General features: G+C 43.1%; 1 protein-coding gene across 1 annotated transcript; it reads right to left on the minus strand.

Moving 5' to 3' along the window:
* Positions 1-598: 598 nt before the first annotated feature.
* LOC137304853 (mucin-2-like) lies at positions 599-50,718 on the minus strand. Its single transcript, XM_067973657.1, has 14 exons — positions 50,660-50,718; positions 33,617-33,686; positions 25,141-31,613; positions 22,965-23,029; positions 22,019-22,173; positions 17,776-17,909; positions 17,595-17,656; positions 16,076-16,221; positions 14,434-14,558; positions 11,361-11,419; positions 9,488-9,633; positions 7,752-7,891; positions 5,681-5,770; positions 599-3,647 (listed from the first exon to the last, which is right to left on the minus strand). The coding sequence occupies exons 2-14, from the start codon at positions 33,654-33,656 to the stop codon at positions 3,624-3,626; spliced, it is 7,659 nt and encodes a 2,552-aa protein (XP_067829758.1). The 5' UTR covers positions 33,657-33,686; positions 50,660-50,718; the 3' UTR covers positions 599-3,623.
* Positions 50,719-72,089: the final 21,371 nt, after the last annotated feature.

The raw sequence follows: 72,089 nt of genomic DNA on the forward strand, positions 1-72,089 counted from the left end.
TGGGAGTAAAACTACCCATATAGGAACAGTCTGACCTTCCTGTCCATTGATTGCGCCCAGGTGGCAAGTTGAAAATCCAGCCCTGGATCTCAATGCTTAGAATCTCAAAGTCAAAAGGTATGGACCATGAAAGGCCCACTGAGCTCATCTGGAGTCTTCAAAAAAACAGGTATTTTTAGGTCTTGAATGGAATTGTGGGAATCTTTTTATTTCCACAGTCACTTACCACATGTATAGCTCATGGACAATATGAAAGCCCAGCCCAGACTAATGGTGTATGTTTGTTTAGACAACGATTACTCCACATCATAACTAAGCCACAGTTGAGCTTCAGAAACATGTTGACACACATAAAGGAGTCAGCATTGCCTCATTGGTGGATGCAGTGTGTATAAAGGTAAACAAATGGGTTAGATCAAGGAACTTTTTGTTAGCAAATCACTTTTGGTTAAGTGAAGCAAAAAAATTCATATTGAATCCAAAGGATTATTCATAAATACAATCAGTTCTAATTTGTGAAATATTTATTCAATAGTACAGTGCATTTAACAAAAGTAAATGATGTCAAAAATATAGCTTTGAATTACAAGTTTGTTGTCAATAAAGCACTTCATATTCAATCCTCTGAAATCTAGTAGGTGTTTTATAAAGAAACCTTTACAAATTTTCACCAATCTTAATAGTGCTTAGGACAGTAAGTATAAGTGAATGTAAACACAATTATACCTTGCTCTAGAACAATGCCTTAAAAGCTGACTCTTAGTTCAGTTTAGCATCAATGTTGCTGTAAATTCATTCATGACAATATAGGGATGATAGTTAGTCAACTATTTGGACACACCAATTGCCATGGTGAGATGTGGTGGTTGACACTGATTTAGTCCACACTGTTACAAAGCAATAGATGCTACCTTGAGGCTGTGACAAGTATATTATACACATTTTATTGTAGATCATATGTTTTAAAAATTCTCAGGGTTACAAGAGTCTAATTGTCACTGCAAAGTGTTCAGTGAAGCTTTCCCTCAGTCAACACATGGTCTGATGAAGCAATTTGTGCCACAATGAATCGATTCAGATTCTGTCGTGAAAACGTTGTCGTATCGCTCGCCTGTGATGCCATTGTGATAAAAACAAATGGTGGCGAGATTCCCCTTTTAAGATGCAAAACTAAAGCTATCTTCTTGACTGAAGTATAAGAGTTCTGAGTTTTGAGTTCAAAATGTTGGTTTTGACAAGAGAACAACAAGGTTGGGGAAAAACCCAAATACTTGCTTGGAGGTTGTTAAACAGTGGATTAGACTGAACACAACCTGTGCTCGGCAAAGTTAGTTCTAGCTGGTGCCAGTCGGTTCTATTTGAAAACTGATCTCAACCAGTTTTAGGTGTGTGTGTGCTGCACGTTTTGAGTGACTGAGACTTTTAAGGAGTCTTATTTTTGTGATGAGAAAATATTTATTTCAAATATTTTTATGTTCATACAACAAAATAAGGGTATCAGTATATATTTTGTACCAGAAGTGACTAGCTTATATATTTTATTACAAGTTGTCCAAGAATACATTCAAGCTAATAATTTCTAGAACGGCTCTGAGCACAGCAATTTCAAATCAGAACAGCCTAGAATCCATTTTAAATCAACACAGAAATGGAGGTCCCTATAAGATCAGCATTAGAATGATACCCAGCCTGTCTGTAATATATTTCCATTGATAACACATGCCCACATTAGAATCAACCATTGAATGGCCACTGATCTTAATAGAGCTCTACACTGACCAATAACAATACAACATAACAAGTTTTAAAAATAACATCTTAAACATTAGCACAATGCACAACATCATGAAACACAACGCAATCTGCCTTAGACTTTATAGCCGTCATTTTGTTATAGATTAACAGCACTACCAATGTGAGTGTGCCTCGTATCATTGGCACAGTCATTCAGGACACCTGAGCCTTGAAGTTGTGCCATACGTGACTGGCACATGAACGCTTAACAGAATCGTATGGAATTCGTCCCGTCACTATTTAAATAGTTGACACCCCTACTAAAAACAGAAAGAGGGGAATTCCAGATGAACACTTTGAGTGTTGTACCCTAGTATCCCAGTCCTAATTCCTTCATAATTGGCTCACCCAACATCTCTGCAGGTAAAAGGCCAGGTGTCTTGACATTTTTATAAATATTTTTTCTTCTAAAACTCAAAAGACAAAATTTATAATATGTTTATAAAGCGCTGAGGAGCATTTTGATAATTAAGATAAGAGTGGTGGTGTAGATTTCCCAATTGGGCAGTAATGAGGTTGGTCATCTTTACATGTAGTGTATTTTCTAAACAAAACATGTTCTTAGCAAAGGATATAAAGAAAGACTAAGGATGCATACCCTTTGTCACCATCAGTCTCTAATCACTAACTCTACCTCTTCATGGCTCTTGGTTCTAACCGTGTGAGGCTACTTTGGGTTCCTTACTTTTTGCTGTATGTTGGGATATGGAATATCTACCATTGTGCCTTGTTACAAAAAGCAACCTCTTTTCTCCAAAAAACTGCATTCTACCATGGGTAAATTATGCAATTAGGATAACAATTAGCCATTTTCAGCCAGTATCATGTGCAAATATCATCCATTTCCTGAGTATTAGAGAGAGTTCGGGCATGGAGATCTCAGTTGTCCTTTTGCTCTGACTGCTAGCATCTGGGTAACCAGAATGACAGCTTCTGCAGAACAATATATCTTTGATAAAATTATGCATAATAGATCTCTTGCCTCCTAGAACCTCTGCAGATCATGGCATATGATTTTTGCTCTAATTTGCAATTATGAGGGGGAAATTCCACCTATCGCTGATATGGACAACCTCAACACTCTTTAAGATCTCATTTCATCTCTATGCTTGCAGCTGTTTTCAGCCACAGAATTATTGTCAACCGTCAGTACTTTTTCCATAAGTATCCTAACTTTTATGCCTTTCAGTCACCCAGCCAATTATCCTCCAACCTACTCCTGCATGCAAAGGACTCCAGTGATTTTAGCTTCTTTTAAACAGTGCTGTGCATAAGGTACTCTTTAAAATATGACTATAGCTTCATTGGGTGTGAGTTATCTTTTGATTATAAATGGTTTATAATATAATAATTGAGGTTTACACAAGCTCATTTAGCTTCCAAACACAAACCCAGCGCATCACTTTGAGAGTCTTGTCACTAATTCATCAGAAACTTGATTTACGTTGACTCCATTTTTGACATAGAGGCATAGATGTACTGGGAAGCAATTACCAGTTAAGGGGGATTACCTTACAAAATGAACACACATTCAACTTTTGAGACAAAACTACCACCACAAACGAATACACACCACAAGCAGGTGTTTTCCAATGTGTCGAAAGTGTTCTGCAAACCTCCAGCTTCAAAACGTCAGCCACGTTGCTGCGAAAGAGTAATTCTGGAGCAGCTTCATAACGACTCACTACATATGGTTGCATGTGTGTTAAATTAATTTGGGTAGTCAGTTAGATAAGAATTGTTGTGAATACCCAATGCATTCTTCATAATCCATGTTAGTTTACTCCTCTTGACCCAAGGTCCTTGTTATTACTCTCCTGGAGTTTTCATCAGTGGAAATTGTATGATCGGCCCTAAAGTGAGACAAATGAACAAGTGTTACACTCTGGCACCTTCAACACATTCGAGCTATTTTGCCAATCACCTTAAATCTATGTCCTCTGGTTGTTGACTCTTCTGCCAATGGGAACAGTTTCTCCCAATCTACTCTGCTTAGGCCCTTCATGATTTTGAATACCTCTATCAAATCTCATCGCAACCGTCTCTGTTCCAAGGAAAACAACCCCAGCTTCTCTAGCCAATCCACATAACTAAAGTCCCTCATCCCTGGAATCATTCTAGTAAATCTCTTCTGCACCCTCTCTAAGGCCTTCACATCTTTCCTGAAGTGCGGTGCCCAGAAATGGACACAATACTCCAGTAGTGGCTGAACTACTGTTCATCATGACTTCCATACTTTTGTACTCTATGCCTCTATTTATAAAGCCCAGGATCTCGTATGCTTTTTTAACCGCTTTCTCAACCTGACCTGCCACCTTCAATGATTTGTGCACATATACCCCCAGATCTCTCTGTTCCTGTACCCCTTTTAGAGTTGTGCCCTTTAGTTAATATTGCCTCTCCTCGTTCTTCCTACCGAAATGTATCACTTCGCATTTTTCTGCATTAAATTTCATCTGCCACGTGTCCGCCCATTCCACCAGCCTGTCTATATCCTCTTGAAGTCTATCACTATCCTCCTCACTGTTTACTACCCTTCCAAGTTTTGTGTTATCTGCAAATTTTGAAATTGTGCCCTGTATACCCAAGTCCAAGTCATTAATATATATCAAGAAAAGCAGTAGTCCCAGCACCGATCCCTGGGGAACACCACTGTACACCTCCCTCCAGTCCAAAAAACAACCATTCACCACTACTCTCTGTTTCCTGTCACTTAGCCAATTCTGCATCCGTGTTGCTACTGCCCCCTTTATTCCATGGGCCGCAATCTTGATGATAAGCCTACCATGCGGCACTTTATCAAACACCTTTTGAAAGTCCATATTCACCACATCAACTGCACTGCCCTCATCTACCCTCTCTATCAGGTTAGTTAAACATGATTTGCCTTTAACAAATCCGTACTGGCTTTCCCTAATTAATCCACACTCGTCCAAGTGCCTGTTAATTCTGTCCCGGATTATCATTTCTAAAAGTTTCCCCACCACTGAGGTTAAACTGACTGACCTGTAGTTGCTGGGTTTATCCTTACACCCTTCTTTGAACAAGGGTGTAACATTTGCAATTCTCCAGTCCTCTCGCACCACCCCCCCGTATCAATGGATGTTTGGAAGATTATGGCCAGTATCTCTGCAATTTCCCACCTTACTTCCCTCCGCAACCTAGGATGCATCACACCCAGACTGGATGACTTATTTACTTTAAGTACAGCTAGCCTTTATAGTACCTCTTTATCAATTTTTAGCCCATCCAGTATCTCATTTATATCCTTCCTTACTGAGACTCTGGCAGCATCTTCTTCCTTGGTAAAGACAGATGCAAAGTATTCATTTAGTACCTCGACCATCCCCTCTGCCTCCATGAGTAGATCTCCTTTATGGTCCCTAATCGGCCCCACCCCTCCTCTTATTACCCATTTACTGTTTAAATGCCTGTAGACGACTTTTGGAATCCTCGTGTATGTAGACCACTAGTCTATTCTCTTACTCTCTCTTTTCCAACATCACAAGTATACATTGTGATTAGTATCCCATGGCGTAACAAGATGTAATCACTATGCAAATCCTCGAATGACATCTATTAACGTTTCCTGTATAATCAAACCCAAACCCAAAATGATCAGCTAATCTTGTTAGCGGCTGTTCCTGCTTGTGAGGACTTCCATCGAGTTGGAAGCAGGATTTTCGTGATCAAGTATCGGAAAGCTGCAATACTCAATCTGCCTAGTTTTAAAGATTAAAGAAGTGAACTGAGTCAAATTGCAGGTGTGCCATAAAGTGACTCCTTTGTGTACACAGGGCTGCTGTGATACTTAAAGAGAAATTCCCGTAATGGTCTTTCTGAATTCAGGTTCAACCGCATTGAGTAGGGCAGAGTTGATACTTACCCCAAACATTGGAAGTTTCATATCCAAATCATCAGGAGCTTCCAACCTGAAGGCATTTGCCACTTTTGAACAATAACCTGTCTTAACAAACTGTAGAAAACAAAGAAAAACACATTTAAATTTTCTATTCATTATTAAAGTGTTGTCATTGAAACCCTTTTCATAAAATGGTTACAGCACAGAAGGAGTCCATTCGGCCAATCGAGCCCATGCCGGCTCTTTGTAGGAGCGATCCAGTTGGTCCCATTCCCCTACTCTTTCCTTATAGACCTGCAAATTTTTTCCCTTCAAATATTTATCCAATTCCTTTCTGCTCCCACCACCCTTTCAGGCAGTGCATTCCAGATCATAACTACTCGCTGCATAAAACGTTTTCCCTCATGTTGCCTTTGGTTCTTTTGCCAAGCACCTTAAATCTGTGTCCTCTGGTTCTCGACCCTTCCGCCAATGGGAACAGTTTCTCTTTATTAACTTTAACTAAACCCTTCATGGTTTTGAACCATTCTATCAAATCTCCTCTTACCCTTCTCTGCTCTTGTTTTCCTTAATTCTCTAAATCCCAAATCTTTCAATATATAATCGTTTTAATTCTATACAATAAAAAGCTTTCCTTGATCAGCATGATCTACCTCTCAATGGAACAATTGGAAGCGTAATAATACAGGATAAAACGGCGCACCGCCGACCGCATCACAGGACTGCATGGAGTGCTGGTCTTCCTCCACAGAGGTGAGGGCCCATTGTAAACCTTTACGGTTCAATGAAAGCCCTGGCACATCTTAGTGTTGTTACTGGTACAAATAGAATAGTAGAAATGGTAGGTTGGTGCTATGATGCAGTCACACTGACAATTTCAGGATAAATTTTCATCTGTCATGCCCCAGGCAAAGTTCTTTCTACAGAGGATGCATGCTGAGAATTGGGGAATACAACCCCCATACGATTTGCGGGGGGGGGGGGGGGTGGTGGTGGGAGTAGCATCCGAACTCCCAATTATCACGAAATTCCTGGGAGCTCTACAGACAAGAATTTACCCTATTCATTAATTGGCCATTGTGGAAAGTTGTATCTCCAGTGTTTGAAGTGACATTGCCCCAACAGTCACGAATTATCTGCTCAACAATGTTGTGGTGATGTCAAAATCAATATCTAATTCTCTCAGCTATGATTACATATGAACTGGAATTTGGAAGATTGGAAGTTATCCCATTTTTTCTCATCTTCAAACTTTCTGCTTTTCTTCCACGTTCCTTGCACGACTTCTCTTTCCATTACCTCTCTATTTTTCTTCACTCATTCTCTTTCACTCCTTGCTGGCCTTTAGCAAGGTTTGCTTTTCAATATTGTCTTCTGGAGTAGGTTCTGAGCAACTAATCCAAACGTGGACTATGAATCTTCAACCACATTCAGAACCCCATCAGTTACAAGGTCCACACCCATCTGCTCTCCCCAGCAAGCATATTAAATTGTCTAAAAGTAACCGTCACTCTAACTCTAACTCTTTGTGGATACTTTGTTTCCAAGTCTTAACAGGAGACTTCTGGCGTTTTGAGATTTAGCCAGTTAGCCTTGTGCAAGAAGATCTTCAGAGATCTTCTAAAACCTGTACAGGATTCTTTTAAGAAAATTCCTTACAATAAGTATGTTTAGATACTCATTGTGTCGACGTTCATTATTAGAGCATTTGTTCACGTGCGTTTAAGGGTAAATTTCGTGAGACTCCATTCCCAACACACAATTTCACTCGACCGGAATGCGGAAAAGAAAAGGGTGCCACTTTACAGTGTTCCTGATTTTTCAGTCATTCATTTTCATGACCAGAACATTGGGCATACCATGAATCGGGTAGCTGGCAACTGGAAGATTGAGGGAACCATGAATGGAGCACAGTGACTTCCAAGCCTGATTCTCTAATCCACACTCTGGGGAAGCAGGCTCCACAGAGGCTGATGTAACTTATCACACACATATATATATTTTCAGACAGAAATAAATAAATACATATTTACTCACTGCATACAGAAGCACATGCACGGACCACTAAGCAATTCAGAAGGTTTCTTGAACTCACCAGCACAATGAGGAATGGGAGTGCGAAGATAACCAAAAGGCACATAACAATGATTGCAATAGCATATCCTGGGAACAGTCTTTTAAGAGCTGGCTGCTCAACTGTGATTGTGGTTGTAGTCGGGGTGGTGGTTGTTGGTGCTGTGAATTAAAAGTGTTTTGTTTAATGTACCTCAGCAATTTTAATGCACTCAGTTCTCTCAAATTAATTCAGTTGGCACCAAATGGTACATAAAACATATTGTCCGTTATGCCTTTCCGCCAGAGCCCATTTAAAATATACTTACAGTGACGGCTCTAACTGGGGCACTTTCCCTTTTTAATGGTAGCTCAGGTTCATTCACTGTCCATTAGAGAGATACAGATCCGACTACCATATTCTTTGGCCTGCTCGGGTGTCAATGATACAGTTTTGAGGGTGCAACAATAGCATAATTCTGCCCATAATCCAAAATGTTCCATTAAATATCAACAAAGGACCAAAGGTCAATTCTCCTTTGTTTGGCCAAATGGCCCTTCTTCCTTTTATAGATGCACTAAGGACATATTGTACGTTACTCCTGGTAAAGCTTTAATATTGTTCCCAATATTCTGATTGTTCTCTTTCCCTACACCATTGACAACATCTAACCTTAAGTGTTTAACTTTAAATTAATGAATAATAAAAACCTCAGAATTTTGGAAAACTTAGAGCTTGAGAGCACCAAACTAAACTGCATTTTGTTTTATCTTACAGTGTAACTATGTCATGACATCACTGCTGGCTGTAACAACTAAGCACAGTAAAAACCAGTACCTTTATGATATAATTAGGTTAGAGAGACCCCTATTATTAGTTAAATATTAATTAGCATCTTTCAGATGAGACGTTAAACCAAGGTCCCATCTGCCCTCTCAGGTGGATGTTAAAGATCCCACGGCCACTATTCAACAAGAGCAGGGGAGTTCTCCCCGGTGTCCTGGCCAATATTTGTCCCTCAACCAACATCACTACAACAGATTATCTGGTCATTATCACATTGCTGTTTGTGGGATCTTGCTGTGCACAAATTGATTGCTGCGTTTCCTATATTACAACAGTAACTACAATTCAAAAATACTTCATTGGCTGTAAAGCACTTAGGGATGTCCTGAGATCGTGAAAGGTGCTATATAAAAATGCAAGTTCTTTCTTTTTTAAGCGTGGCCCCACTGGTGTGATAGCGGGGGTACGTTTTGAACAGAGCAGTACAGGACGGGAGTATGTGATGGGCATTTGGCCTGATTCACACCTCACACCATTTTCTGTCCATTAAAACCAACCAACGCAAAATTGCATGGATCACAAACCGGGTGCCCTGACTTCTGTGCTGGGTTCTGTCAGAGGCGGGCGGCACACTCCGGCAGATTACCGCCCGTGCGGTGAAGGTGAAAGTTTACCGTTTACCCCGTTACGTCCAAGACACCCATTTCAGACATTGCGGGTGAAATTCAGCAAGGGGCACAAAATGGGCAGATGGCGGATCGATTGCCCATTATACACATCCTGCCCAATCTTCCTTTCCGCTGACTTCAAAATCGGGCGTGGCGTATAACAGGCAGTCAGTCCGCTATCACCCATTTTGCGTCTCCCACCAAAGTTGGATTTCACCCCGATTGACTCAATTACTTGAATCAAATGTTTTTGTACAGTAAAGTCTCACAGCTTAATACTATGTACAAAGAGATGAAGTCGTTTTTTGAGGTCCTATAACGTACTTGTGTTGGTAAGAGCGTTGACGTCCAAAGTTAAATTTGCATTTGTGAATGCTGCCGTGTTTCTAACTAGTGCTTGGATAACATCAGCTTTGATGGTTGTTCCTAGTGTGTATTGCATTATTGTATTGACGACAACAGATCCATTCCTAGATAGTTATAAAAAGAAAGAAAGGTGTTAACAACATATTTACATGACAAGAAATACTATCCTCCATTGATCACTGGAACCCACTGACCTGGCCTTCATGTCCTAACCAAGAAGGCAAGCATGCAACCTGTCCCCTGCCATCTGTCAGTACCCCTTTCGTCCAACCACAGCAAGAAGTTAACTTGTCCTACAGCAACTTAGGATCACAGGAACAGAGGTTGGCCATTCAACCTCTTGACCCTGTTCCGTCATTCAATTAGATCATGCCTTATTGTGTACCTCAACTCCATTTACCTGCCTTTATTCCATATCCCCTGACATCCTTACCCAACAAAAATCTATCAATCTCAGTCTTGAAAATTTCACTTCATCCAGCATTCATGGACCTTTGAGGGAGCGAGTTCCAGATTTCCATTACCTTTTGCTTGAAAGAATGCTTCCTGATTTCACTCCTGAATGGCCTAGCTCTATTTTTAAGATTATACCCCCTTGTTCTGAGGAAATAGTTTCTCTCTATCAACCATGACTTGCACCATTAACATGACAAAATGCTATCAGGTACTTTACCAGTGGGGATTTTGGACACTGACCAGGTAGTTGGGAGAAGAGATGAGGAGAGGCAAAGTCAAAGACCTCTGAATTTTTTCTCTCTTCCTCAGATAAAGTTTGATTCCTCTGAGTTCATGAACTCATTATGTAGAGGGTCTGAGAAAAGAGTCCTACCAGCCTTGTCTCCACACATTAATGCTCTAATGTGCCAGAGCTACTTCCTGTGATTAATATAATCTCGTTTGCACACTTTCCAGAATTTCAGCGAGTGTAAGATGTGTAATCTACTAACGTAACCACAAGAGATCCTGGAAAAAGTTCTTGAAAAGTAGAAAAAAGCAATGAAATAGTTAGCACTTGTGAAATTTGCTGTTAAATAATGGCGTCACTAGCTGAAGTAAATTAAGGAGATTCACACTAATAACTAATCTGGTTTTCAACAGCAGTCGGGCTGGGTTTGAAGTGGAGGCAAACGGTAGCATTGTGCCAACAGCTATCAGCAGTGCCTCTACTCAGAGTGATGTCAAGTGCCCATTTTGTGAGGTGTACCAAACAAATGCAAGCCTTGTGGTTCCAGTCATGGAGAATTTCTATGACAAAAAGTGAGGAAAGACATCTTCCTTTTAAACAAGTCAGGGCAGTGGCAAGGATGTTACAGCTGGTCTAAATATCCTTGTGGGAGTTCACATGTATGTATGTGGTTGTCAGGTGAGGACAGGTTCAGTTTCGATGTCTTACCTCATTGATGAGGCTGCCCAAAAAAACCATTGTCTGGTTTCGTCTGGGCAAGATACTGCCGCGAGTGGACTCGTTCATTTTAATTAACAAAGAATCATGGGCATGTGCCCAATTTTCCATATGCTCCCCTGGCACGCAAAGTTGTAGGCAAAGATAAAAATTTACCCACCTTCAAAAAGAGATGGGGCAAAGGCAAGAAACTGGGAAGGTTTATCTTTGAAGAGGTTGGGAAAAAAATGACTATAATGGTCTCGTTCCAGCCTGCAAAACCTCGATGAGTTGCAAGCAATCGATGACACCAGCAACTTAGTTCCACTACACGCACACTCAACCAGTAACGGGAATAGGCCGTTCACTTTATCCACATCAGTATGTACAAGCACTGGTTGCACTGTGCATTTTCTTTCTTTTTGAGTGATGAACGAGAATTTTACTTACATAAACCCGTCGATTATGACTTCAATGTAGTTAGTATTGCTTTCAAAGACACTGTCCACCTACAGCACAAGAAGAAAATGTCAGAGGATTAACATAGGCCCATGAAAATCATCAGTGGAGAGCACTTCAATGGAGTAATTCAAACTCAGTGGCTCAGATGGCCAACCTTTGTACCTTTTATAATTCAACTGAATTTGCTGTTATCTTTTTAAAAGTTTAGTCAAGTTCGCCAGTGCTTTAAACTATAGCACCAACCAATCCTCCGACAGATTTAGTTTCACAATAGTAAGTACTGCATGTACTGCCAATGAGTCTTGTCTTTAAAGGGGACAGTGTGAATTCTTGAGGAGGCCATTGCATCGATATCTCTTCCCCTGAACCTCTGCCTCAGAATCTAAGGCAATTTATCGCTCCTGACACTGAGCTTTGCATGATGGGAGGACAGGCTGGGGAATTCTGGGATGGCGATTAGCCCACACATTCTCGTCTGTATGAATTTAACATACTGAAAAACTCACATGGGACACAAAATGGAACTTGTTAACCTCCGTGCTAGACTTCAGAGCCGCAGTAAAAATTTGTGTGGCCCCCCCTCCCCATCCCGCACAAACCCGTCCCCCCCACCAACCATGATCCATTACAACACAAACATGTAATGAAATATATGAAGAATTAGGCCATTAGGATGTTTACACACTGCATTGATAATAAAACAAATATCGCAACATACTATGAAAGGAATCCTGCGGCCGTATGGAGTTTTACTGCATTGTGGGGAGTTTTATCGGGGGAAGGGCTCTATATTTGTCTGAGGGCCCAGCCCGAATTCCCAGTAAGCACTCCCATCGCTTAAAGCTTTGCACTGTGATCACAGTCTTGCAAAGTGGACCTCATAATTTGCATGGCTGTCTCTTGGACATAGCAGCAAGCTGGTCCTCCTGAGTATACAGGGAGGACACAGGGCTTATTTCTGCGAATGCGTGCTCCTGCGCCAAGCCTCACACACCAAGCGCACATCTCATGAAACCGTGCACCCATTCCCCACCATTTTCCACCCATTCATTGGAATGGATGAAGAATTGCTTGGAGCATGCCTACCATTTCCCAATAGGTGTCCCTGATGAATAAGACTCCCGGTCAAATTGGGCCTTACAGGTAAAGACACAATTTCCAATTATATGCAATGCATAAGGGCGAACAGAAAATTGCATGTGATCAGTTTAACACTTAGCAAGCCTGACTATATCAGCACTGGATCAGGCTACATATAGTCTTAACGCGCATCAAGGTAGATAAATCTCCGGGACCTGATGAAATGTATCCCAGGACGTTATGGAAGGTTAGGGAGGAAATTGCGGGTCCCCTAGCAGAGATATTTGAATCATTGACAACTACAGGTGAGGTGCCTGAAGATTGGAGGGTAGCAAATGTTGTGCCTTTGTTTAAGAAGGGCGGCAGGGAAAAGCCTGGGAACTACAGACCGGTGAGCCTGACATCTGTAGTGGGTAAGTTGTTAGAGGGTATTCTGAGAGACAGGATCTACAGGCATTTGGAGAGGCAGGGACTGATTAGGAACAGTCAGCATGGTTTTGTGAGAGGAAAATCATGTCTCACGAATTTGATTGAGTTTTTTGAAGGGGTAACCAAGAAGATAGATGAGGGCTGTGCAGTAGACGTGGTCTACATGGACTTTAGCAAAGCCTTTGACAAGGGACCGCATGGTAGGTTGTTACATAAGGTTAAATCTCACGGGATCCAAGGTGAGGTAGCCAATTGGATACAAAATTGGATTGACGACAGAAGACAGAGGGTGGTTGTAGAGGGTTGTTTTTCAAACTGGAGGCCTGTGACCAGCGGTGTGCCTCAGGGATCGGTGCTGGGTCCGCTGTTATTTGTTATTTATATTAATGATTTGGATGAGAATTTAGGAGGCATGGTTAGTAAGTTTGCAGATGACACCAAGATTGGTGGCATTGTGGACAGTGAAGAAGGTTATCTAGGATTGCAACGGGATCTTGATAAATTGGGCCAGTGGGCCGATGAATGGCAGATGGAGTTTAATTTAGATAAATGTGAGGTGATGCATTTTGGGAGATCGAATCGGGCCAGGACCTACTCCGTTAATGGTAGGGCGTTGGGGAGAGTTATAGAACAAAGAGATCTAGGAGTACAGGTTCATAGCTCCTTGAAAGTGGAGTCACAGGTGGATAGGGTGATGAAGAAGGCATTCAGCATGCTTGGTCAGAACATTGAATACAGGAGTTGGGATGTCTTGTTGAAGTTGTACAAGACATTAGTAAGGCCACACTTGGAATACTGTGTACAGTTCTGGTCACCCTATTATAGAAAGGATGTTATTAAACTAGAAAGAGTGCAGAAAAGATTTACTAGGATGCTACCGGGACTTGATGGTTTGACTTATAGGGAGAGGTTGGATAGACTGAGACTTTTTTCCCTGGAGAGTAGGAGGTTAAGGGGTGATCTTATAGAAGTCTATAAAATAATGAGGGGCATAGATAAGGTCGATAGTCAAAATCTTTTCCCAAAGGTAGGGGAGTCTATAACGAGGGGGCATAGATTTAAGGTGAGAGGGGAGAGATACAAAAGGGTCCAGAGGGGCAATTTTTTCACTCAAAGGGTGGTGAGTGTCTGGAATGAGCTGCCAGAGGCAGTAGTAGAGGCGGGTACAATTTTGTCTTTAAAAAGCATTTGGACAGTTACATGGGTAAGATGGGTATAGAGGGATATGGGCCAAGTGCAGGCAATTGGGACTAGCTTAGTGGTATAAACTGGGCGACATGGACATGTTGGGCCGAAGGGCCTGTTTCCATGTTGTAAACTTCTATGATACTATGATTCTATAGGTAGATTTTAATATTTCGTCTGAAAACCAACTGTGCCCTGAGTGTCTTTTTTCTTAGTAAACTTGGGAACATAATAAGCAGCTTATAATAAGACATCGCTCCAAACAGTGACCGGAAATATTGCAATAATATTATTGCTAAAATATCTTGCTGCTTTAGAAAGTTAGCTTTATCTTCACACGGCGTCAAGGTCTGAATTGAGAACTTACCACCTTTGATACAGTGATGCTGAGTTCTTTGAATTGAGAACTTGATTTATTGTTTAGTGCAGGTTCGAAGTTTCTGTTTGTTAACCTAAGCGGCACTGAGAAACTGGTAACTTTAAGTTCCTCTCCTGAGGAAAGAGAAATGACAATCGGTCAGGTTTAAAGGTACACTTACAGCTCGATATCTTTCCAATCAACAAAGCCATCATTTTTTTTATTATGAATTTCAATCAACATTTCAACACAAACTTCAAAGTGCTTGGGGATGAAACTTGTCCTGGGCAGTAGCGCAAAATGGGCGATTGCGAATCGCTAGTCCACAATGGAAAAGTAAGTTGGCGCTGAGGGTAAAATGGGTTACTGATGCGCTATTGCTTGTTTAATGCTATTGCCCAAGGCATATTTCACCTCCCTTGTCTCTCTATGTTCTTTAATGTAGATTATAATTTGGTTTATATAGACTAGTAAATTACCTGTGGCTTTGCCCATGGTTAATCAATAATTTATTTTTAATGTACAAGATGGCGACTGCAATTCAAAAGCAACTTCAGAATCTTACTCCATAGAGCCACCTAATGGTCAGAGCCTGTAAATACATCGCAACTGTTGACATGGCAAAATTAAATGGGGACTGGTAACAGAGCAATTTACAATGAGTGGGGACTGTTGATAGAAAAGTGCAACCAAAAATCGTGACAACAGGAAGTTAGGTCTGTGGACAGGAAACACATGCTAGATTTATAAATATAAAACACCTACATATAGAGCAAGTATGAATCTAATCTGCATTTTTTGTGCTACTCAACCAGAAGGACGTCTGGGTAAAATTGTGTTGTGCGATATTAGTGTACAAAGGTTTAATGTGGTTTTGTGAAATTCACTGGTCTATATTTTACTGGAATGGACAACCCATTTGACATTGAGGATGAGGGACCTTCCAAGGAACACAATAAGTGTTCATACACTAATGTTATCCAGCATGATTTCACCCCAATCATGTTGCCTTCTGAAGGACTATTTATGACAGTGACTACACTTCAAAAGTACTTCATTGGCTGTAAAGTGGTTTGGAATGACCTGTGGTTGTGAAAGGTGCAAAATAAGTCTATGACTTATACTCATCTACGAATATAAAAAGTGTCAGGCATCACTACAGCTTTTCTGTTTTTCATGTTTTCTCTCACTTAAAAGTGGGACAAAGTGAAAGAACACTATGGGGGCAGGGCTATCCCAGCATTCACTGCAGCAGCGACAGTCCTCTTCTTGACTCGTGAGTCAGAAGGTTTAGGCCTCACTCCTAAGACTTCAGCACCTAATCTAAGCAGACAGCCAGTGTAGTACTGAGGTATCATTCATTCAGATCCGGCAATAGATTGTTAGTGGTTCAACTGGATGTTAATGATCCCATGGCCACCATTTGAAATACAGCAGTTCTCTCAGTGCCCTGGCCAACATCCTATTCAACTTATCACAGTTTTTTGGGATCTTGCTCTGTACAAAAGGTTGCCTTGGTTTGCCTACATGACAATAGTCACTGTACTTCAAACCAATTTATTGCAGATGAAGCACTGTGAGATGTTTTAGAACGATGTGATAAGGTGCTATATATAAATGCAAGTCACCATTTACGCATCCAGGCACTTACCATTTACATTAATGGTGGATATGATGATGTCAAAACCCGAAGAATTAACATTATTTATAATTAGATTACGCAGGAATGGTCGGTTTTCTGCTTTTGTACTGTTGATCTGGATACGTGCAACTGCCTGCACCCTCATCGATGAGTTGCTGAAAAATAAGCAAAAAACATGACAGTCAGTTGGTCTCTGGGCCAACTTCCCTTTGCTAAGTCGCTGGGACGTCTATTTCCGAGTGATGCACTCACAATGCTTGCATTAAGTAAGCATTAGATCTATAGGTTGGGAGCAAAGTCTGAGGAAGTTGGCACTCTCAAAATAGAACTGTTGCTTTCTGTAAAGGCTTTCAATATGGAAAACAAAGCAGTAAGGATACCTCTATATGTGTATCTTAATGCAGTATTTGTATCTTAGCGCACTATGTGTATCTTATTGCAGTATATGTACCTTAGTGCAATATGTTTAACTTAGTGCAGTATGTATCTTAATGCAGTATGAGTATCTTAGTGCAGTATTTATACTGATCTATTAATGTATGACAAAAGCCAAGAGTAGCTGAATTTTTTTTGTCATAGTCAAACAATTCATTGAGACTGTTGGGACTGTGATTCAGCAGCTAAAAATTGACCAAAAGCTAGGATGTAGTCAACTGTAAAAAAAGCTTCAGTCAGGCTGCATCTAATTTTGGCCCGGTCCCATCAAAGGGGCCACTGATGCATTAGAAAGGTCACAGGTATTCAGTTTGGGTCACCAAGACACAGGGAAGGCATTAAAGGGCTAGAGGCAGTGCAGAGAAGAACTACAAGGTTGATCCCTGTTATTTGAGGTCTGAGTTATGAGGAACGACTGAGGAAACTTGTGCTTTCCAGCCGAAAAAGGAAACATCTGAGGTGATCTTACAGATATGATAGTAACTGGTATGAAAAGATAAATCTTCAAACTAAATTGTGAAAGGAGGACATTGGTTCAAAGTAATAAAAGGCAAATTTAGGATTGATACAATGAAGTTCTTCACACAAATGGGGTAATTTTAACTTCTGGCAACAGTATAAATCGGGCGAAATCGGATCGGATACCCGTTCTACCCAACTCCCGATTTTCCTGCCAGATGTTAAAATTATCCCCAAAAGAGTGACCAACACATGGAATGGACTCTCAGGTAGAAAAGTGAAGGCCAAAAACCCTTGAAAATAATAAAGGAACAGTCAGTAGCCTCAATGTAGGGTTTTTATGTACTGATGAACTAAGATGGGCCTAATGTATAATCTCTAATTATCTTGTGATCAGGGGCAGAACTTTCCTGTCATAGCTCGGAAGTTCTGAGACCTGTTGGCAATTGTTTAATTCGCTTATTCAAACACATAGTTATCCACCTTCGAGTTGGTGGACATACGCATGGGAATGCTATGTGCTGAGTCTAACCCATGTGATGTGTGTCCTTATATTGTCAGTGGGCGTTCAATAATGAAATGCAAATGTTTGCCAAGACATTAACCTCCAATATGCTTGGTTGCACAGACATACCTGAACGTGACAGTAGAATCAGGTAGAATTGGATCAAATCCCGAAGCAAAAACCGATTCCAGCTATTTAATCAAAAGAAAAAGTCAGTTGGACAAACTGTATACTTGATGTAGGCAGTTTAAGATTTCCAATTGTGTTTGACAAATTGAAAGGAAAGTAATGGCAATTTGTTATTACGTACCCAAGTAATAATTGAATTTTGAAGGCTTGTAAATTCACTGGAAGCATTGTTGGAGAGGCTTTCTGTGAAAGTCCTATTTTCTATCACAAAGGAAATAGTCAAAGAAATCGGCTGCAGATTGTTCAGAGTGATATCTAAGGAAAGTAGATATTAAAACACAGTCAGCTTAACGAGCTGCTTTACATCATGAAGCGCTACAGTTTCCATGCTTCCGGCAGGGAACCTCACCCAATGGAAGCACCGATTGAGAAACTGCGGTCACAATTCCCACAGTTTTCTGGCCGTTGATTTTAACGCAGAGAAAATTGTGGGGAGCATGGCTGCGATTTCCTGATATGTACTCGCAGAGGGGAGAGGACCCTCTCGGGTGCCTTCATAAGTCCAACCCTTCCATTCTCATTGACTTCAACGGTGTGGCCTTGGTTGGGTTGGTATTGGGTTCAGATTGGCATGGGCTTGCAAACACGTGCATTTTGTAACAAATTCTGTTCAGGCGGGCACAAAATAGCTGGGGGGAGGGGGATGTCCAGTACAGTTGATACCAAATGCACAGAATGAGACTTCAACATTCTAGGGTCCATTCCCTGATTGGGAAGGAGCACAAAGGGAGCATTGCTTGAGAAATGAGAGGCCCACATTTATTTAAATTAGGGATGGAAGATCAAGGGCTGTAGGACCAGGATTTCTTGAACCAGTACTCCCCCGGAGCGCCGCTCCTTACCGGGAGCACCCAGTCGGAGATCTAATCCTCACATCTGCATGATCACTACAAATGGTGATCACTAGAAGTGCGTCCCACCGCATTAATACAAGCAAAACTTAGTCCCAACTTAAACTCTGTTGTACTCCTCGAAGAAGCACAGATCTTGATAAAATCTCATGGAAGTGCTCCATGTTGGCTTTGCTTAGTGAGATTTTAATATGTTTGATTGGCAATTAGTATGGATTTTAGCGGAAAGTACATGGTTCAGGTAAACACTTTAATGTATAACAAGTGTATAGAATTCACAGCACAGAAACAGGCCAATGGGTCCACCCCACAAGCATGTTCGGTGCTTGCAATTAGTGCTTTTTTTTTATTCGTTCATAGGATGTGGGCATCGCTGGCGAGGCCAGCATTTATTGCCCATCCCTAATTGCCCCTTGAGAAGGTGGTGGTGAGCCTTCTTGAACCGCTGCAGTCCGTGTGGTGAAGGTTCTCCCACAGTGCTGTTAGGAAGGGAGTTCCAGGATTTTGACCCAATGACGATGAAGGAACGGCGATATATTTCCAAGTCGGGATGGTGTTTGACTTGGAGGGGAACGTGCAGGTGGTGTTGTTCCCATGTGCCTGCTGCCCTTGTCCTTCTAGGTGGTAGAGGTCATGGGTTTGGGAGGTGCTGTCGAAGAAGCCTTGGTGAGTTGCTGCAGTGCATCCTGTGGATGGTGCAACTGCAGCCACAGTGCGCCGGTGGTGAAGGGAGTGAATGTTTAGGGTGGTGGATGGGGTGCCAATCAAACGGGCTGCTTTGTCCTGGATGGTGTCGAGCTTCTTGAGTGTTGTTGGAGCTGCACTCATCCAGGCAAGTGGAGAATATTCCATCACACTCCTAACTTGTGCCTTGTAGATGGTGGAAAGGCTTTGGGGAGTCAGGAGGTGAGTCACTCACTGCAGAATACCCAGCCTCTGACCTGCTCTTGTAGCCACAGTATTTATATGGCTGGTCCAGTTAAGTTTCTGGTCAATGGTGACCCCCAGGATGTTGATGGTGGGGGATGCGGCGATGGTAATGCCGTTGAATGTTAAGGGGAGGTGGTTAGACTCTCTCTTGTTGGAGATGGTCATTTCCTGGCACTTGTCTGGCGCAAGTGTTACTTTCCACTTATGAGCCCAGGCCTGGATGTTGTCCAGGCCTTGCTGCATGCGGGCTCTGACTGCTTCATTATTTGAGGGGTCGCGAATGGAACTGAACACTGTGCAATCATCAGTAAACATCCCCATCTCTGACCTTATGATGGAGGGAAGGTCATTGATGAAGCAGCTGAAGATGGTTGGGCCTAGGACACTGCCCTGAGGAACTCCTGCAGCAATCCCCTGGGGTTGAGATGATTGGCCCCCAACAACCACTACCATCTTCCTTTGTGCTAGGTATGACTCCAGCCATTGGAGAGTTTTCCCCCTGATTCCCATTGACTTCAATTTTACTAGGGCTCCTTGGTGCCACACTTGGTCAAATGATGGGGTGGTAATTGGCCGGATTGGATTTGTCCTGCTTTTTGTGGACAGGACATACCTGGGCAATTTTCCACATTGTCGGGTAGATGCCAGTGTCGTAGCTGTACTGGAACAGCTTGGCTAGAGGCGCAGCTAGTTCTGGAGCACAAGTCTTCAGCACTACAGCAGGGATGTTGTCGGGGCCCATAGCCTTTGCTGTATCCAGTGCACTCAGCCGTTTCTTGTTATCACGTGGAGTGAATCGAATTGGCTGAAGACTGGCTTCTGTGATGGTGAGGATATCGGGAGGAGGCCGAGATGGATCATCCACTCGGCACTTCTGGCTGATGGTGGTTGCAAACACTTCAGCCTTGTCTTTTGCACTCACATGCTGGACTCCGCTATCATTGAGGATGGGGATGTTTGCAGAGCCTCCTCCTCCCGTTAGTTGTTTAATTGTCCACCACCATTCACGAGTGGATGTGGCAGGACTGCAGAGCTTTGATCTGATCCGTTGGTTGTGGAATCGCTTAGCTCTGTCTATAGCATGTTGCTTCCGCTGTTTAGCATGCATATGGTCCTGAGTTGTAGCTTCACCAGGTTGGCACCTCATTTTTAGGTACGCCTGGTGCTGCTCCTGGCATGCTCTTCTACACTCCTCATTGAACCAGGGTTAATCCCCTGGTAGAGTGAGGAATATGCCGGGCCATGAGGTTACAGATTGTGCTGGAATACAATTCTGCTGCTGCTGATGGCCCACAGCGCCTCATGGATGCCCAGTTTTGAGCTGCTGGATATGTTCTGAATCTATCCCATTTAGCACGGTGGTAGTGCCACACAACACGTTGGACGGTGTCCTCAGGGTGAAGATGGGACTTCGTCTCCACGAGGACTGTACGGTGGTCACTCCTACCAATACTGTCATGGACAGATGCATTTGCGACAGGTAGATTGGTGGGCAGGTGGATTGGCAATGACAAAATAGGGTAGAATTTACCAAGTAGAGCTCACCGTTTAGAGCTTTGCATGAGGGGAGCACATGTCAAGAATTCAGGCAGAGGTCAGCGGGCCATGCACAATATTTCATCCATCGATTTTAATGGATCGATGTGAAAGTGGCAGTATAACCATCTAGTTAGATATCAATCCAGTTCCCACTGAAGTCAAGGGGCCACCTTCAGGGCTGTCTCAAGTTCACTGTTTCAAGTTCGCACTGGGTTCTATTGGAGCACCCGTGAACTATAAAACTTTGTATAGAGTTTTTTTTTACATTGTTATGGGAATAACAGTGTTTAAAATCGGCGAGGGGGTTGGGGGAGACAGGATGGAGGGGTGGGGGGAGACAGGATGGAGGGGTGGGGGGAGACAGGATGGAGGGGTGGGGGGAGACAGGATGGAGGGGTGGGGGGAGACAGGATGGAGGGGTGGGGGGAGACAGGATGGAGGGGTGGGGGGAGACAGGATGGAGGGGTGGGGAGGAGGGAAGGGAGGGGTGGGGAGGAGGGAAGGGAGGGGTGGGGAGGAGGGAAGGAAGGGGTGGGGAGGAGGGAAGGGAGGGATGGGAAGGAGGGAAGGAAGGGGTGGGGAGGAGGGAAGGGAGGGGTGGGGAGGAGGGAAGGAAGGGGTGGGGAGGAGGGAAGGAAGGGGTGGGGAGGAGGGAAGGGAGGGATGGGAAGGAGGGAAGGAAGGGGTGGGGAGGAGGGAAGGGAGGGATGGGAAGGAGGGAAGGAAGGGGTGGGGAGGAGGGAAGGGAGGGGTGGGGAGGAGGGAAGGAAGGGGTGGGGAGGAGGGAAGGGAGGGATGGGAAGGAGGGAAGGAAGGGGTGGGGAGGAGGGAAGGGAGGGATGGGGAGGAGGGAAGGGAGGGGGAGAAGCTTCGCACAAGAGTCCAAGCGCTCCTTCAGAGAAACTTTCTTGGTGACCCCACTGTGACCTTTGAATCAGTAGTAGAGCTTCAGCCCTGCGAACGGTACATCATGCTCCACAGATACCAGTGGGAAAACTCCTACATTTTGAACACGCTGCACACTTTGTAACATCTAGCACTTACTATTAGATTTGATGGATGCACGGCTAATTGTTAGGTTTCCTAGACGCGTGCCATTCTGCAGCGCATTTGCCAACAGCTTTACCACTTCTGAACCAGATGTCGGAGTGGAACCATTGTTGAAAATTAGGGTAGAATCTACTTCAATGGATCCGCTCCTGGAAAGATATAAATTATATAAATCCTGTTAATATATTAATTGGAATAGTTTTTTGATTTCACATTCAGTTCTATTTTGAGAGCTGTATTATTGGACGAGGGGGACAAGCTTGCAAACAGCAAGTACTGGTATGCTTTTGATTGGCCAGTCTTGCTTTCTGTCATAAAAAGCTGGCGATTTACTGCCCCCGCCCCCCACCAAAATCTGTTGTACCCCCTGTATTCCTAAAGAAAATGTCTGAAAGTGTAAATCGAGTGATTAGAGCACCAATGATTGATAACAGTGATTATTTATTAACCTGGACGATCACAGGGCATTATTTGACTTCCTGTTTGTAAACCCCCCCTCACCACTTCCAATTTGAGAGTTATATTTTCAAATCTTGCATATATTGCAGCATTTTGCTTTCGGGACGTTTGTGCACAATCTGTATCAACCCAAAACAAAGGTAGAAAATCTTTGCACATCCTTCTTAGGTTGTATTGTTAGTAATTCACTCATGAGTGCAGTGTAGATTTGAGGGAATTTTCTATATATATTATTACATTCTTTTTTGCACAATGCAGTTCCTATCCACAAGCTGTTGTCACAATTTATGTTCATGCTTTTTTAGTCAAATTTGTCAAATTGGAAAATACTACACTGTCCTGGTGTAGTTGCAGGCTCTGGCCACTAGGGAGCTCTGTGGAGTGAGTTTCTCCCAACCCCATCATCAGTTTGTAGATTAAAGATACTTAATATTCATCAACTGACCATGACCAAGAGTAATAAACTAAGCCCATTGCTTACCTGAATGAATTGACCGTTATTGCTTTAAAGCTATCAGGCATAGCATTACGATATATTGGTGTGAGCTTTAAAAGAAAGAAATACATTAGCATCCAGTTGTAATCATTTTTATAACTAATCTCTGAAATTGACATCTTTAAAGTTCGTCTTATAGGTGTCAGCCGTGGCTCAGTGGTAGTGCTCTCGTCTCTGAGTCAGAAGGTTGTCAGTTCAAGTCCCACTCCAGAGACTTGAGTACATAATCTAGACTGGTATTCTAGTGCAGCACTGAGGGGGTCGGAGGTACCATCTTTCAGATAAGACACTAAACTGAGGCCCTGTCTGCTCTCTCTAGTTGGATGTAAAAGATCCCATGGTACTGTTTCAAAGAAGAGCAGAGGTGTTCTCCCTGGTGTCCTGGCCAATATTTATCCCTCAACCAACACCTAAAAACAGATTATCTGGTCATTATCATATTGCTGTTTGTGGGATCTTGCTGTGTGCAAACTGACTGCCAATTAAGTATTTTTTTTGAAGTGGAGTCACTGTTGTAATATAGGGAAATGCAAAAGCCAATTTGCGCACAGCAATGAGATAGAGACAGTCATTTTCAGGTTGGCAGGCTGTAACTAGTGGGGTGCCGCAAGGATCAGTGCTTGGGCCTCAGTTATTTACAATCTATATTAATGACTTAGATGAAGGGACCGAGTGTAATATATCCAAGTTTGCTGACAATACAAAGCTAGGTGGGAAAGTAAGTTGTTAGGAGGACACAAAGAGTCGCAAAGGGATATAGAAGGTTAAGTGAGTGGGCAAGAAGGTGGCAGATGGAGTATAATGTGGGGAAATGTGAAATTATTCACTTTGGTAGGAAGAACAGAAAAACAGAATATTGTTTAAATGATGAGAAACTATTAAATGTTGGTGTTCAGAGGGATTTGGGTGTCCTTGTACACGAAACGCAGAAAGTTAGTATGCAGGTACAGCAGGCAATTAGGAAGGCCAATGGCATGTTGGCCTTTATTGCATGGGAGTACAAGGGTAAGGAAGTCTTACGACAGTTGTACAGGGCTTTAATGAGACCTCATCTGGAGTACTGCGTATAGTTTTGGTCTCCTTATCTAAGGAAGGATATACTTGCCTTGGAGGCGGTGCAACAAAGGTTCACTAGATTGATTCCTGGCATGAGAGGGTTATTGTATGAAGAGGGGTTGAGTAGAATGGGCCTATACTCTCTAAAGTTTAGAAGAATCAGAGGTGATCTCATTGATACATATAAGATTATGAGGGAGCTTGACAGGGTAGATGCTGAGAGATTGTTTCCCCATGCTAGAGAGTCTACAACCAGGGGTCACAGTCGCAGGATAAGGGGTGGCTATTCAAGACTGAGATGAGGAGTAATTTCTTCATGCAGAGGGTTGTGAATCTTTGGAATTCTCTACCCCAGAGGGCTGTGGATGTTGAGTCATTGAATATATTTAAGGCTGAGATGGATAGATTTTTGGACTCTAGGGATATGGGGATCGGGCAGGAAAGTGCAGTTGAGGTCAAAGATCAGCCATGATCTGATTGAATGGCGGAGCAGGCTCGAGGGGCTGTATGGCCTACTCCTGCTCCTATTTCTTATGTTCTTATAAATGACCAGATAATCTGCTTCAGTGGCTTTGGTCAAGGTATAAATGTTGGCCAGGACACTGGGGAGAACACACCTCATCTTCTTTGAATATGCTACGGGATCTTTTACATCCAACTGAGAGGGCAGACTGAGGGTGGTTTAACATCTCATCTGAAAGGCAGCATCTCTGACAGTGCAGCACTCCCTCAGTACTGCACTGAAGTGTCAGCCTGGAATATGCACTCAAGTCTCTGGAGTGGGACTTGAACCCTCAACCTTCTGACTCAGAGGTAAGAGTGATATCAAGTGAGTCACTGAGGGGCCTCCCATCTGTAACTTTTCCAATAAAAGAAAGCAGGCAAGCACAGTGTCGTAAATCCAGCAGGATAAAGACAAAACATCTTTCGTGTAGAAAATCTATAAAATGAAACAATGGAAATTCTCCATGTACTAAGGAAAGTATGATAGAGTACATTAAAAGCCTATAACAATTAAGGTAGATGTTCCCTTTGTAGAGCATTAGAAAATAAAATTAACATCCAATATACAAATAGTTTATCAGAGAACAAGAAAAAAACTTACTGAATCTTCTAGCTGCTGTTTAAGACCTCGGAACTGATCTGAATTCGGATTACTTAAATCACTTGTAAAATTAGCATCTAAACTGAAAAATAATTCCACTGTAGGATTTGAAGGAGGTTGACTTGTTGTTGGTGCTGTACTAGTGGATGTTACTGTAACTGAAGCATTTGTTATTGGTGCAGTTGAACTTGACTGTGCCGTAGAACTGGAGACTGCACTGGAAGAGGCAGTTGAGAGTCCTTCTACTACATTAGTAACACTGGAATTTGAAGTTGACAATTGTGTTGTACTGGTGTTGGTTGTTGGTGTAGTTGTAGTTGATGATTGTGTTGTACTAGTTTCAGTTGTTGGTGCAGTTGTAGTTGCCGATTGTGTTGTGCTAGTTTCAGTTGTTGGTGTAGTTGTAGTTGCCGATTGTGTTGTACCGGTGTCAGTTGTTATTGGTGTAGTTGCAGTTGATGATTGTGTTGTACTGGTGTCAGTTGTTGGTGTAGTTGTAGATGACGATTCTGGTGTACTGGTGTCAGTTGTTGGTGTAGTTATAGATGATGATTGCGTTGTGCTAGTTTCAGTTGTTGATGTAGTTGTAGTTGACGATTGTGTTGTACCTGTGACAGTTGTTGATGGTACAGTTGAACTTGACTGTGCTGTAGAACTGGAGATTGTACTAGAAGAGGCAGTTGAGACTCCTGCAGCCGTATTAGTAACAGTGGAAGTTGCAGTTGACGATTGTGCTGTACTGGTTTCAGTTGTTGTTGGTGAAGTTGCACTTGACGATTGTGTTGTACCGGTGACAGTTGTTGTTGGTGCAGTTGTAGTTGACGATTGTGTTGTACTGTTGACAGTTGTTGTTGGTGCAGTTGTAGTTGATGATTGTGTTATACTGGTGTCAGTTGTTGTTGGTACATTTCTGGTTGCCGATTGTGTTGTACTCGTGTCAGTTGGTTGTGCATTTGCACTTGACGGTTGTGTTGTATTGGTGTCAGTTGTTGTTGGTACATTTGTAGTTGCCGATTGTGTTGTACTGGTGTCAGTTGTTGGTGTAGTTGCAGTTGACGATTGTGCTGTACTGGGGTCAGTTGTTGTTGGTACATTTGGACTGGACAATTGTGTTGTACCGGTGACAGTTGTTGTTGGTGCAGTTGTAGTTGACGATTGTGTTGTACTGGTGTCAGTTGTTGGTCCATTTGCACTTGACAATTGTGTTGTACTGGTGTCAGTTGTTGGTGCAGTTGTAGTTGACGATTGTGTTGTACTGTTGACAGTTGTTGTTGGTGCAGTTGTAGTTGATGATTGTGTTATACTGGTGTCAGTTGTTGTTGGTACATTTCTGGTTGCCGATTGTGTTGTACTCGTGTCAGTTGGTTGTGCATTTGCACTTGACGGTTGTGTTGTATTGGTGTCAGTTGTTGTTGGTACATTTGTAGTTGCCGATTGTGTTGTACTGGTGTCAGTTGTTGGTGTAGTTGCAGTTGACGATTGTGCTGTACTGGGGTCAGTTGTTGTTGGTACATTTGGACTGGACAATTGTGTTGTACCGGTGACAGTTGTTGTTGGTGCAGTTGTAGTTGACGATTGTGTTGTACTGGTGTCAGTTGTTGGTCCATTTGCACTTGACAATTGTGTTGTACTGGTGTCAGTTGTTGGTGCAGTTGTAGTTGACGATTGTGTTATACTGGTGCCAGTTGTTGGTGCTGTTGTAGCTGACGGTTGTGTTGTACTGGTGTCAGTTGTTATTGGTGTAGTTGCAGTTGATGATTGTGTTGTACTGGTGTCAGTTATTGGTGTAGTTGTAGATGACGATTCTGGTGTACTGGTGTCAGTTGTTGGTGTAGTTATAGTTGACGATTGTGTTGTACTGGTGTCAGTTGTTATTGGTGTAGTTGAACTTGACTGTGCCGTAGAACTGGAGATTGTACTAGAAGAGGCAATTGAGACTCCTGCAGCCGTATTAGTAACAGTGGAAGTTGCAGTTGATGATTGTGCTGTACTGGTGTCAGTTGTTGTTGGTGAAGTTGCACTTGACGATTGTGTTGTACCGGTGACAGTTGTTGTTGGTGCAGTTGTAGTTGACGATTGTGTTGTACTGGTGTCAGTTGCTGGTGTAGTTGGAGTTGAGGCTTGTGTTGTACTGGTGTCAGTTGTTGTTGGTGAAGTTGCACTTGACGATTGTGTTGTACCGGTGACAGTTGTTGTTGGTGCAGTTGTAGTTGACGATTGTGTTGTACTGGTGTCAGTTGCTGGTGTAGTTGGAGTTGAGGCTTGTGTTGTACTGGTGTCAGTTGTTGTTGGTGAAGTTGCACTTGACGATTGTGTTGTACCGGTGACAGTTGTTGTTGGTGCAGTTGTAGTTGACGATTGTGTTGTACTGGTGTCAGTTGCTGGTGTAGTTGGAGTTGAGGCTTGTGTTGTACTGGTGTCAGTTGCTGGTGTAGTTGGAGTTGACGCTTGTGTTGTACTGGTGTCAGTTGTTGTTGGTACATTTGTAGTTGACGCTTGTGTTGTACTGGTGTCAGTTGTTGGTGTAGTTGGAGTTGACGATTGTGTTGTACTGGTGTCAGTTGCTGGTGTAGTTGGAGTTGACGATTGTGTTGTACTGGTGTCAGTTGCTGGTGTAGTTGGAGTTGACGATTGTGTTGTACTGGTGTCAGTTGCTGGTGTAGTTGGAGTTGACGCTTGTGTTGTACTGGTGTCAGTTGTTGTTGCAGATGTAGTTGATGATTGTGTTGTGCTGGTGTCAGTTGTTATTGGTGTAGTTGGAGTTGACAATTGTGTTGTACTGGTGTCAGTTGTTGGTGTAGTTGGAGTTGATGATTGTGTTGTACTGGGGTCAGTTGTTGGTGCTGTTGTACTTGACGGTTGTGTTGTACTGGTGTCAGTTGTTGGTGTAGTTGCAGTTGACGATTGTGCTGTACTGGGGTCAGTTGTTGTTGGTACATTTGCAATGGACAATTGTGTTGTACCGGTGACAGTTGTTGTTGGTGCAGTTGGAGTTGACGATTGTGTTGTACTGGTATCAGTTGTTGTTGCAGATGTAGTTGATGATTGTGTTGTGCTGGTGTCAGTTGTTATTGGTGTAGTTGGAGTTGACAATTGTGTTGTACGGGTGTCAGTTGTTGGTGTAGTTGGAGTTGATGATTGTGTTGTACTGGGGTCAGTTGTTGGTGCTGTTGTACTTGACGGTTGTGTTGTACTGGTGTCAGTTGTTATTGGTGTAGTTGCAGTTGATGATTGTGTTGTACTGGTATCAGTTGTTGTTGCAGATGTAGTTGATGATTGTGTTGTGCTGGTGTCAGTTGTTATTGGTGTAGTTGGAGTTGACGATTGTGTTGTACTGGTGTCAGTTGTTGGTGTAGTTGGAGTTGACGATTGTGTTGTACTGGGGTCAGTTGTTGGTGCTGTTGTACTTGACAATTGTGTTGTACTGGTGTCAGTTGTTGGTGCAGTTGTAGTTGACGATTGTGTTATACTGGTGTCAGTTGTTGGTGCTGTTGTAGCTGACGGTTGTGTTATACTGGTGTCAGTTGTTGGTGCTGTTGTAGCTGACGGTTGTGTTGTCCTGGTGTCAGTTGTTATTGGTGTAGTTGCAGTTGATGATTGTGTTGTACTGGTGTCAGTTGTTGGTGTAGTTGTAGATGACGATTCTGGTGTACTGGTGTCAGTTGTTGGTGTAGTTATAGTTGACGATTGTGTTGTACTGGTGTCAGTTGTTATTGGTGTAGTTGAACTTGACTGTGCCGTAGAACTGGAGATTGTACTAGAAGAGGCAATTGAGACTCCTGCAGCCGTATTAGTAACAGTGGAAGTTGCAGTTGATGATTGTGCTGTACTGGTGTCAGTTGTTGTTGGTGAAGTTGCACTTGACGATTGTGTTGTACCAGTGACAGTTGTTGTTGGTGCAGTTGTAGTTGACGATTGTGTTCTACTGGTGTCAGTTGGTGTTGGTGCAGTTGTAGTTGACGATTGTGTTGTACTGGTGTCAGTTGTTGGTGTAGTTGGAGTTGACGATTGTGTTGTACTGGTGTCAGTTGCTGGTGTAGTTGGAGTTGACGCTTGTGTTGTACTGGTGTCAGTTGCTGGTGTAGTTGGAGTTGACGCTTGTGTTGTACTGGTGTCAGTTGTTGTTGGTACATTTGTAGTTGACGCTTGTGTTGTACTGGTATCAGTTGTTGTTGCAGATGTAGTTGATGGTTGTGCTGTGCTGGTGTCAGTTGTTGTTGGTGTAGTTGGAGTTGACAATTCTGTTGTACTGGTGTCCGTTGTTGTTGGTGTAGTTGGAGTTGACAATTCTGTTGTACTGGTGTCAGTTGTTGGTGTAGTTGGAGTTGACGATTGTGTTGTACTGGTATCAGTTATTGTTGCAGATGTAGTTGATGATTGTGTTGTGCTGGTGTCAGTTGTTATTGGTGTAGTTGGAGTTGACGCTTGTGTTGTACTGGTGTCAGTTGTTGTTGGTACATTTGTAGTTGACGCTTGTGTTGTACTGGTATCAGTTGTTGTTGCAGATGTAGTTGATGGTTGTGCTGTGCTGGTGTCAGTTGTTGTTGGTGTAGTTGGAGTTGACAATTCTGTTGCACTGGTGTCCGTTGTTGTTGGTGTAGTTGGAGTTGACAATTCTGTTGTACTGGTGTCAGTTGTTGGTGTAGTTGGAGTTGACGATTGTGTTGTACTGGTATCAGTTATTGTTGCAGATGTAGTTGATGATTGTGTTGTGCTGGTGTCAGTTGTTATTGGTGTAGTTGGAGTTGACAATTGTGTTGTACTGGTGTCCGTTGTTGGTGTAGTTGGAGTTGACAATTCTGTTGTACTGGGGTCAGTTGTTGGTGTAGTTGGAGTTGACGATTGTGTTGTACTGGGGTCAGTTGTTGGTGCTGTTGTACTTGACGGTTGTGTTGTACTGGTGTCAGTTGTTATTGGTGTAGTTGCAGTTGATGATTGTGTTGTACTGGTATCAGTTATTGTTGCAGATGTAGTTGATGATTGTGTTGTGCTGGTGTCAGTTGTTATTGGTGTAGTTGGAGTTGACAATTGTGTTGTACTGGTGTCCGTTGTTGTTGGAGTTGACAATTCTGTTGTACTGGGGTCAGTTGTTGGTGCTGTTGTACTTGACGGTTGTGTTGTACTAGTGTCAGTTGTTATTGGTGTAGTTGCAGTTGATGATTGTGTTGTACTGGGGTCAGTTGTTGGTGCTGTTGTACTTGACGGTTGTGTTGTGCTGGTGTCAGTTGTTATTGGTGTAGTTGGAGTTGACAATTCTGTTGTACTGGTGTCAGTTGTTGGTGTAGTTGGAGTTGACGATTGTGTTGTACTGGGGTCAGTTGTTGGTGCTGTTGTACTTGACGGTTGTGTTGTACTGGTGTCAGTTGTTATTGGTGTAGTTGCAGTTGATGATTGTGTTGTACTGGTATCAGTTATTGTTGCAGATGTAGTTGATGATTGTGTTGTGCTGGTGTCAGTTGTTATTGGTGTAGTTGGAGTTGACAATTGTGTTGTACTGGTGTCCGTTGTTGTTGGTGTAGTTGGAGTTGACAATTCTGTTGTACTGGGGTCAGTTGTTGGTGTAGTTGGAGTTGACGGTTGTGTTGTACTGGTGTCAGTTGTTGGTGCTGTTGTACTTGACGGTTGTGTTGTACTAGTGTCAGTTGTTATTGGTGTAGTTGCAGTTGATGATTGTGTTGTACTGGGGTCAGTTGTTGGTGCTGTTGTACTTGACGGTTGTGTTGTGCTGGTGTCAGTTGTTATTGGTGTATTTGGAGTTGACAATTCTGTTGTACTGGTGTCAGTTGTTGGTGTAGTTGGAGTTGACGATTGTGTTGTACTGGGGTCAGTTGTTGGTGCTGTTGTACTTGACGGTTGTGTTGTACTGGTGTCAGTTGTTATTGGTGTAGTTGCATTTGATGATTGTGTTGTACTGGTATCAGTTGTTGTTGCAGATGTAGTTGATGATTGTGTTGTGCTGGTGTCAGTTGTTATTGGTGTAGTTGGAGTTGACAATTCTGTTGTACTGGTGTCCGTTGTTGTTGGTGTAGTTGGAGTTGACAATTGTGTTGTACTGGGGTCAGTTGTTGGTGCTGTTGTACTTGACGGTTGTGTTGTACTGGTGTCAGTTGTTGTTGATGCAGTTGTACTTGATGATTGTGTTGTACTGGTGTCAGTTGTTGTTGCAGATGTAGTTGATGATTGTGTTGTGCTGGTGTCAGTTGTTATTGGTGTAGTTGGAGTTGACAATTCTGTTGTACTGGTGTCCGTTGTTGTTGGTGTAGTTGGAGTTGACGATTGTGTTGTACTGGGGTCAGTTGTTGGTGCTGTTGTACTTGACGGTTGTGTTGTACTGGTGTCAGTTGTTGTTGATGCAGTTGTACTTGATGATTGTGTTGTACTGGTGTCAGTTGTTGGTTCCGTTGTACTGTTAACGATTGTTGTTGGTGCAGTGTTTGTCGATTCCCCCACAATTCCATAACGAATGAAAGAACCTGTTAGAAAGAAATTTTGCGTTCATTTTTTAATTTGCCCTGAAGCACAATCAGTGGCCACTTGCAAATTTGACAGAAAGGCCTCCTCGCACTATGAGGTATATCATATATCACAGGTATCCTAACTGTTCTCCTTCATGCACCAGTTCCCCTTGGCATGTAACAGACAGCCTTCCTCCTGTCAACGGGCAAGTTGCATTAGCAGCTTTGAGGCGACCTTTGTAGCAAAACTGGGGAAGCCGTGGCAGGGAGAGAGGTCCCAACCTCCATCAACCTGTCAAGGGTTGCCCTCGAGAAGGGAGTCAGCCTCTTTGCCTAAGCCCCTCATGAGAAGACCTGGTTTAAGCAGGTGGTGATGAACAAGCCTGATAATGTGCCATTGGATTTAGGTGTCTTGAAGAGCAAGGGGGCTGGCATAGCGCCAGCTGCTCTGCGGAGGTATTTTTATCAGGCGGAAGCAGATGCCCGGCCTGTAATCATTGAGGAAATCTTGGGAGCTGGGACGTCTGTTGCTGAAAAGCATTCCTGGGTTTGAGGAAAAGCGCTCAGAGAGTTTGATTAGACTTCCATTAATGACTGATTCTACCAGTGGAGCCTGATATTTTGAGGTAATTGAATTACATAAGGGGAGATGTTGAGGCCTCCCGCCTGATGGAAATGGGGCGGAGGCGCAACCGGAAATGTTGGGGTACAACAGACTGCTCCGTTCCCACTGACAGGGTAGCTGGTGCTGGGCGGTGGAAGGGCCTCCCGAGTTAGGCGGTAGGTGCTTTTAACACGCAACCCGGGGCCCTACAATGTACATTGGTCCCCGACTGCCATTTTAGGGCTCAATTTAGCGGAGTGCACAAAGTTTCAGCTGGCGCTCCAGCTGAAGAGGAGGTTTCAATTTATTTTCCATGGGGCCAGGAGGGTCAGGAGTTGCTGCTCCAGTCTCCGCGGAGACAACCCAGGCTGCTGCCTCACCGGACCCCCCACCCCCCCACTCCCTCCCGAGAACAGAGAACAGAACCCCCTCCTCCATCCCCGCCCCACCCCGATGCTCGTTTTCCACCCGCTGGCCCTCTGTTAAAATTAGGCCCGGCCCTCAAAATGGACTGGGCCTCCTAGCAACATTTTCAGAAGCCTGGGTGGCAGGCTACACTGGCTGCCTGAAAACCGCAACAGAGGAAAATCTAACCCACAATAATTACAACATGGAAACAGGCTGTTCGGCCCAACCAGTCCATGTTGGTGTTTATCCTTCAGACGAGAAGTCGTCCTAATCCCATGTGCCCACCCTGTCCCCAGATCCCTTTATCTCGCTTTCCCTGCAAACATCTACCTATCTAACCTGTTCTTAAAAGTTGACACAGGCTCTACTCCAATCATTGACTCCAATAGTGCATTCCACAGCTGCACAACGTTCTGTATAAAAAGGTTTCTCTCTGTCCTAAATCCCTTGATCTGGAATGCACTGCCTGAAAGGGCGGTGGAAGCAGATTCAATAATAACTTTCAAAAGGGAATTGGATAAATACTTGAAAAGGAATAAACTTGCACAGCTATGAGGAAAGAGCAGGGGGAGTGGGATCAATTGGTAGCTTTCAAAGAGCCGATACCGGCAGGATGGGCTGAAAGGCCTCCTTCAGTGCTGAATGATTCTCTGATCTCTCCACTTGAATGAAAGTGAATTTGTCAAAACCGTACCATATTACTCCGAATATTGGAGATATTTTAGCAAAACGCTGAATTATGTTCAGTATTTAGCCTGATTAGGAAGGAAATCGCAACGATTGACCATTAAACCAGACCAGCAGTGATATCATGCAGGGACCTATTGCAACCACTATTACACCTTTATTTTTCACCAAAACCAATCACTTTTAATTCTTTAAAAGCTCCAATATCTAATCCTTCAGTAATGAACCAGGCTCTTATTTACATAAACTTCACAAACTGCAGAACTAACTTGTTTTACATTTGTGCATTTTACTGATGTATTGTGTAGAATAATTCTCTTACCTGCAATGAGCAGAAGAATGAATGGATTCACTAGACCCATGGTGCAGTCTTTGGGTTACACGCTGGGATTCTGAAAAATAACAAAGAATGCCATTTTAATTTTTGCACTACGCATGACTATGTCACCACATCTCTACGTAACACTATTGATTTCATTCCGCTACTTACCTTTCAACCATCTGATTACTTGCCGATGAGCCCTGATCATATCTACCTGCATGCATACAGGCGACTATCTGTTCAGATGTTTATTTCTTTATCTTCCCAGCAATTCTTGTAGAAAAATTGTTAAAACAACTGTATGAGTTGATGTTCAAGCATGTAAATGGAACAGGTATGTGATTGAAGATCCACCATATTGATCCCTAGCATCAGAGGACTCAGTTATGAGGGAGGAATGGAGAAACGTGCCCTTTCCAGCACTAAAAGGTGCCGATTGAATGGCGGCCTTATAAAGCTATAAGTGATAGTGAATAGAATAAAAGAGGTAGGTCTAGAACATTATTTAGACTAAACCCTGACAGTACATAGAAACAAAAGAATAGGAGTAGGCCATTCAGCCCCTCGAGCCTGTTTCCCCCATTCAATTAGATCATGGCTGATCTATACTTGATTTACCCACCTTTGTTCCATATCCATTGCCAACCTAGGAAAATTTCCCCTATACTGTAAATACAGTCTGAATCTAGAGTTATGGGCTCACCAAACAACGGAGAAAAGCAGAACGAGTCTCCCTGGAGGAGGTGGGGGGGGTCTCACTTCACTTCACTTCAAAGTCAGTTTGGGTTTTAAAACCCAATGAAGCTGGTGCTGATAAATCCATCAAGATCTGTGCTATTGCTTATTATAAAGTTTCAAATGGCTCGATGTGGTATTAAAAACCAATGTGTTCAATCGTATGATATGCCATCTTGTGTCATTATTCTATGCACTGATTGGTTGAGAAGCCATATTTTGCACCAATCTAAATCATAAGATATATAAAGCCAAGGAAGTCCAATGCCTATCTCAGCTCAGGAAACACAATAGTTCAACTGATTGTTATTCCAGGATTGAAAATGTGGCTTTGCGATGTGTCTATGTAGGTCCTGAGTTTCACATCAGAGCATAGCATTAACAATGAGAATATTGTATGTCTAAGGCATTAACTCAAATGAATTAATGCATTGGTTAAAATATAAAGGATTTCCATACAAATGGGTGAACACATAACTTTCTAATCATGCAGTTTAAACCCATTTTAGTTTGATAAATGTAGAGAAACAATGATGCAGATCTTGACGCACTCATCGATTTCATGACTACAACCCATGTGACACACTTGATTTCAAAAGGACTGAAACCTAATTGTGCTGATCATTGTTCTCACTTGCATAACAGGTTTCTTATCACCATTTGCACAAGACTGCCTCAAGGCAAACAATAAATGATGACTCATGAACAGTTCCCTCTTCTATTTCTGGCCAAATGCTGTCAAGAGGGCAAGCAACAAGCTTCCCTCAGCTTACCTGCTAGGTGGCACAAGAAAGTGGGCAGGCGATGGCTTCAGCCTCACTTCCCCGATCCCAGTATCTGACCTCCATTCAATGTTTCCCCATGGGAGTACCGCTGAGTCTAGGAACTCAATGCTATTTGGGGTCTTGTGATTACAAGCCAATGCCATACCACTCCAGAGCACTATGAGCTACGTTCACCCATCACCCCTGTGCTCGCTGACCTACAATGGTTCCCAAGCCAGCAACGCTTCAATTTTAAATTTCTCATCCTTGTTTTCAAATCCATCCATGGCCTCATACCTTTCTAGCTCTGTAACCTCCTCCAGCCCTACAACCCTCCGAGATCTCTGCGCTCCTCCAATTCTGGCCTCTTGCGCATCCCTGATTTTCATCGCTCCATCATTGGCGGCCAAGCTTGCAGCTGCCTAGGCCTTAAGTTCTGGAATTTCCTCCCTAAACCTCTCTGCCTCTCTACCTCGCTCTCCTCCTTTAAGATGCTTCTTAAGACCTATCTCCTTGACCAAGCTTTTGGTCACATGTCCTAATATCTCATGTGGTTTGGTGTCAAATGTTACCTAACATTCCTGTGAAGCATCTTGGGACGTTTTACTACGTTAAAGGCGCTATATAAATCTAAGTTGTTGTTGGTGTTCTAGTGCACTGCACCATTTGAGCTGTCTGTGCAATATTTGCTTGAAATACATGAGGCATATCTATATTTTAGTGAAGGGTTCTGGTAGAGTGGCATTCTTCCCTGTTTACCTTTGTTCCCACTGCCGTTCCTAATGCCCATGCATTGAGACCCGATGCTAGCTCACAGGAGCCATGCGAATGGGCTTTCCAATACTACCAAGTCAATGAAGGTGCCCAGTTTCCTATCAGAGCATGGCATCAACAGCAGGAAATCTACAAGTCTGATATCAATGACACTCATCAGAAAGCCAATAGATCTCAAATCACAAAAGAATAACACCGATAAACAAGGTAACACAAACAACGTTTCATTGACTTATTTTATGAAGGAAAACACATATAACCTGAAATCTGATGACCATGTGCAAGTAATTTCTTTTTGCTAATACTTGGGAGGAAAATTCCTTCCGTTTGCTATGTAAGGGGAAATGTATAAAGAACATCAAACAATTTGCTACAAATAGTGAACCAAGAAATCTTCACCTCTTGCCTTTCTGAAGGTCCAAGATTGTACCTTGTGAATTTTGAGGCATTTTTTATTGATTTGCAGACAATAGTGGAAAGCCAATGACCTCTGGCTGCCAGTGCTGAACTTTACTATAAAGTAACCAATCTTTGCACGGCTGACTGCATCTGGGTCCTGTCTTTCCTAGGTTGTAAGAGAGGCCGTGGAAGAAGCATGAGGTGACTTCCTACTGGCCCTCAATGGACCCAACAGAATTGGGGCTGTACGCTGGTAATTGCAAAAAGAGAGAGAGCGCCATCATTAATACAAACCTGCCTAAAGACCCAGGAATAAAACTGAAATCCAGTCTGGAGAAAAATCGGACTGGGAAACAGATCAGACAAGAAGAGAGCCAAGGACTTGAGCACAAAATCTAAGCTGAACCTCCAGTGCAGTATTGAGGGAATGCTGCACTGTCGGAGGTGCCGTTTTTTGGATGTAACGTTAAACCGCGGCCCCGTCTGCCCTCTAAGGTGGACGTAAAAGACCCTATGGCACTCTTCAAAGAAGAGATGGAGCATTCTCCCTGATGTCTTGGCTAATATTTATCCCACAACCAATACCTTAAAACAGATTGCCTGGTCATTATCACATTGTTGTATGTGGGACCTTGCTATGCACAAATTGGCTGCCACATTTCCTACTACACTTAAAAAAAAGTACTTTATTGGCTGCAAAGCACTTTGGAACGTCCTGAGGTCCTGAAAGGTGTTATATAAAATGCAAGTTTTTCTTTTTTTTAAGCCAATGCTGATACCAATTTATTAATCCTATATTTATTCTTATTCTGTAATTGATCAGCAATTTCTAAATAAGTGTTTGAAGGTGATTTGCCTTGCTTCATCCACCTGCCATATCCTCAACAAAAAATTGTGAGCAGAAAATGAATAAGTCATTAGCCTGTAGTAAAACCATTTTTTAAATTGACCCTTGACCTTTTAAGCATTCCATGAATGTCAGAAAAGTAACATCTAGTGTGAATGAACTAATTGACAATTCAGGACATTTTCATGGGCTGGAATTTCTCCTCCCTAGCTCTGGGGCGCTGAAATTGGCCAAGATGCGATCAAAAAGAACTCAACACAGAACGACAATCTGTCCTGGGATCTTCCAGCCTGCACAGATTAGTGATTTGGCAGGTGTAGCCTTCCATACTCACTAGGTTATCGGTGCATCTCTACTGCATTAATCACTTAGTCAAGCTGATTGATCTGGATGCAAATTGAATGACATAAAGAAAAGCCTTTTTTCCCTGAGATTTACATAGAGAATCCAAACATTTTATTGCACTAAAAATCATAGTATTTCACAATAACTGCAAGACACCCTTTGACCATTTTGGACTTCTTCCTTCGGTGAGCAGACTACACAAAGGGGAAAGCAAAGAGGTCCTAAGTATGCAAACTCCTCTGCGTTAAAGGCATGCTAGCTTTAAAGTTCAGTCCACTGCACTGAATCCCACCTCCATAGGAGTGTACAAATGCATTCTTAACCACGTAATACTGAACTAAATTAAAGAATCTACTATATTAGAAATTCAACTTGAGAAACCCAAAAATATTTTATAAATATATAAAGAGGATAACTAAAGAAAGAGTAGGCCAATTAGAGACCTAACCTACGTGTGGAGGCAGAAGATGTGGGTATGGTTCTTAATGAATACTTTGTGTCTGTCTTCACAAAAGAGAGGGATGGTGCAGAGATTGTAGTTAAGGAGGAGGAGTGTGAAATATTGGATGGGATAAACATGGTGAGAGAGGAAGTATTAAGGGGTTTAGCATCTTTGAAAGTAGATAAATCGGCAGGCCCGGATGAAATGTATCCCAGGCTGTTAAAAGAAACAAGGGAGGAAATAGCAGAGGCTCTGACCATCATTTTCCAATCCTCGCTGGCTACAGGCGTGGTGCCAGCGGATTGGAGGACTGCTAGCGTTGTACCATTGTTTAAAAAGGGAGCGAGGGATAGACCGAGTAATTACAGGCCAGTCAGTCTAACCTCGGTGGTGAGCAAATTATTGGAATCAATTCTGAGGGACAGCATAAATCGTCATTTAGAAAGGCACGGATTAATCAAGGACAGTCAACGTGGATTTGTTAAGGGAAGGTCGTGTCTGACTAACTTGATTGAATTTTCTGAGTAGGTAACAAGGAGGGTCGATGAGGGTAAAGCGTTTGATGTAGTCTACATGGATTTCAGCAAGGCTTATGACAAGGTCCCACATGGCAGACTGGTCAGAAAAGTTAAAGCCCATGGGATCCAAGGGCAAGTGGCTAGTTGGATCCAAAATTGGCTCAGTGGCAGGAAGCAAAGGGTAATGGTTGACGGGTGCTTTTGCGACTGGAAGGCTGTTTCCAGTGGGGTCCTACAAGGCTCAGTACTAGATCCCTTGCTTTTTGTGATATATATTAATGATCTGGACTTGAATGTGGGCGGCTTGATCAAGAAGTTTGCAGATGATACAAAAATTGGCCATGTGGTTGATAGTGAGGAGGAAAGCTGTAGACTGCAGGAAGATATCAATGGACAAGGCTGGTAGAAGTAGGGAACCTTGGATGACTCGGGAGATTGAGGCCCTAGTCAAAAAGAAGAAGGAGGCATATGACATGCATAGACAGCTGGGATCAAGTGGATCCCTTGAAGAGTATAGAGATTGTCGGAGCAGAGTTAAGAGAGAAATCAGGAGGGCAAAAAGGGGACATGAGATTACTTTGGCAGATAAGGCAAAGGAGAATCCAAAGAGCTTCTACCAATACATAAAGGGCAAAAGAGTAACTAGGGAGAGAGTAGGGCCTCTTAAGGATCAACAAGGTCATCTATGTGCGGAACCACAAGAGATGGGTGCGATCCTAAATGAATATTTCACATCGGTATTTACGGTTGAGAAAGGCATGGATGTTAGGGAACTTGGGGAAATAAATAGTGATGTCTTGAGGAGTGTACATATTACAGAGAGGGAGGTGCTGGAAGTCTTAACGCGCATGAAGGTAGATAAATCTCCGGGACCTGATGAAATGTATCCCAGGACGTTATGGGAGGTTAGGGAGGAAATTGCGGGTCCCCTAGCAGAGATATTTGAATCATCCACCGCTACAGGTGAGGTGCCTGAAGATTGGAGGGTAGCAAATGTTGTGCCTTTGTTTAAGAAGGGCGGCAGGGAAAAGCCTGGGAACTACAGACTGGTGAGCCTGACATCTGTAGTGGGTAAGTTGTTAGAGGGTATTCTGAGAGATAGGATCTACAGGCATTTGGAGAGGCAGGGACTGATTAGGAACAGTCAGCATGGTTTTGTGAGAGGAAAATCATGTCTCACGAATTTGATTGAGTTTTTTGAAGGGGTAACCAAGAAGATAGATGAGGGCTGTGCAGTAGACGTGGTCTACATGGACTTTAGCAAAGCCTTTGACAAGGTACCGCATGGTAGGTTGTTACATAAGGTTAAATCTCACGGGATCCAAGGTGAGGTATCCAATTGGATTCAAAATTGGCTTGACGACAGAAGACAGAGGGTGGTTGTAGAGGGTTGTTTTTCAAACTGGAGGCCTGTGACCAGCGGTGTGCCTCAGGGATCGGTGCTGGGTCCGCTGTTATTTGTTATTTATATTAATGATTTGGATGAGAATTTAGGAGGCATGGAAGCTGTGGAAGCTACATCATTAAATAAATTTAAAACAGAAATAGACAGTTTCCTAGAAGTAAAGGGAATTAGGGGTTACGGGGAGCGGGCAGGAAATTGGACATGAATTTAGATTTGAGGTTAGGATCAGATCAGCCATGATCTTATTGAATGGCGGAGCAGGCTCGAGGGGCCGATTGGCCGACTCCTGCTCCTATTTCTTATGTTCTTATGTTCTTATGTAAGTCTATAAAATAATGAGGGGCATAGATAAGGTAGATAGTCAAAATCTTTTCCTAAAGGTAGGGGAGTCTATAACGAGGGGGCATAGATTTAAGGTGAGAGGGGAGAGACAGAAAAGGGCCCAGAGGGGCAATTTTTGCACTCAAAGGGTGGTGAGTGTCTGGAACGAGCTGCCAGAGGCAGTAGTAGAGGCGGGTACAATTTTGTCTTTTAAAAAGCATTTGGACAGTTACATGGGTAAGATGGGTATAGAGGGATATGGGCCAAGTGCAGGCAATTGGGACTAGCTTAGTGGTATAAACTGGGCGACATGGACATGTTGGGCCGAAGGGCCTGTTTCCATGTTGTAAACTTCTATGATTCTATGACTGGTCAGGTGGGCAGAAAAGTGGCAAATGGAATTCAATCCAGAGAAGTGTGAGGTAATGCATTTGGGGAGGGCAAACAAGGCAAGGGAATAGACAATAAATGGGAGGATACTGAGAGGTGTAGAGGAACAAAGGGACCTTGGAGTGCATGTCCATAGATCCCTGAAGGTAGCAGGACAGGTAGATAATGTGATAAAGAAGGGATATGGGATTCTTTCCTTTATTAGCCAAGGCATAGCATATAAGAGCAGGGAGGTTATGTTGGAACTGTATAAAACACTAGTTAGGTCATAGCTTGAGTACTGCGTACAGTTCTGGTCACCACATTACAGGAAAGATGTGATTGCACTAGAGAGGGTACAGAGGAGATTTACGAGGATGTTGCCAGGGCTGGAGAATTTTAGCTATGAGAAAAGATTGAATAGGCTGGGGTTGTTTCCTTTGGAACAAAGGAGGCTGAGGGGAGATTTAATTGAGGTGTATAAAATTATGATGGGACTCGATAGCGTGGATAGGGAGGACCTATTTCCCCTAGCAGAAGGGTCAGTGACCAGGGAGCATAGATTTAAAGTAATTGGTAGAAGGATTAGAGAGGAGCTGAGGAGAATCTTTTTCACCCAGAGGGTGGTGGGGGTCTGGAACTCACTGCCTGAAAGGGTGGGAGAGGCAGAAGCCCTCAACTCATTTAAAAAGTACCTGGATGTGCACCTGAAGTGCTGTAACCTACAGGGCTACGGACCAAGTGCTGGAAAGTGGGATTAAGCTGAATAGCTCTTTTCTGGCCGGCACGGACATGATGGGCCAAATGGCCTCCTTCTGTGCCGTAACCTTCTATGATTTTATGATTCTAACTTATTTTCTCAGTGCATCAGATATAATACCCCAATCCAGCAACAAATTCGCTTGTACTGATAAAACTGTCCATTTTCAGTTTTGTAAGAAATCTTGAAGCCTGTAAAGGATGATTTACAGATTTGGTCCTGCTCTATGTAGCACAGCAACTGTATTTTCCAAGGGCACAATACACCTATATTGAGATACCACCTGTTTCTAAGTCTGCAGTGATTTTTTTACAATGGGAATCCAGTATATTGACCTTAGAAGCAGCCACACTATGAGCACAATTACAAATCATACACTTTAATACATTGACTTAACATACAATCATTTTTAAGAGGTATTAAATTCTGATAATCAATCTTTGTATTGACCATACACCCTGAATAAAAATGAGCAGATAAAATGCCTTTGGTTAACTATCAAATCACAATTTACTTCAATATATCCATAGCAAAAATGACTTTAAGTTGATGTTTAAAAAGACTATTAACCCTTTTTATGTTTAAAAAAAAGTTAAAATAGTAATGAAAATATACACAAAATTACCTCTTTACCAAATAGATCCTTTCAGTGTTTAATCCTTTCTGAGGTTCCAATTCCGTTCAATGAAAAGCAACTACACAGGTTAGAGGTGGATCTCCAGAACTGATTATCTCCCCAACTGATGCCTGTTCTTTCTGGCGCAGATTAGGTTTTTTTTTGCTGTTTGCTAAATTAGAAACAGGTCTTTTATGTGGGTATTGTTGGTGTCGTGTTTCATAGTTTCATGACGCTTTCCTTTTTGTCTTTCTCTTTTGGGCCCTCCAGGTATGGAGCTGACGGACAGCGATGGAATGCTAACGAAACTGGTCCCACCACTCCTTGATGTTGACTGACTGCATTTTTTTTAGAAAGTTCTTTTCTCTATTTCCATATTCAGGACTCCATCAGAGTGCAGGTGGGCTCTCAAGCCTCCTTCAACCCAGCCCTCGGAAGAGGTATGGAAGGGACATGGTGGCAACCCTCCAGTACCTCAGCTCTCCCATCATGGCATTTTGAATAATTGGCACTGTTTTTTTTTGCCTCTATTACTTTATTTGGTGGATTATTCCAAATATTTAGACAAATCATAGGAACATATGAACAGGAGGAGGCTATTCAGCCCCTTGAGCCTGTTCTGCCATTCAATGAGATCATGGCTGATCTGTGTGCTAACTCCATCCCCCCGCCTTGGCTCCAAATCCCTTAATACCATTGGCTAGCAAAAATCTATCGGTCTCTGATTTAAAATTATTAATTGAGCATCTACTGCTTTTTGTGGGAGAGAGTTCCTCACTTCTACCACCCTTTGTGTGAAGAAGTGTTTCCTCACTTCTCTCCTGAATGGCCTGGCTCTGATTTTAAGGTTATGCACTCTTGTCCTAGACTCTCCCACTTGTCCTAGACTCTCCCACTTGTCCTAGACTCTCCCACTTGTCCTAGACTCCCCCACCAGTGATAAATGACTCTTGTAAAATGAAATAAAAACAGAAACTGCTAGAAACACTCAAGCAACATCTGTGGAAAGAGGAAGATCGGGTTAACGCTTTAGGTCAATGACCTTTTCTCACAATGTTATCAACCTGACACGTTAACCCTACCTTTCCCTCTCCACATATGCTGCCTGACCTGATGAGTGCTTCCAGCAGTTACTGTTTTTACTTCAGATTTGTAGCACCTGTGGCATTTTGCCTCATACAAAATGAAATCTTACAAAAAGATCGAATGAACGAACTCAGCAGCCAGTTTGCGCATAGCAAGCTCCCACAAACGGGACTGTGAAAATGACCAGATAATCTGTTTTTTAGTGATGTTGGATGAGGGATAAATATTGGCCAGGACACCGGGGAGAACTGCTCTGCTCTTCTTCGAAATAGTGCCATGGGATCTTTTATGTCCACTTGAGAGGGGCAGACAAGGCCTCGGTTTAACATCTCATCTGAAAGACGGCACCTCCAACAGTGCAGCAGTCCCTCAGTAATGCACTGAAGTGTCTGGCTAAATTTTGTGCTCAAGTCTCTGGAGTGGGGCGTGAACCCACAACCTTCCGAATCAGAGGCGTGAGTGCTACCCAGAGTCACAGCTGTATTGAAACCAATGGAAAGGAAAGTAGGCTCCCAGTGGATCGGCTTTGATTATGATGCCCTAGGATTGAATAGCTTGCCAATGCTCACACATGAAGAATGGCAAGTAGCCAATGTATTGGAGGGCAACTTGAGTCCTGGGAAGGAATTACTCCTTTAGAATAGAAGGGCAAGGGGAAAATTGGGAGAAAAGAAATATGGTCAGGTACAAATATAGGTAAGGCCTTAGGTTTTGCACTGAGGTTTGCAGACGAAACAAAATCCTTACTGTGTTTTCTTGTGTGATTAGTTTTAAGAAAAAATGTCATAGAACCAGTCACAGGAATTTGGGTTGTCAGTCATTGTAAGTTAGAATTACGAATATAGTGCTATAAAAAATGACAATTTGATCAGTTTTAGAGTAAGGATTATAATTATATTGTCAGGATGGAGTTATAGGTTGAGCTAGAGTTAAAGTTAACACCTTTTTATTAATAGGTGACCCTTTACTTTAGTAGTAATACTTAAGTTACCCAGTGACCAGTACATTACCTGGAATTGTAAAACTCTGAAGGATTGTTAAATATGTAAGAATTTAGTTCCTCCACAAAAGCAATTACATGTGTGATAGCTCCTTTATTGGTTTTTTCTATTCTGCTCTATTGCCATACGAGTTCTGCTGGCTCCTGACATGAGTGTCAAACGCCAAGGCTAATTTGCCAGAGTTGCCAAGGCCATCAACAAAAAAAATCCAATAAAATGTTTCCTCTTCACCCTTATGGGTAGCGAAGTAGTTTCAATACCACTCAGCTATAGTGAGCATTCCCAGTTAAGGAGGGATGTTTATGGAACAAAAATATGTAATTTAATATGGATTTTAATACAGCTTAGTTAGTATAAGCAGCTGCAGCTTGCAAAAGACTTTTTTTATGTTTCAATCACTTTACACAGTGGCTGAGAAGCGCAGTACAGATGAGTGATGTTGAAATCCCTTTACTACCGACACAGGTTGGAGAAAGAGGGCTGGCACTCTGGTTGGCCACTTCTGCCTTTGATTTCATCAGGGCTTCTATTTATAGCAGTGCTGCAGCCTGAGACCAGACCCATGGGCAGATGTCCAAGGCTGGAGTACAACACTCATAGCGCAAACTTGCTCCAGATTCACGCTAGAAATTGGATCCCAATTATTGGATTAGGGCTTCAATTTTGGGTTTATTAATCTGTCAGAAATTGGAGGCTGCCAGAGAAGTGGGGTACATAAAGCTAATTTGAAATAAGGTTGAAATAAGGTTTATTCCTTCCCATAAACCTTTCTGCCTCTCTATCTCTCTCTCTTCCTTTAAGACGCTCCCTGAAGCCTACCTCTGTGACCAAACTCCTGTCCTAATATCTCCTTATGCGGCTTGGTGTCAAATATTATAATAAATCTGTCATAGGGAAAATGCTAGAATCTATTATTAAGCAGGTTATAACAGGGCACTTAGAAAATCTCAATGCAATCAGGCAGAGTCAACACGGCTTTGTGAAAGGGAAATCGTGTTTGACTAATTTATGAGAGTTCTTTGAGGAAGTAACAAGCAACGTGGATAAAGGGGATCCTGTGGATGTGGTGTACTTTGATTTCCAGAAGGCTTTTGACAAGGTGCCTCATCAAAGGCTACTACACAAAATAAGAGCTCATGATGTAGGGGGTAACATATTAGCATGGATAAAGGATTGGTTAGCTAATAGGAAACAGAGAGTAGGCATAAATGGGTCATTTTCAGGTTGGCGAGATGTAACGAATGGAGTGCCACAGGGATCAGTGCTTGGGCCTCAACTATTTACAATCTATATCAATGACTTAGATGAAGGGACCAAATGTATGGTTGCTAAATTTGCTGATGACACAAAGGTAGGTAGGAAAGTAAGTTGCGACAAGAACATAAGGAGTCTGCAAAGGGATACAGATAGGTTAAGTGAGTGGGCAAAAATTTGGCAGATGAATATAATGTAGGAAAATGTGAACTTGCCCACTTTGGCAGGAGGAATATAAAAGCAGTATATTATTTAAATGGAGAGAGATTGCAGAACTCTGAGGTACAGAGGGATCTGGGGGTCCTAGTACATGAATCACAAAAAGTTAGTATGCAGGTACAGCAAATGATTAGGAAGGCAAATGGAATGTTATCATTTATTGCAAGGGGAATGGAATATAAAAGTAGAGATGTTTTGCTACAGTTGTACAGGGCATTGGTGAGACCACATTTAGAATACTGTGTGCAGTTTTGGTCTCCTTATTTAAGAAAGGACATAACTGCTTTGGAGTCAGTTCAGAGAAGGTTCATTCGACTGATTCCTGGGATGAGGGGGTTGCCTTATGAGGAAAGGTTGGACAAGTTGGGCCTGTATACACTGGAGTTTAGAAGAATGAGAGGTATCTTATTGAAACATATAAGATCCTGAGGGGACTTGAAAGGGTAGATGCTGAGAGGGTGTTTCCCCTTGTGGGAGAGACTAGAACTAGGGGCCACAGTTTAAAAATAAGGGGTCTGCCATTTCAGATGGAAATGAGGAGAAATTTTTTCTCTTAGAGGGTCGTGAGTCTGTGGAACTCCCTTCCCCAGAGAGCGGTGGAGGCAGGGTCACTGAATATTTTTAAGGCTGAGTTAGAGAGATTCCTGATTAACAAGGGAGTCAAAGGTTATAGTAGGTAGACGGGAAAGTAGGGTTGAGGTCGCAATCAGATCAGCCGTGGTCTTATCAAATGGCAGAGCAGGCTCGAGGGGCCGAATGGCCTACTCCTGCTCTTAATTCGTATGTTCGTATATTGTTTGATAGCACTTCTGTGAAGCACCTTGGGACTTTTACTATGTTAATGGCGCTATATAAATGCAAGTTGTTGTTGTTCAGCCTTCAAGCTGCTTGATGTTTGACTTTGATGTTAAAGAGGAATCTGATTTAAAATGTGGATGTGGTTATGTACCACCTTGTTAGGAAGGTATAAGAGTATAGGTATTGCAGTGACATCTTTGGCGTCACTGTGACACTTTGGTAAAAGCCGCATCCAATTGACAAATTATCACAATTTGTGGGAAGATCACAACACCCATAGGAGATATTGCCCTCAGAAGGCCTTCAGAAACGACACGATAAGATTCCTCCATTGTTTTCTCTCCTCTTTAAATAACCTGCCTATGCATCTATCTCCAGCCGAAAGGGGTTGGCAAGTGAACTAACCCCTGACCTTTGGCTATGCCACACCAGGATGAACAGTGCAACGTTAGTCCAGACTGGCCCTCCCCCTGATCTGCCTTCCTTCTCATTGAGAAGCAGCCCCATACCACATTTACATTGCTTTATCTGCATTATCAGTTCAGGTCCATCCCACCAAAAAAAACCCTCTCCTTTATATTGTGAGATGGGTTCCACAGCAGCCATAGATACACATGAAGATGCAGCTCAGAACTATGTTTCGGATCATCCGTTTGGCTGGGAAGGTATGTAGAGGCCAGTGAGTGCAAGGTTGCTATGTTGGTCTCTGTAGGGAGACTGAGGCACTCAGCCCAGAATGAAAGGCCAACTCTACCTCCAAGAGCAAGTCTGATTCTCTTTGCACTGCCTCGTCACCACACTCACTAAGCTGGTCTTGGGGTTGGCAGTTAATGCTTGCTATTGGCCTCCACTCTGTGCCAACTTGGCCAAGAATGCTGTGTCCCGCCAGTCAGTGCTGAAGGTTAGAACTAACATCATCAACAAGGCCAACAGAATACTGAGCTACACAGCCAAAACAGTAGGATGCAAGTCAGAGGAAGTCATGGTCAAATTGTACAGTAGTCAGACCCAACCTTGAGTACAGTGTTCAGTTCTGGTCATCGAGATACATACAGTGTAGAGAAGAGCCTTGAGAGCGATCCCTAGTGTCAGAGACCTGGGTTATGAGGAAAGACTGGAACATCTGAGAGGTGATCTAGGGTTTTATAAGACAGTTAAAAGAATGGAAAAGATAAATCTGAAATGCTATTTTAAATTAAATTTGAGAGTAGGACAAGGAAATACAGGTTCAAACTCGTAAAAGGTCAATTTAAAACTGATAACAAGAAGTACTTCTTCAAACAAAGCGCACATACAATGGATAGGGGAAAACCTTGGATCCCTAAGAAACAATTAGATGCTGAAATGAGGCAACCTTTTGTATAGATGAATTAAGAATGACCTTCCTCATTAGCTTATGATCTTGGGATCATGCTGAAGGCTTTATTTAATGCAGTACTAGGGTGTCAACTATGTGAACTTCTCATAAGAAATTAACCTGATAATTAAGGAGTGATAAGGGTCATTAGATTACATTCTTGTCTTGCTCTATTCCCTTTCTCATAGTCTCCTTCCACCAAACCCTTTCATATCCAGAATAGGGTGTAAGGCTGTCAGTCAAACAGGGTAGTACGGGCCAAAAATGAACAAAGGGTTGAAATAATTGCAAAAGATTACATTAAAATGTGCCTTTGAAATGCTAGCAAGCGAAATTGTATTCAAATCTAATTGCAGTCTACATCACAAATTAAATTAAATGCTGTGATTTGTTAATCTAGTTATTCTGATGACATTGTTTATTTGTATATGTTCTGTGCTGGCAATGGGAGCAAAGAGGCGACTAAAGTCTCAAGACAATAGACAAAAGTGCTCAACTTCTTAGTTTACACAAGTACCTTTAGAGCTGTTTCATGGTATACAAGACCAGTGGAGGTACTGCAGCTTCCCAATACACGGTACCAGCTGCAACAAGAAAGTGAATCTGCTAGAATTCTCTGAGGGCCATCAGCTGGGAAAAAGTCCCATTTTCCACAGGGTTACCTTTGCTTTACATTCGGTTACATGAGATCCATGCGTCGGGATCTAGCAGTGCTAGCACAAATAACAACAACTTGCATTTATATAGCGTCCTTAACATAATAAAATGTCCCAAGATGCTCCACAGGAGCGTTAACAAACAAAATTTGATACCGAGCCACATAAGGAGGTATTAGGACAGGTGACCAAAAGCTTGGTCAAAGAGGTGGGTTTTAAGGCGTGTCTTAAAGGAGGAGAGAGAGGCGGAGAGGTTTAGGGAGGGAATTCCAGAGCTTAGGGCCCAGGCAGCTGACGGCACGGCCGCCAATGGTGGAGTGATGAAAATCAGGGACGTGCAAGAGGCCGGAATTGGAGGAGCGCAGAGGTCTCGGAGGGTTGTAGGGCTGGAGGAGGTTACAGAGATAGTGAGGGGCGAGGCCATGGATGGATTTGAAAACAAGGATGAAAATTTTAAAATCAAGGCATGCTGGTCTGGGAACGAATGTAGGTCAGCGAGCGCAGGGGTGAAAGTGATGGGTGATGGCACCAGAACAGTACTTTTTGAAAGCCTTTGAAGGATTCCCGACTTTTGAACTTGTACAATGCTTTCCGCATAAATGAGAATTAACTAGGAGGCAACAGGTGGATGTCGAGCAGAAATGAGGGGAGTCACCAAAGACATGGTCAAATGAAAGTGCAGGTTCAAGGTAGACTCTTCAGTCTATCTGGTCAGAAGCTTTTATAGTCAGGAAGGGCGATCGCGAGGTAAAGTGGTTTGGAAAGAATTCCAGAGGGCACGATATAATTACAGGAGGGAGCAGGGTAGTGGGATGAAATTTTTAATGCTCTGGCAGAGAGCCTGCATAGACATGAGATGCCAAATGGCCTCCTTCTATTCTGTAAACTTCTATGGTTCTACAGCAAGGCGTAGTCCCTTGAAGATCCTGTTCCAATGTTAGATTAGTGTAGGCAGGGAACGTACAATAGTCTTGAATCAGAGGGCCAGATTATCAGTGTGGCTAAGTGTCTGGAGACGATTGCTCAAACAAGGTGGAGCAAGGCCATGGAGGGATTTGGAGCGACGGGGAAAATATCCTGAAATCCTTTGTGCTGTAAGATTCTATGATTCTATTAAATCAATTCATGAGGGCAAAGGGAACTGAGCAAGGGTGGCATTCTCGCCTCTGAGTCAGAAGGTTGTGAGATCAAGTCCCACTTGCCTTGTGGAAGCTGGACCTGTGCTTATGGACGTTGCTGAGTGGGAGCATGTTGATGATGAATAGGAAGAGTCCAAAGATGGAGCACTGAGGCACAGTGGAGCTAACTGAGCAAGCACGGATCAGAAACTTAGCTCTTAGATCACAGTGAGATGTATGAAGACACTACCACTCCCTATCTGTGTTGTAGTGTTCTAGCCCGCTCCCATTTCTAATTAGATCTTTTAATTATATTCTCAAAATCTGTGTATACTAGGGCACTAAAGTTACCCATATTAGTCAGCAGCCAACTATAGCGACGCCTCAGCGGAAGTTGCAGGTGGGGTCTAGTGGGAATGGGGATGAGTGGTGTGGGAGATTGAGGAAACAGGGAGAAAGAACAATATTTCATGGCAATAATACATTTGTAGGTCACATGTTAGAAACTAGTTTTGTTGTACCCTTAAAGCACTTATATGATATTCCTTTGCCCGTTATTGTAACGCGGATGTTAAGTCATTTATTTTAAAGAGCAGACGGAGGAATGCAATAGGAATTTTTTTTTTACATAGAAAAATTCTTAAGAGTTTCTCCACTAATATCACAACAGTAAGGGACAATCTTTCATTGCATTTTCACCATTATATTTTCCTTCTGTTGGACCATCCAGTACTGTAAAACCTCGGGCACATCTCATTCATCATCAATGCCAACCAAACATTCAAATCAGATAATTCCCATATATCCATCTGCCCTAATAGAAATCGTTTTGCTGCCTTTTCCACGCTTGTGCCTATAGCTTTGCTCCTGCGATTCTAACACACACAAAGTACCAGCATGTCAGCACCTGTTTCCTATGCCGCACGGTGTAACTTCACAATTGAGAATCCAGCCTATTTGCCTTATAAATAAAATATTTTTATAAAATTGCTCAATAGTTGTATTTACATATTGCGCAGTTTAAAGTATATTTCGTTATTAATAAGCAACAATATTTAAAGCAAATTAAACATTTTGAGTCATTTACCCTAACCTTTATATTTTCCTGTAATTGCCTTGCTGATAATTCCGGTTGCATCCATAAAAGATTAGTTACTAAAATAAAGATTAAAGCAATAAACTTTTGCAAATCATTTAGATCTACCAAATAAAACGAATAATTTCACCATGAGTAAATTAGTGACAAGATTTCTAAATACCTCTGTGAGTAACCTTCAGTCCTTGTCCCTGTGCGCTCGACTGATTTGGTTTCTTTCCCTCTAATATTTATTTGATGCCTAGCCTGGGTTTCACTGGGTCTCAGATTTCAAGTGACGTTTCTTTCACGTAACTGCGTTCATATTTTGACTAAGGTGTTTTGAAATCTTCGTTTTGCGAGGTTAAGTATTTCATAATTTTGTTTCCTTTTTCCTCCATCCATTCTTTCCTTTCATTCATTTTTCAGTCATTCCTTAAATGGCAAATTCATGTGTTAAAAATGTTTTTTAAAAATGTAAAAGAAACTTTTTTGCACGCCGTTTTACTCCCAATGCAAAGCCTATCTATTACAAATGAACGTGTATTGATTACCAGTGGCTATTTTCGAGGCGTTGTCCTTTCAGACAAAGAAGCAACAACTACATCGTAAGGTATGCTGTTAAACTGGAATTTCATTGCCCAAACCAAACGAACCAAATCCTTGCTTACGGCCAGTCACATCCCCGCCCTGCGAACTTCTAACAGTACGGAGATCTACCCATATACACACAGCACCAACAGTGCACGTTTTCCTGAATTTCTTTTTTCAAGCAACGCATAAATACAACAAAATTATGCACAGACAGACCTACTCATATAGAGTTTTATATATAATAAATTTACAAATAAATTGTCTAACCACAGTTCTGTTACAGAGTTATAAATTCTTGGGCCAAACCTACTTAAATTGACAAATATAGGCAAGGTGCCACATCAAAGGCTACTACACAAAATAAGAGCTCATGGTGTAGGGGGTAACATATTAGCATGGATAAAGGATTGGTTAGCTAATAGGAAACAGAGAGTAGGCATAAAAAGGTCATTTTCAGGTTGGCAAGATGTAACGAGTGGAGTGCCACAGGGATCAGTGCTGAGGCTTCAACTATTTACAATCTATATCAATGACTTGGATGAAGGGACCGAATGTATGGTTGCTAAATTTGCTGATGACAGTAAGTTGTGAAGAGGACATAAGGAGTCTGCAAAGGGATATAGATAGGTTAAGTGAGTGGGCAAAAATTTGGCAGATGAGTATAATGTGGGAAATGTGAACTTGGAAGAATAGAAAAGCAATATATTATTTAAATGGAGAGAGATCGCAGAACTCTGAGGTACAGAGGGATCTGGGGGTCCTAGTACATGAATCACAAAAAGTTAGTATGCAGGTACAGCAAGTGATTAGGAAGGCAAATGGAATGTTGTCATTTATTGCAAGGGGGATGGAATATAAAAGTAGAGATGTTTTACTACAGTTGTACAGAGCATTGGTGAGACCACATCTAGAATACTGTGTGCAGTTTTGGTCTCCTTATTTAAGAAAGCACATAATTGCTTTAGAGGCAGATCAGAGAAGGTTCACTCTACTGATTCCTGGGATGAGGGGGGTATCTTATGAGGAAAGGTTGGACAAGTTGGGCCCGTATACACTGGAGTTTAGAAGAATGAGAGGTGATCTTATTGAAACATATAAGATCCTGAGGGGACTAGAAGGGGTAGATGCTGAGAGGATGTTTCCCCTTGTAGGAGAGACTAGAACTAGGGGCCACAGTTTAAAAATAAGGGGTCTCCCATTTCAGACGGAGATGAGAAGAAATTTTTTCTCTCAGAGTGTCGTGAGTCTGTGGAACCTCCTTCCCCAGAGAGCGGTGGAGGCAGGGTCACTGAATATTTTTAAGGCTGAGTTAGATAGATTCCTGATTAACAAGGGAGTCAAAGGTTATAGTAGGTAGACGGGAAAGTAGGGTTGAGGTCACAATCAGATCAGCCATGATCTTATCAAATGGCAGAGCAGGCTCGAGGGGCCGAATGGCCTACTCCTGCTCTTAATTCGTATGTTCGTATGTAGGCAAGCTGTTTCTAAAAGTTCTGCATTAGATCCATGTATTAATATTCCAGGTTATAAGGCCTTTAGAAAGGACAGGGAAATTGGAAAAGGAGGAGTAGCAATATTGATAAGGGACGTGATTACAGCATTAGGAAGAGGGGATACCAGGAAGGGTGAGCAGGCAGTAGAAACGCTATGGATAGAATTGAGGAATAGAAAAGAATGCAAGACTTTGGTGGGAGATCATTGTGTACAGCACAGAAAGAGGCCATTTGGCCCATTGTGCTTGTGCCAGCCCTTTGGTAGAGCTATCTAATTAATCCCACACCCCTGCCCTTTCCCCATAGCCCTGTAATTTTTTTCCCTTCAAGTATTTATCCAATTCCCTTTTGAAAGTTACTATTGAGACTGCTTCCCCCGCCCTTTCAGGCAGCGCATTCCAGATCAGAACAACTCGCTGTGTAAAAAAATGATTCCTCATGTCGCCTCTGATTCTTTTGCCAGTCACCTTAAATCTGTGTCCTCTGGTTACTGATGTTCTGCCACTGGAAACAGTTTCTCCTTATTTACTCTATTATAACTGTTCATGATTTTGAACACCTCTATCAAATCTCCTCTTAACCTTCTCTGCTCTAAGGAGAACAACCCCAGCTTCTCCAGTCTCTCCACATAACTGAAGTCCCTCATCCCTGGTACCATTCTAGTAAATCTCTTCTGCACCCTGCTGTAAGGCCTTGACATTCTTCCTAAAATGTGATGCCTAGAATTGAATACAATACTCCATCTGAGGTTTTATAAAGGTTTAACATAACTTCCTCGTTTTGTACTCTATGCCTCTATTAATAAAGCCAGGGATCTGATATGCTTTTTTTTTAACAGCCTTCTCAACTTTTCCTGCCACCTTCAAAGATTTGTGTACATACAGCCCCAGGTCTCTCTGTTCCTGCACTCCCTTAAAAATGTACCATTTAGTTTGTATTTATCCCCTAAACACTACTTGCTATAAGAGTTGCAGACCTCACCTTTCTTTTTACTTTAGTTACTGTAGAATAGTAGAAATACTCACCTGAACCTACTTACCAATCAGGTGCCTCCCCTGTGTCGTGTCCCTTTCTGATTCCTGACATCACTTCGAATTCCGTCGCAGCTCCCTCTGAACGAATAAAAAAAAAGCATTTGAACAAATATGAGTTGCTCAGAGAGAGCCAGCATTTGTAAAGGGGAAAGTATGTCTAATAAACCTAGTTGAACTTTTTGAGGAGGTAACTAACGTGGTAGATAAGAGAGTGTCTATGGATATTATTTATATGGACCTCCAGAAGGCTTTTGACAAGGTTCCACATAAGAGACTGTTAACAAAAATGAGAACGCAAGGAATTGGAGGAAACTTATTGGCTTGGATAGGAATTAGTCAGGAGGTAGGAGACAGAGAGTAAGGATAATGGATATGTACTCAAATTGGCAAGATGTGACTAGTGGTGTCCCCAGGGATCTGTACTGGGACCACAGCTTTTCACTATATTTATAAATGACTTGGATGAAGGAATAGAGAGCTGTACAATTAAGTTTGCTGATGACACTAAGTTAGGTGGCACAATAATGTAGATGGGAGCAGAAAGTTGCAAAGGGACATTGATCGATTAAGTGAGTGGCAGATGAAGTTCAATGTGGAAAAGTGTGAAGTCATCCACTTTGGACCTAAGAAAGATAGATTAAAGTATTTTCTAAATGGTGAGAAGCTGGGAACTTTGGATGAGCAGGGAGATTTAGGGGGCCAAGTACAGAAATCTCTAAAACCTAGTGGACAGGTACAAAAAATTATTTTAAAAGGCTTATGGAATGTTGACCTTTATCTCAAAGGGCTGGAATACAAAGGGGCAGAAATTATGTTACAGCTGTACAGAACTCTGGTTAGATCCCATCTGGAGACTGCATTCAGTTCTAGGCACCGCACCTCAGGAAGGAGATATTGGCCTTGGAGTGGGGGAGGGGGGCAGCCCATATTCACCAGAATGATACCAGGGCTAAAAGGGTTAAATTATGAGGACAGGTTGCAGAGACCAGGCTTGTATTCCTTTGAATATAAAAAATTAATGGGTGATCTAATTAAGGTGTTTAAGATGATTAAAGGATTTGATCGGGTAGATAGAAAGGGTGCTAAATTGGGCCGTGTAACGCCCGTTATTTCGGTGTTACACAGCCTCTCCGACATCCAAGAGGGCGTCTTGGATGCGCACACACGTTTCCAGCGTGACATGCGCCAGACGCCATCTTGGTATAGGAGTTAACGCAGATAACAAACACTGGAATCATGTAAAGTAGGGAGAAAATGGCTTCAATCAGTGTACAGAGCTGATTTAAAGTGATACACACGATTTTGGGACTTAACGCTCAACTCAATGCACAATCTTAACCCCGACCATCTGAACATGTCTTAAGAGTGCCTGGAGGACCCTCTACCAGCGCTATTTAAAGGGACTATGCAGGATTTACAGGTTAGTGGCTGGATTATTACTTCTGGCTGCCCACACATTTACAACTGTTTTTGGAGGTCTCCTACACTTGAATACTAGGACGTGGGGACATAGGCTAATATTTAGAGCCAGGACGTGCAGGAGTGAAGTTAGGAAATGCTTCTACATGAAAAGGTTGGGAGAAGTTTGGATCACTCTTCTGCAAACGGCAGTTGATGCTAGCTCAATTGTGAATTCTAAATCTGAGACTGATAGATTTCTGTGAACCAAGGATATTAAGGGATATGGGGCTAAGACAGAAATATGGAGTTAGGTCACAGCTCCACCATGATCTCATTGAATGGCGGAACATGCTCGAGGGGCTGAATGCCATTGCCACTTGCTGCCTACTGATGCGCGCTACCTTCTCCTGCAAGAAAGCGGGATGTGGGTCTGGGCAATGTGCCTGTCATTTATGAATAGCTGCCAGTGTGTGTGGCCTGTGAGTTGTGGTTTGGCGGCTTGCAACAGTGGTAATGTGTGAGGGTGAGAGGAAGCATCTGATTTGAAGAGTTGAGTACTGATGGAAAGAGTTTGTTGGTAGGTGGGTGTTGGGGGGTTTGGTGCGTGGAGGAGTGGATGTGGCCAGTGGTGCAGTTGGTAGGAGACGCCACTTGACAGTTGATCTCACTCACCTTGACCACTCATGTCAAAGTATTGAACTTCTTCCTGTACTGCATTCATGTTCATGATGCTGTGCGCCTGGCATTGACTTCGTCCCCCGCTGCCTCCCACTGTCTTTTGGGTGTATGTCTGGAGGGCCTCTTGCTCCCCCCCCCCCACCGTGGATATAGGATGTCCCTCCTTCTGTCCACCTCTTGCACCAAGGCCTCTGGTGCATCAACAGAGAACCTTGCTGTACGGACTCTCAGCAGATTGGTGAGGTCTGCCATGCAGATTGGTGGATGTGGGATTTCGTGGTGCACAACCTTTATTCAATATTTTAACATAACTCATCAGTATGTAAACATAGGGATGGGACCTGCATCTGTGTTTTACGTGTGAAATGTCTAATCTCCGTTCAGGCTTCGTGCAAACAGCAGGCTGTTATATTCAGCAAATAACAGGTACCAGCTACCTTTAAGAGATTTCTAACAGACAGCCTGCCTTTAAGAGATTGGAGCTCCCCCTGCTGGTGGAAAGTGCGAATTGCATGGAATGCTCGCTCAACGCTGATTTCCAACGCAGATCGCAGGTGAGTCCTCGCGCCTGATGAAATTCTCGTCCTGCCTGCGCAGAGACCATTGGGCGTGGGGTAATAGGGGATCGTGTTACTCCCGCCCATTCAGTCACCTCCACTGAACAGTGGGTAGCAGAAGAACTGGTGTCGAGGAGCAGTTTTGCTGGTGAGTGGTAAGTAGTTTTTCTTTCCTTTTTTTTGTCTTGATATTGTAGTTGTTGTTAAGCTAACTTAAGGGTTAAGTCATGGCAGGAGATCCCAGACCCGTGTCATGTTCCTCTTGTGGGATGTGGGAATTCAGGGCTCCTTCCTGTGTCCCTGGTTCCTTCACCTGCGGGAAGTGTGTCCAGCTGCAGCTATTGTTTGACCGCTTGACGGCTCTGGAGCTGCGGATGGACTCACTTTGAGGCATCCGCGATGCTGAGGAAGTCGTGGATAGCACGTTCAGTGAGTTGGTCACACCACAGATAAAAATTACTGAGGGAGATAGTGAATGGGTGACCAACAGACAGAGGAAGAGTAGGAAGGCAGTGCAGGGGTCCCCTGCAGGTATACAGTTTTGGATACTGTTGGGGGAGATGGCTCACCAGGAGAAGGTGACAGCGGCCAGGTTCATGGCACCGTGGCTGGCTCTGCTGCACAGGAGGGCAGGAAAAAGAGTGGCAGAGCTATAGTGATAGGGGACTCGATTGTAAGGGGAATAGACAGGCGTTTCTGCGGACGCAACCGAGACTCCAGGATGGTATGTTGCCTCCCTGGTGCAAGGGTCAAGGATGTCTCGGAGCGGCTGCAGGACATTCTGGAGGGGGAGGGTGAACAGCCAGTTGTCGTGGTGCATATAGGCACCAACAATATAGGTAAAAAACGGGATGAGGTCCTACAAGCTGAATTTAGGGAGTTAGGAGTTAAACTAAAAAGTAGGACCTCAAAGGTAGTAATCTCAGGATTGCTACCAGTGCCACGGGCTAGTCAGAGTAGGAATGACAGGATAGCTAGGATGAATACGTGGCTTGAGAGATGGTGCAAGAGGGAGGGATTCAAATTCCTGGGCCATTGGAACCGGTTCTGGGGGAGGTGGGACCAGTACAAATTGGACGGTCTGCATCTGGGCAGGACTGGAACCAATGTCCTTGGGGGAGTGTTTGCTAGTGCTGTTGGGGAGGGTTTAAACTAATGTGGCAGGGGGATGGGAACTGATGCAGGAAGTCAGTGGGAAGTAAAGTGGTGACAGAAACAAAAGGCAGTAAGGGAGAGTGTACAAAACATGACCGGACAGATGGTCTGAGAAAGCAGGGCAAAGACCAAGGGAAGTCTAGATTAAACTGCATTTATTTCAATGCAAGAAGTCTGATGGGCAAGGCAGATGAACTCAGGGCATGGATGGGTACATGGGACTGGGATGTTATAGCTATTACTGAAACATGGCTAAGGGAGGGGCAGGACTGGCAGCTCAATGTTCCAGGGTACAGATGCTATAGGAAAGATAGAGCAGGAGGTAAGAGAGGAGGGGGAGTCGCGTTCTTGATTAGGGAGAACATCACGGCAGTAGTGAGAGGGGATATATCCAAGGGTTCGCCCACTGAGTCTATATGGGTAGAACTGAAAAATAAGAAGGGAGAGATCACTTTGATAGGATTGTACTACAGACCCCCAAATAGTCAACGGGAAATTGAGGAGCAAATATGTAAGGTGATTACAGACAGCTGCAAGAAAAATAGGGTGGTAATAGTAGGGGACTTTAACTTTCCCAACATTGACTGGGACAGCCATAGCATTAGGGGCTTGGATGGAGAGAAATTTGTTGAGTGTATTCAGGAGGAATTTCTCATTCAGTATGTGGATGGCCCGACTAGAGAGGGGGCAAAACTTGACCTCCTCTTGGGAAATAAGGAAGGGCAGGTGACAGAAGTGTTAGTGAGGGATCACTTTGGGACCAGTGATCATAATTCCATTAGTTTTAAGATAGCTATGGAGAATGATAGGTCTGGCCCAAAAGTTAAAATTCTAAATTGGGGAAAGGCCAATTTTGATGGTATTAGACAGGAACTTTCAGAAGTTGATTGGGAGAGTCTGTTGGCAGGCAAAGGGACGTCTGGTAAGTGGGAGGCTTTCAAAAGTGTGTTAACCAGGGTTCAGGGTAAGCACATTCCTTATAAAGTGAAGGGCAAGGCTGGTAGAAGTAGGGAACCTTGGATGACTCGGGAGATTGAGGCCCTAGTCAAAAAGAAGAAGGAGGCATATGACATGCATAGGCAGCTGGGATCAAGTGGATCCCTTGAAGAGTATAGAGATTGTCGGAGCAGAGTTAAGAGAGAAATCAGGAGGGCAAAAAGGGGACATGAGATTGCTTTGGCAGATAAGGCAAAGGAGAATCCAAAGAGCTTCTACAAATACATAAAGGACAAAAGAGTAACAAGGGAGAGAGTAGGGCCTCTTAAGGATCAACAAGGTCATCTATGTGCGGAACCACAAGAGATGGGTGAGATCCTAAATGAATATTTCACATCGGTATTTACAGTTGAGAAAGGCATGGATGTTAGGGAACTTGGGGAAATAAATAGTGATGTCTTGAGGAGTGTACATATTACAGAGAGGGAGGTGCTGGAAGTCTTAACGCGCATGAAGGTAGATAAATCTCCGGGACCTGATGAAATGTATCCCAGGACGTTATGGGAGGTTAGGGAGGAAATTGCAGGTCCCCTAGCAGAGATATTTGAATCGTCGACAGCTACAGGTGAGGTGCCTGAAGATTGGAGGGTAGCAAATGTTGTGCCTTTGTTTAAGAAGGGCGGCAGGGAAAAGCCTGGGAACTACAGACCGGTGAGCCTGACATCTGTAGTGGAAAGTTGTTGGACGGTATTCTGAGAGACAGGATCTACAGGCATTTGGAGAGGCAGGGACTGATTAGGAACAGTCAGCATGGTTTTGTGAGAGGAAAATCATGTCTCACGAATTTGATTGAGTTTTTTGAAGGGGTAACCAAGAAGATAGATGAGGGCTGTGCAGTAGACGTGGTCTACATCGACTTTAGCAAAGCCTTTGACAAGGTACCGCATGGTAGGTTGTTACATAAGGTTAAATCTCACGGGATCCAAGGTGAGGTATCCAATTGGATTCAAAATTGGCTTGACGACAGAAGACAGAGGGTGGTTGTAGAGGGTTGTTTTTCAAACTGGAGGCCTGTGACCAGCGGTGTGCCTCAGGGATCGGTGCTGGGTCCGCTGTTATTTGTTATTTATATTAATGATTTGGATGAGAATTTAGGAGGCATGGTTAGTAAGTTTGCAGATGACACCAAGATTGGTGGCATTGTGGACAGTGAAGAAGGTTATCTAGGATTGCAACGGGATCTTGATAAATTGGGCCAGTGGGCCGATGAATGGCAGATGGAGTTTAATTTAGATAAATGTGAGGTGATGCATTTTGGGAGATCGAATCGGGCCAGGACCTACTCCGTTAATGGTAGGGCGTTGGGGAGAGTTATAGAACAAAGAGATCTAGGAGTACAGGTTCATAGCTCCTTGAAAGTGGAGTCACAGGTGGATAGGATGGTGAAGAAGGCATTCAGCATGCTTGGTTTCATTGGTCAGAACATTGAATACAGGAGTTGGGATGTCTTGTTGAAGTTGTACAAGACATTAGTAAGGCCACACTTGGAATACTGTGTACAGTTCTGGTCACCCTATTATAGAAAGGATATTATTAAACTAGAAAGAGTGCAGAAAATATTTACTAGGATGCTGCCGGGACTTGATGGTTTGACTTATAGGGAGAGGTTGGATAGACTGAGACTTTTTTCCCTGGAGAGTAGGAGGTTGAGGGGTGATCTTATAGAAGTCTATAAAATAATGAGGGGCATAGATAAGGTAGATAGTCAAAATCTTTTCCCAATGGTAGGGGAGTCTATAATGAGGGGGCATAGATTTAAGGTGAGAGGGGAGAGATACAAAAGGGTCCAGAGGGGCAATTTTTTCACTCAAAAGGTGGTGAGTGTCTAGAACGAGCTGCCAGAGGCAGTAGTAGAGGCGGGTACAATTTTGTCTTTTAAAAAGCATTTGGACAGTTACATGGGTAAGATGGGTATAGAGGGATATGGGCCAAGTGCAGGCAATTGGGACTAGCTTAGTGGTATAAACTGGGCGACATGGACATGTTGGGCCGAAGGGCCTGTTTCCATGTTGTAAACCTCTATGATTCTATGATTCTAAGAACAGGCCCTATCCAATTTTCCCCCCAAACTGTTTCCTCTGGTGGGGAGTCCAGAACATGGGAGCAGAACCTTAAAATTAGAGCTAGGCCGAACAGGGGTGATGTCAGGAAGCAGTTCTTCACACAAAGGGGAGTGGAAATCTGGAACTCTCTCCCCCAAAAAGCTGTTGGGGCTGGGGGTCAATTGAAAATTTCAAAACTGAGATTGATAGATTTTTGTTGGGCAAGCGTATTAAGGATTATGGAACCAAGGCAGGTAGATGGAAGTAAGATACAGATCAGCCATGATCTAATTGAATGGCAGAACAAGCTCAAGGGGCTGAATGGCCTCCTCCTGTTCCTATGTTCCACTGTGGGATTTCTATGTTCCTATGTTAGCCTCAAAGTTTTTGGCTCCCTGGCAGTTTATTCGGAATTCTACTGTTCCCAACTCCAATTAAAGCTGCCTAAAAAAAAATTCTTGCCAGTGAAGCCCACATCCCATGAACGAATAAAAATAAATGTCAGTTGGCGCACCATTGTACACTGCCATTCTATAGGTGGCACTGTTTGTGGGTGTGTGTTGCACGCTCTTTTACAGAAACCACAAATCATTTAAAATAAAATGTACATGACAATTAAATATTTTGAACAGTAGAGAATAATAGTTGGCATATAAGAACATAAGAACATAAGAAATAGGAGCAGGAGTAGGCCAATCGGCCCCTCGAGCCTGCTCCACCATTCAATAAGATCATGGCTGATCTGATCCTAATCTCAAATTTAAATTCATGTCCAATTTCCTGCCCACTCCCCGTAACCCCTAATTCCCTTTACTTCGAGGAAACTGTCTATTTCTGTTTTAAATTTATTTAATGATGTAGCTTCCACAGCTTCCTGAGGCAGCAAATTCCACAGACCTACTACCCTCTGAGTGAAGAAGTTTCTCCTCATCTCAGTTTTGAAAGAGCAGCCCCTTATTCTAAGATTATGCCCCCTCGTTCTAGTTTCACCCATCCTTGGGAACATCCTTACTGCATCCACCTGATCAAGCCCCTTCACCATCTTATATGTTTCAATAAAATTGCCTCTCATTCTTCTGAACTCCAATGAGTAGAGTCCTAATCTACTCAACCACTCCTCATATGTCCACCCCCTCATCCCCGGGATTAACCGAGTGAACCTTCTTTGTACTGCCTCAAGAGCAAGTATGTCTTTTCTTAAGTATGGAGACCAAAACTGTATGCAGTATTCCAGGTGCGGTCTCACCAATACCTTATATAACTGCAGCAATACCTCCCTGTTTTTATATTCTATCCCCCTAGCAATAAAAGCCAACATTCCGTTGGCCTTCTTGATCACCTGTTGCACCTGCATACTAACTTTTTGATTTTCTTGCACTAGATCCCTTTGTACTGCAGTACTTTCCAGTTTCTCGCCATTAAGATAATAACTTGCTCTCTGATTTTTCCTGCCAAAGTGCATAACCTCACATTTTCCAATATTGTATTGCATCTGCCAAATCTCCGCCCACTCACCCAGCCTGTCTATATCCCCTTGTAGGTTCTTTATGCCCTCCTCACTCTCTACTTTCCCTCCCATCTTTGTATCATCTGCAAACTTTGATATGTTACACTCGGTCCCCTCCTCCAAATCATTAATATAGATTGTAAAGAGTTGGGGACCCAGCACCGACCCCTGCGGAACACCACTGGCTACAGGTTGCCAGTCCGAGAATGAACCATTTATCCCAACTCTCTGCTTCCTGTTCGATAACCAATCCTCCACCCATGCCAGAATATTACCCCCAATCCAGTGATTCTTTATCTTGAGCAATAATCTTTTATGTGGCACCTTGTCGAATGCCTTCTGGAAGTCTAAATACACTACATCCACTGGTTCCCCTTTATCCACCCTGTACGTTATGTCCTCAAAGAACTCAAGCAAATTTGTCAGACATGACTTCCCCTTCATAAAGCCATGCTGACTTTGTCCTATTAAATTATGTTTATCCAAATGTTCCGCTACTGTCTCCTTAATAATAGACTCCAAAATTTTACCCACCACAGATGTTAGGCTAACTGGTCTATAATTTCCAGCCTTCTGCCTACTACCCTTTTTAAATAAGGGTGTTACATTAGCAATTTTCCAATCTGCCGGGACCTTTGCCGAGTCCAGAGAATTTTGGAAAATTATTACCAAAGCATCCACAATCCCTACTGCCACTTCCCTCAAGACCCTAGGATGTAAGCCATCAGGTCCAGGGGATTTATCCGCCTTGAGTCCCATTAATTTAATGAGTACCAATTCCTTAGTGATTTTAATCGTATTTAGCTCCTCCCCCCTAGAGCCCCCTGTTTGTCCAGTGTTGGGATATTCTTAGTGTCCTCTACCGTAAAGACTGAAACAAAATATTTGTTCAGCATTTTTGCCATCTCCATGTTTCCCACCATTAATTTCCCGGTCTCATCCTCTAAGGGACCTACGTTTGCCTTAGCCACCCTTTTTCTTTTTATATAACTATAGAAACTCTTGCTATCTGTTTTTATATTTTTTGCTAATTTATTTTCATAATCTATCTTCCCTTTTTTAATCAATCCTTTAGTTACTTTTTGCTGTCTTTTGAAGACTTCCCAATCTTCTATCCTCCCACTAAGTTTGGCTACCTTATATGTCCTTGTTTTTAGTCGGATACTATCCTTAATTTCTTTACTTAGCCACGGATGGCTGTCATTTCTTTTACACCCTTTTTTCCTCAGTGGAATATATATTTTTTGGAAGTTGTAAAATAACTCCTTAAATGAACACCACTGCTCATGTACCGTCTTACCCTTTAATCTATTTTCCCAGTCCACTTTAATCAATTCCGCTCTCATACCATCATAGTCTCCTTTATTCAAGCTCAGTACGCTTGTTTGAGAACCAACCTTCCCACCCTCTAATTGGATATGGAATGTAACCATGTTATGGTCACTGATTCCAAGGGGATCCTTAACTAGGACATTATTAATTAATCCTGGCTCATTACACAGGACCAGGTCCAAGGTTGCTTGCCCCCTTGTAGGATCAGTTACATACTGCTCAAGAAATCCATCCCTAATACACTCAATAAACTCTTCCTCAAGGCTGCCCTGCCCAATTTGATTTGTCCAGTTAATATGATAGTTAAAATCCCCCATAATTATAGCTGTTCCCTTATTACATGCCCCGACTATTTCCTGATTAATACTTCTTCCAGCAGAGTTGCAACTATTAGGAGGCCTATATACTACACCCACTAGTGTTTTTTTCCCCTTATTATTCCTTATCTCTACCCAAACTGTTTCATTATCCTGATCCTTTGTCCCAATATCATTTCTCTGTATTACAGTGATTCCTTCCTTTATTAACATAGCCACCCCACCTCCCCTTCCTTCCCGCCTGTCCTTCCTGATTGTTAAATACCCTGGCATATTTAATTCCCAGTCGTTGTCACCCTGCAGCCATGTTTCTGTAATGGCCACAAGATCATACCCCATACGTAGTTATTTGTGCCGTTAACTCGTCCATTTTGTTACGAATGCTACGTGCATTCAGATAAAGAACTTTCAAATATGTTTTGTGACACTTAGTTCCTGCTTTTTCCTTTTTTAACACTTTACCTTTTACTCCATACCTTCTGTCCCTTCTTGACACGCTTTCCTCTGTCTCCCTGCTCAGGTTCCCAACCCCCTGCCACAGCTTTGATGCTGGGTTAATCGCCTTACGTCTTCTAGTTTTTATTTTATCTGTTGTGCCTAAAGTACACTTTCTTTCCGCTGCTCTACGCTTTTCCCTTTCACTTGTTCTTGAACAACTGTTTGTACTATTTGTATTGTAGATTACCCCTGGGTCTTCCCCTCTCTTTCTGCTCTCAACTTTATTCCCTTTCTGACTCCCCGCTCAGGTTCCCATCCCCCTGCCACTCTAGTTTAAACCTTCCCCAACGGCACTAGCAAACACCCCCGCGAGGACATTGGTCCTGGTCCTGCTCAGGTGTAATCCGTCCCGCTTGTACAGGTCCCACCTTCCCCAGAACCGGTCCCAATGTCCCAGGAATCTAAATCCCTCCCTCCTACACCATCCCTGCAGCCACGCATTCATCCTGTCTATTCTCCTGTTCCTATACTCACTAGCACATGGCACTGGTAGTAATCCTGAGATCACTACCTTTGAAGTCCTGCTTTTTAATTTATCTCCTAACTCCTTAAATTCACCTTGCAGAACCCCATCCCTTTTTTTACCTATGTCGTTGGTACCAATATGGACCACGACTACTGGCTGTTCACCCTCCCCCTCCAGGATGCCCTGCAGCCGCTCCGTGACATCCTTGACCCTAGCATCAGGGAGGCAACATACCATCCTGGAGTCACGTTTGCGGCCGCAGAAACACCTATCTGTTCCCCTTACAATTGAATCCCCTATCACTATAGCCCTGCCACTCTTCTTCCTCCCCTCCTGTGCAGCAGAGCCACCCGTGGTGCCCCGAACCTGGCTCTTGCTGCTTTCCCCTGATAAGCCATCTCCCCCAACAGTATCTAAAGCAGAATATCTGTTTGAGAGGGAGATGGCCCCAGGGGACTCCTGCTCTACCTGCCTAGTCCTTTTACTCTGCCTGGCGGTCACCCATTTCCTTTCTGCCTGCGTAATCTTTACCTACGGTGTGACCACCTCACTGAACGTGCTATCCACGATAGTCTCAGCATCGCGGATGCTCCAGAGTGAATCCACCCGCAGCTCCAGCTCCGAAAGACGGTTAGCCAGTAGCTGCAGCTGGAGACACTTCCTGCACACATGGTCACCAGGGACACTGGTAGTGTCCATGACTTCCCACATAGTGCAGGAGGAGCATATCACGGGTGCGAGCTGTGCTGCCATGACTTGCCTTAGACTCTCAGACTCTCCTCCCGCTCTAGGTCTCTCCTTTTATACTGTGCTCACCTCTCGGACTCTCCTGCCTCACCTGTGACGTCGCACAGTAGTTGTCTCTTGTTGCAGGTCTGCTGCTGCTTTTATTCCCCAATCTCAGTCTTCTACTCTCAGGTCCACTGCCGCTCTGGGGAAAAAGTTAAGAAAAGCAAGGCAAAGCAGCACCTCCTTCCCCGAACTCCCACACGTATGTACACACATACATATACACACACATACACACATGCATACACATACATATACACACATACATATATACACACATATGAATGTGAAATTTGAGCCAATCACGTGCAAATGAGGCACTGAAAACTACGTGTGCACAAGTATAGTAATTGAAGTGTGATACCTAAACACGCAGTAGACACAAGATTTTTACACACGCACATATACATATACACACACATACACACACACATACATGTACACACACACAAACACACACACATACACTCACACATATATATACACACACATACACACACATACATATACATACATACATATATACACACATACACACATACATATACACACATACATATACACACGTACACACACATACATATACACACATACACACACATACATATACACACATGCACACATATACACACACATACACACATGCAGACATATACACACACATACATATACACATGCATACACATACATATACACACATACATATATACACACATATACACACACGTGCATATACACATACATACATACACACACATACATATACACACACATACATATACGCACGCACATACACACACATATACACACACACGCATACACAGACACACACATTTACATACACACAGAAACACACACATATTTACATATACACATACATGAACACACGCACACACACGTCCATACTAGCGGACCTTCTATGGCATTGCTCACAGTGAATTACACTACTTAATAATAAAGGACTATATTCAACAAGGTGTGATAAGGAAAGCATTATGGGAAGTAAGTGTAACACTTACAGGAAGTGTGTGCTATACACAAGACTTTTAGTGCATTATAGATATCTGTAGATATTTTTACGTTCTGTTTTAGTCTGGGAACTTGATTCTTTGGAGGTGGAAATGACACATGCCACATTCCAGCATTAGAACCCATGCATACAGCTGCTATGTCAAAATGCTAAGATTCGTGTGGCCATAACCAATGTTGGACAACACTGCATAGGGCAATTTTCAATTAATTAATTACAACTGTTCATTCCGGGGACTAACACTCTGACTTGCCACAATGCAGCTGTTAAGAGGTCAGGAGACAGTTGTGTATAAACAAATCTTACCTGTGCAACATGACAATAATTATAAAAAATGTAGTCCATTTATTTGTCTTGTAGTCTGTCACTGTGAGGTCATTGGAAAGTATGATTCATAATACAGCCGTGTCACTTTCTGACCAACATAACTACAGAAGCCTTCATTCTGCATTCTGTTGTCACAAACACCCTCCATGCACAATTGCATTGCTGATACACATTTGCATCCTGGCTTGAATTGAATATGATCAGTTAAAAATGTAATGGCAAAACTCTTACATTGATGCTTTTGCTACTCCAGCTCTTTCAGGGTTTCTCTTGCAAGATTCACTGATGCAGGAACAAAATCAGGATGTCGAGGGGAGAATCAGTCACGTAAGTGTAAAAGAGAGGCAAGTACTTGTCTCTATATTGTTCCTTTTACATCCTCAGGAAGTCCCAGAGCACTTTACAGCCAATTTTGAAGCGCAGTTACTGTTGCTATGTGGGCTAATTGTGGCAAACTATTTGTGCACAGATAATGAAGGTACTGGATCCCTATTGGATCAAGAAAAAAAGAAAGAACTTGCATTTCTATCGCGCATTTCACGAAAGGTATGATCAGTAAGTTCGCTGATGATACAAAGATTGGTAGGGTGGTAAATAGCGAGGAGGATAGCCTCAGTCTGCAGGACGATATAGATGGGTTGGTCAGATGGGCGGAACAGTGGCAAATGGAACTTAACCCGGAAAAGTGCGAGGTGATGCACTTTGGAGGGACTAACAAGGCAAGGGAATACACAATGAATGGGAGGACCCTAGGCAAGACAGAGGGTCAGAGAGATCTTGGTGTGCAAGTTCACAGATCCCTGAAGGCGGCGGAACAGGTAGATAAGGTGGTAAAGAAGGCATATGGGATACTTGCCTTTATTAGCCGAGGCATAGAATATAAGAGCAAGGAGGTTATGATGGAGCTGTATAAAACACTGGTTAGGCCACAGCTGGAGTACTGTGTGCAGTTCTGGTCGCCACACTACAGGAAGGATGTGATCGCTTTGGAGAGGGTGCAGAGGAGATTCACCAGGATGTTACCAGGGCTGGAGCACTTCAGCTATGAAAAGAGACTGGGAAGATTGGGTTTGTTTTCCTTGGAGCAGAGGAGGCTGAGGGGGGATATGATTGAGGTGTACAAAATTATGAGGGGCACAGATAGGATGGATACTAAGGAGCTTTTTCCCTTCGTTGAGGGTTCTATAACAAGGGGACATAGATTCAAGGTAAAAGGCGGGAGGTTTAGAGGGGATTTGAGAAAGAACTTTTTCACCCAGAGGGTGGTTGGAGTCTGGAACTCACTGTCTGAAAGGGTTGTGGAGGCAGGAACCCTCACAACATTCAAGAAGCATTTGGATGAGCACTTGAAATGCCATAGCATACAAGGCTACAGACCAAATGCTGGAATATGGGATTAGAGTAGACAGGGCTGATGGCCGGCGCGGACACGATGGGCCGAAGGGCCTCTATCCGTGCTGTATAACTCTATGACTCTATGACTCTATGACCTCAGGACGTCCCAAAGTGCTTTACAACCAATGAAGTATTTTTTGACCTGTAGTCACTGTTTTACTGTAGGGAAACCAGCAGCCAATTTGCACACAGCATGATCCCACAAACAGCAATGTGATAAAGATCAGCTAATTGGTTTTAGTGCTATTGGTTGAGGGATAAATGTTGGCCAGGACACCGGGAGAATTCACCTGCTCTTCTTCAAAATAGTGGTATGGCATCTTTTACATTCTCCTGAGAGGCAGACTGGGCCTTGGTTTAACGTCTCATCCAAATGGTGGCACCTCCGACAATGCAGCACTCTCTAAGTACTACACTAGAGCCTAAAATTTGTGTTCAAGTCTCTGGAGAGGGCCTTGAGCCTTTGAATTTGAACACCCCTATTAAACCTCCCCTTAACCTTATCTGCTCTAAGGAGAATGACACCCTTTGACTCAGAGGCAAGAGTGTTACCAACTGAGCCACAGCTGACAAGCTAGTGTACTTTGCGAGAGGATCAATTATCAAGTTACATGCCAGCGAATTCATGGCAGGAAAGCTAAAATATCTTTGGGTGGAGTGATATTATCATTGCACTTGTAACTGTTGTGGCCTTCACTATGCTCAGAATGGGACTTACGCCTCCTCTCAGGAGTCATAGGTTCCACTGGGGTGTCTTGGATGGAATTTGCGAGGAACCCTGGGACTAACTCCTCCAAACCCCTAACTGTATGTGCATCATGACGGGGGTGAGCAGAATTGCCCCACCCACCCAGCGTCATTTGTCGGGTGTGTTATTCGGGACGGTAACTTGGAAAATCCACTGTGGGCTCCAAATTACAGCCACCAGAATTTCCTGTAGGCATCCCCAACCGGCAAGGCTTCTCACCAGGGGTACGCAATCAGGAAATTTACCCTGCTAGGTATTAATGCAATAATATTATAGAGTAACTTACATGCCTTTTTTTTAATGTGTGTGGGTGATGGGGCATTTTAGCAGAAATGAATTAAAATAAGCTGCCTGGACTATTTCAGAGTTACTATCAAACACTGGGGCAATAGCAAAGAATCTGCAGTATCTTAATTATCTATAAGAGCAAATTATGTGTCAGGGAATTCATGGCATGCCAGCTAAAATATCTCTAGGGCGGAATGATTCTTCACTGCTTGTTCCTGATCCACATTCTTTTGAATTTTTGTACAGACTCAAATAGAAAATGCTTTGTTGATATTTTAAGAAGGATGTTAAGGCCTTAGAGAGGGTGCAGAGATTTACTAGAATTGTACCAGGGATGTGGGATTTCATTTATGTGGAGGGACTGGAGAAGCTGGGGTTGTTCTCATTAGAACAGAGAGGGTTAAGGGGAGATTTAATAGAGATGTTCAAAATCATGAAGGGTTTTGATAGAGTAAATAAGGAGAAACTGATTCAAGTGGCAGAAGGGTCGGTAACCAGAGGACACAGATTTAACGTAATGGGCTAAAGAACTAGAGGTGAGATGAGGAGAATTTTTTTTAATGCAGCAAGTTGTAATGATCTGGAGGGCGGCGAAATCAGATTCAATGGTAACTTTTAAAAGGGAATTGGATAAATAGGGGGGAGAATTACAGGGCTATGGGGAAAGGGCAGGGGAATGGAACTAATTGGATAGTTCTTTCAAAGAACCGGCACAGGCTGATTGGCCCCCTTCTGGAATCATTCTATGATTCTACAAATCAGGGATGTATAAAAAAAAAATTTTTCTTTAAAAGCACCGTAAAAAGATGCAACCGCTGTTCTTTCACTGCAGGCCTCTGTGGTTGAATCATCCAGAAAGGCAAATGTGCCACAAATCCGTTTCAGCTTCCTGTTTCCAGTTGTTCCAAGTTCACCTGCTGTGTGTGGGTTTCTGCAAACCTGTTGTGACATCGAGCAGAAGCTGCACCACCTCCTGGAATGTATCGTAGCAAATTACATCAGACTAGAGACAGAAATTGCCCTTTCCTGTTTTGCAAGTTTCTCCAGTGCTACATCGCTGCACCCTTTTACTGAAAGTGCTTCGTCACACTGATTTACGGAAGGAGCAGGGAAATTTTCAAACACATTTTTGTTTGTTGCTTAGTGCAAAAAATATACCGGGGAGGGATTTACACTTCCGTGTGATTTAAAAGGTCACTGACAGCAGTACAGAGGTTGCACATGTCAGTTGTAGACACCAATTATCGAGGCAGATTGATGTGGTGGATGCTTTGTGTGTGTAGAGCAAAAAATAACTTATAATGGATTGATGCGCTAACATAGACGCTAATTTGGGGGGAGATAACATTGCAGGTGCATCTCTAATCTTGGTCACCAACCCTCCAGGATTGCCCTGGAGTCTCCAGAACACTGCTGTGAGCAAACCTTGGAGAAAAATCAAAGGGTGTAAAGTAGTTGTGCTTTGAAAAAAAATTCTTTGAACTTTTGTTTACTAGTTATAAAAATATCAGACATGGGAAAAAAGGCTGTTTGACTGACAGTCAAGAATCATCCAATCAGGTAATGAAGAATCTATTTGCTTTCCGATTGGCCGTGGGAAGGCGGGGCGCCACGAGTGTGGATGTGTTGGGTGATCAACGGTGGGAGCGTGGGGGTGGGGGCGGGAAGTTATATGATGAAACCTCCAGAAATACGTCCAACCAAAGTTGGCAACCCTACTCTAATCTGGAGTCGGAGGAGAGATTTATAAACTGTTCCTACACACTTGGATGCAGAGTTCAAATCGGGCATGAAATTCGCATGGTGTTTTGGTGCGAAATTCAAATTGGGCAGCCTGATTTGAATCTTTGCACAAACATGCGATCTTGACTGGCGCACGGCAGATCACCGATACCCTGGGTAAATATCCAATACCTGGGGCATCTGCTTTGGTTCCTTTCTGTCCTGGCAGTGTATTGGAGATGACAATATTGGAGTATTGTGTTCAATTCTGGGCACCACACTTTAGGAAGGATGTCAAGGCCTTAGAGAAGGTGCAGAAGAGATTTACTAGAATGGTGCCAGGGATGAGGGACTTCAGTTATGTAGAGAGACTGGAGAAGCTGAGGTTGTTCTCACTAGAGCAGAGAAGGTTAAGAGGGGATTTGATAGAGGTGTTCAAAATCATGAACGGTTTTGACAAAGTAAATAAGAGTAAGATGAAGCAGAAAAAAGGGGCGTATGACAGATGTCAGATTGATAACACAAGTGAGAACCAGGCTGAATATAGAAACTTCAGAGGGGAAGTGAAAAAGGAAATAAGAGGGGCAAAGAGAGAGTATGAGAATAGACTGGCGGCCAACATAAAAGGGAATCTATAGGCTTGTAAACAGTAAACGGGTAGTAAGAGGAGGGTGGGGCCGATTAGGAACCAAAAAGGAGATCTACTCATGGAGGCAGAGGGCATGGCCGAGGTACTATACGAGTACTTTGCATCTGCCTTTACCAAGGAAGAAGATGCTGCCAGAATCTCAGTAAAGGAAAATGTAGTTGAGATACTGGATAGGCTAAAAATTGATAAAGAGGAGGTACTAGAAACGCTAGCTGTACTTTAAGTAGATAAGTTACCCGGGCCAGATGGGACGCATCCTAGGTTGCTGAGGGAAGTAAGGGTGGAAATTACAGAGGTACTGGCCATAATCTTCCAAACATCCTTAGACACGGGGGTGATGCCAGAGGACTGGAGAATTGCAAATGTTACACCCTTGTTCAAAAAAGGGTGTAAGGATAAACCCAGCAACTTTTGGCCAGTCAGTTTAACCTCGCTGGTGGGGAAACTTTTAGAAATGATAATCCGGGACAGAATTAGCAGTCACTTGGACAAATGTGGATTGATTAGGGAAAGCCAGCATGGATTTGTTAAAGGCAAATTGTATTTAACTAACCTGGATAGAGTTTTTTGATGAGGTAACAGAGAGGGTAGATGAG

Source organism: Heptranchias perlo, chromosome 38, assembly GCF_035084215.1.
Source record: "Heptranchias perlo isolate sHepPer1 chromosome 38, sHepPer1.hap1, whole genome shotgun sequence".
Classification (NCBI taxonomy): Eukaryota; Metazoa; Chordata; class Chondrichthyes; order Hexanchiformes; family Hexanchidae; genus Heptranchias; species Heptranchias perlo.

Excerpts from the sequence above, each read along its gene's own strand:
- LOC137304853 (XM_067973657.1), bottom strand. The coding sequence starts at position 33,656 with ATGGGTCTAGTGAATCCATTCATTCTTCTGCTCATTGCAG. Across the intron at positions 31,614-33,616 it reads CATTCTTCTGCTCATTGCAG|GTTCTTTCATTCGTTATGGA; the intron begins GTAAGAGAATTA and ends TCTTTCTAACAG. Across the intron at positions 9,634-11,360 it reads GTCATAATCGACGGGTTTAT|GAATGGATCTGTTGTCGTCA; the intron begins GTAAGTAAAATT and ends ATAACTATCTAG.